Source organism: Thunnus albacares, chromosome 10, assembly GCF_914725855.1.
Source record: "Thunnus albacares chromosome 10, fThuAlb1.1, whole genome shotgun sequence".
In the NCBI taxonomy this organism is placed as follows: domain Eukaryota; kingdom Metazoa; phylum Chordata; class Actinopteri; order Scombriformes; family Scombridae; genus Thunnus; species Thunnus albacares.
Window position 1 is genome coordinate 20,029,170 of NC_058115.1, and position 71,559 is coordinate 20,100,728.

The window sequence follows — 71,559 nt, forward strand, 5'->3', positions numbered from 1 at the left end:
CCAAATAAAATTCAACGGCTAATTAAGCTGCAATCAGCTCTATTCATTAGTCCATGTAGGGGTCAGTAAACTGATATGATTAAAATAATTAATATCATGATATTAACAAGAACATTTTCTGATATCAATACATATCATGATATAGCAAATGCATGTAAATTCAGATATAAAATAATCTTGCTCTTCCAGGAAATTAACTGTGTTCCATTTAGGATTGCAATGAATAGTTGATTAATCAATTAGTTGCCAACTATTAAATTAATCAATAATTGTTTTGCTAATCAATTAATCGTTATCATTTTTTAAGAAAAAGAAAGCCAAAATTCTCTTATTCCAGCTTCTCAAACAAATATAGCATCATATGAATGAATATTTTCAGGTTTCTGTCCTAGGCTGAGTGATCAACATTTTTCACAATTTTCAGACATTTTATCGACCAAACAACTAATCGATTAATTGAGAAAATCGATTCTCGATTGATCGATCAATTGATAATGGGAATAATGATTAGTTGCAGCCCTAATTAATATTATTGATTAATCAGTCATTTTTTTTACTGATTGTTTTTATTTTAATGTCACAAAATAGTGAAAAATAATCCAAGTTGACCTTCCCAAATTGCTTATTTTATTTGAGCAACAGTCCAAAAACCAAAAAATATTCAGTTTAAAATGATGTTAAACAGAAAAGAAGTAAATCGTCATGTTTGAGAAACTATAACCAGTGAACCGTTGGTATTTTTGCTTGATAAATGACTTATTGGCAATAAAAATAGTTAACAATTCATATTTTGTCAATCAATTAATTGGTTACATTTAGATACAGATTTAGTTACATAGTTACGTTTTTATGCCTTACATGAGACCAAAGGGGAAAAAAAGTGTCTGCATGCTGGATTTCTTTATTACAGACTGAAAAAGGCACCACACACAAAAAAAAATGATTTTGCCTGATGAAGACCAGGTGAGGTTGAAACGTTGCCTTTTTCAGTCAGTGATAAAAAGACTTTGGGAGGTACAATCCAGTTTGTAAACATTCCTTTTTGTCCTTGACCTACAAATATAGTATAAGATGCACACACACTCAATTTGCTGTTACATGAGACCAAATCCTTCATAAGTGTAAAATGAAAACTTCAGTAACTGGTAACTTGTTAATTTGATTAAGGCTTGTTTGGCATCATGAATCTGGACAGAAGTTTTCAGAATGATAACATGACAAGACCATGTTAACATATTATTGATTCCACTGAAAGTCTACTGAATTATCACACAGCTCTACCTCCATGTGATGAATACTTTATACTCCAGATTGAAGGGACGTATACGTGTGATGTTCAGGAAACCATCTGCACAAGCTGACAAACAGCCAAACCGCTTCAAGAAGTGTTAATAATAGATAACAACATCAAAGAGACCGAATGTACAAATCCTTCCAAGACAGAGAAATTACAGTTTCATTAGCTTGGCTCAGTGGAAATGAAACGCTCAGGATCATAAATATTTTCAAAATGTGACTGGTTGTCTTTCCTGCCAAGATGCAGAGTGTGATGTAAATTTGTTACTCAAACCGTCTGAAAATGCTGAAAGCGAATAATTTGCATCAGACAAACAAAGAGACAGGAAAAATTCAGTTTTTTTTTCAATGAACTGTTTATTAAGATCAGACATACACAACATTAACAGTGTATTTGTTATGAATGTAGTACATGTATAAAGTCAATATAAATAGAAATGGGGGGGTTAGTATTGGATGTTGCAGGTCTTCATTTTCTTTTGCCCGTTGCAGCTTCAGCTGCAGCGGCTGCTGCTGCAGCTGCATCAGCTTTCAACTTCTCTTCTCTCTGCTCCATGAAGACTTTGTACTCATCAGCTGAGAGGCTGAAGAGGAAGGTGGAAGAGGAGAAAAACAAAACAAAACAGGATATTCAGGAAAATGTTACAGGAAAATCCAACTAACAACAACACATTGACAATGTTAGACATTTGCACTTGTAGGCAATTTTGTTGTTTAATATGGACAAACAGCCCATGTAGATATTTCCAGTGGAGATATGATGATATTTAATAGCAGTAATTTCAACTTGATAGCAGAAAATCCTTCGGCTATCTGAAATATTAACTTTAAGCATCAGTTTTTGGTGTCAGTCTCCCAGAATCGAAGAGCAATGGCCTCCTTCTGGACTCACCGTGGTGCAGCAGTGTTCAACAACCATCCAGGGAGAAATCCATTGTAAAAAAGGCAGAGATACCAATTTCTCTACTGACAGAACCCTCAATAAATCATCCTGCACTGAAGTCGCAAGACATGTTAACTTTTAAGTAAGGGGAGGAAAGGGATTCTGGGAAAAGTACAATATCATTAATTGAAGTAGAGGCTGAAGGAGCAGGTTGAGGGAGTGCGGTTCTGCTCGAATACTAAACCACAACAGTTCAGGGAAAAATAACTGAACATCATGAATGATAAACAGTAGAAGTGTGAGAGTAAACACAAGCGGATCAGTAAGTTCAAAGGGTGTAGATAGGGAGGTGTCACAGCTGTAATGAAATCTAATAGAAAAGCAAGATGTACAAGACGTGAAGCTTATAATGTAAAATCTTTGTTGACAGATAGCTGCTGATTCCTTTATTTTTAAGGTTTGGTGGGTTTTTTTTGGCATTTTTACTTTTAATGGATTGCTCAACTCAATTTTTGAGACTGTGGTTCCTGGTGTTGTTGTACTGAACTGCTTATTAATGTCAGTATTTATATTTATGTATGTTTATTTATGTATAAGAGGATGGGCGTGCAAAGCAATAAGTATAATATGATGCAACCTGTTACAACTGCAGCCACAGATGTTCAGTCAACCACAGGAAGAGCGTAAGATACTTAGAGTACCTTATTAATCAAAGCAGCTAATCACATTAGTCGCAAAAACTAAAATTCAGACCACACACTAAATCTAAATATATAGTCACTGGTCACTTTATTAGGTACACCTATACAATCTAATGCAATCCAAACAGTTCTGCCATAAATTCTACTTTTGCAAAGATTATTCATTTTCTGTTTTTGTTGACATTGTCAGAAAGGTGATAATTCTACTTCATGTTTATAATTGAGGTCGTAGTGAGTGGCGGTGTACTGGATTATATTAAACATATTTCTAATATTTGGCCTCCTGCATGTATGTAAATGGAGTGTAAATATACAGAATATAATGTATATATGCACTGTGCAATGACAGTTTTCTCTTGTATAGTCAGAGAAAAAAAATGTGTTTTCAAATTTCACATCAGTAGATTTTGTTGCAGGGTTTCTGTATCCATTTGAATCTCATTATACTGTACAGTGCAGCTGTTCATATCATCCAGTCACTCTCACACATACTCACTTTTTGTTCCCTTATCTGACCTCTAGTGGCCGTTTTTAGCGTCAACAGATGACACTGAACCAGCATCATTCACATGCAACACCACAGGACTGTATAAAGCTTTACGTTTGTGAAACCATGTGTCCTCGTTCCTTTTTGAAGAGCTACGTACATAATGACACCAACACTCTACTTGGACACTGTCAGCAGCTTATCACACTACAGCTTGTGTTCACTGAAGCTTAAGTTGTCTAAGGTTGATATGTTGAGAACGTTAAGAGCGGCGAGAACAGGAGCAGGACTTACTCGTTGACAATCTTGATACCCAGCGAACGGGCCGAGCCGACGATGCTTTTGACGATAGTCTCCAGGGAGGCATCCCTCATTTTGAAGCACTCATCCTGGGCTTTCACCTGGGCTATTTCATACACAGCTCTTACCGACACCATCCCCGCTGTCTCATGGCCTTCACACACATAAAAGAGACGACAGAATGTGAATAAAGCAAATGAAAAATTCAATAAACGCACAAGGAAAAGTTTGGCACAAAAGAAGACAAAGTGGGGCTGTGTGTGTGTGTGTGTGTGTGTTGGAGAAGGGGTGGTATTAGGAGTCAACGGCTGAATCGGGCCTGGAGATACTATAGCTTGGAGCATAAAAGTGCGAAATCCATAATTCTCTTTTCTTAACACACCACCTTTGCCACTTCCTTCCTCTGTTGCCGTTCTCTCACATGTCATGAATATAACATCAATCACAGCAAAGCTTAAAACTGAGCCGATGGAGAGACGTGTGTCCGTTACACGTCTCAGTGGGTGAAAATTGGAGTGAGAACAGATACATCAGAACATCTCACCTGTCTTTCCAGCCCCTTTCGCAATACCCGCCGCTTGCTTGAGGAAGTAAGACACTGTGGGCTGACCGATCTGCAGGTCATAGGTTCTGTCAGGCTGAGGAGACAAAGAAGAATTTAAATTATATATATGAAAATGTGACCTCAGTGTCCTCAATGGAAGCTAAGACCCTGTCAATGACTCTTGATGTTCACAGAAATTACACGCAGATCTTCACACATAATTAAATCATATTTTACTGAGCAAAGGCACAGACACTGAACATTACTTTTTAAATGTTTTGCTTTTATAAAATCAGCAGCCTACTTGTTGATAAGTGTGTCCTTAGCTGAAGTAGGAACATACCTTGGACCTACAATCCACCAGAAAGGGAACTTGTGTAATGGTGCTCTGAGTGAAGTCTGGTGACTAAACTGCTGAAAATTCTTTATTTTTGCAACAATGTAAGATTCTGGGTTTCTTTTAATTTAACTATCTTGATGCAGGAACTGAAGAATCCAAAGTGACATGCTTTTTTCTAAAAAGTTCACTTGAGAGGGAAAAAAAAGAGGTTTATTGCCACACAAAAGATCACTGAAGAAAACAGTGTCCTGATGGAGGCAATCACATAAAAAGTTGCCAGTATGATTGAGGAGAAGTTCAAATGTTTCACAGACACTTTAGAGAAAGTTACTGAGTGCCTTGAAAGTCAATCTAAACGTATAGATGAAGCAGAAACACGCATCTCTAATGCTGAGGATCTGAACACTGAATTACAAGGAAATCTCAGCATGTGGCGGAAAAGAACATTGAACACCTAAATGCAAAGTTAATGAACATGGAAAGGCGCAGAGGCAGGGATAATAGAATCCACAGATTAAGTGAGAAGATGGAGGATGATGATCCAGTGTGCATCTTTGAATCTTGGCTACCATCCTTCCTGGAAATGGAGACTGAACAAGGTTTAATTAAAGCTGACCCTATGCGCTGCGAGTTTGGAAGACAAAGGTTGATGATACGACTCAGGTGGTTGTTATCAAGCTTCATAACTATACCAACAAGGCTAAAGTTTTAGTTGCAGCAAAGGCAAAGAAGGAGCTTGTGTACAATAAAAGCAGGTTAATGCTGTCATCAGATCTTCCAGAGGACGTTCGTGCACAAAGGAGATGTTTCAACAAAGTCTGCAAACAGCTAATTGAGAGGAATATACGCTTCTCCATGCAGTACCCTGCTGTTCTTAGACTGACAGGAAAGAGACACAAGTTCAGATCCCCTAAAGAAGCTCAAGATCTCCTGGATAAAATGGACTTAACTTGAGCACTGAATGGTTCGCTATATACAGTAACTCTCCCTCTTACAGCTTTGCATGGGCAAAGAAAATATCAGAGAACTGGTACGGGCGCTTATGGATATTTAGACTTGTGAAAGTGTGACCAATAGCCTACTGTTATTTATTTATTTATTTTTATGATTGCACATTTTGTGAATAGGCGGCGGATCTAGTCGGTCTATCCCTTGATTGTCCCAGTTAAATTTGTAGCAGGGGACGGAGTTACATAAAATGGATTAGGAGTTTAGAAGGAACGTCTAGTGATTGGTTTAACCCTTTTTTGGTGAGAATAGCCTTTGTTTGCTCTCTTTTTTCAGTTTTTTTCTTCAGGCTTCCCTTTGTTAGTTAAACTTATCTTGGTTTTACATATCTTACATTTTCTTCTCTTTTTTCCTCAATGTGTCACTAAATGCTGGTGTGTGTTACGTGTTTATGTGTTTATCTCACAATGCCCATTTGCAAAGCTTAGAGTTGAGGATTATACATCTCAGATTTCCCCATGTGTGAGACAGAAATGGCATTTTTCAGATACTAAAGTAATTCTTGATGATATGTTATTGACATTGCAAAATTACTTGACTCAATGTTAAAGCTCTGAATCACCCTTTAAAGCATTAAAAAGGTTCTTATTTGGCTGAAAAAACAGGATGCTCAAATTGGTCTACTTCAACAGAAACACTTGAATAATTCAGAACATGTGAAGATAAAAATAATGGTTTGGTTTGGTCAAGTAGCTTACTCCTCTTTCTCTTCAAAAAGAAAATATGTAGCAATATTGGTACATAAAAGTCTGCCTCTCATAATAGAAAAGGTTATAGCAGATGAAAAGGGTTGTTTTCTTTGTTTTTTTTTATTTGGGGAGCACTTGTTGCTTTGTAGTCTTTATGCGCCTACGAGTCACTATTTTACTCTTACTTCTAGGACAATATTGGACAGAACTGAGAATTGTACAATTGGCTCTAGTAGACTAAGCGAACCTTTTTACGCTATTTCACCTATTTTTATTAAAATTTCCCTGCCATACAGAGACCCTTTAAAGAGGCATTGGCAGCTGAATCCATCTCTGTTGAGTAATGAAACTTTCTGTACTTATCTTAACGAGCAATTTACAAGAAAGCAAATGATAGAGATGATGCTGACCCATCTACAGTATGGGAAGCTGCCAAAATATATATCAGAGATTTCATTATTATGCTTTGTGGCTGCAAAAAAAGAAGGAATTGGCAACCTAGCTTGAACTTGAATCTGAATGAATAGCTTTAGAAGCACAACTTGTGAGGCCGACTGAGGCTCCCCTCGGGCAGGTGGAAGCCACATGGTCAGCACTAAATCAACTTCTTACTCAAAAAATTTTTTTTGCAGACTATTTGAGGCACCTGCACAACTAGTTAAGAAAAGAGGGAGCACAAATTCAATATCGCAACTAAGGAATGAAAAAAGGAAAGATTTGTGTGACATCATGCAAACTTAAGAAACTAAAGTACACAAGTGAATGTTGTAAAAGTATTAAGAAAGTAGATATCTTTTTCAACAAAATTAAATTACCAAATGCAACCCAGGAATATAGAAATCTTTTATGCAAACCTACATCTGAAACAGGTTAAAGAGGCTGTTAATTCTCTAAAGAAGGAACGCAGCAGGGTTGGATGGATGTGGTCTAGATTTCTATAAGGATTTTGGGGTAAATATAAAGTATCTGGTCTTTTGAGGAGAATGTATGTTGACTACAAAGGCTACCTAAAACCTTAACTATGCTAGATATCGCTTTGATACTTAAAAAATGGCAAATCACCTGATCTAAGTAGCTCTTATAGGCCTGTCAGCCTCATTAATGTTGACTGTAAAATCCTCTCTAAAATTCTCACAAAACAAATTAAAGATACTGTTCCTAAACTCGTTAAGCCAGATCAAACAGGCTTTCTTAAGCAAAAATTGTCTAGTTATAATATGAGGCACTTTATCAACATTATACATCACGCTAAAGTAGCCTCAACAAAAAATATCATCTCTCTCGATGCTGAAAAAGCATTCGATTGTAGGACTGAATTGAATTACTTATTTGCAGTGTCTAACAAGTTTGGGTTAGGAGACGAGTCTAGTAAGTGGATTCAGCTTTTGCACTCTGTATCAAGGACAAGCATTATTGTAAATGGAGAACGCTCACAAGATTTCCTTCTGGAGCGATGTCAAGGCTGTCTCGCCTCCCCACTATTGTTTGCCCCAGCTATTGAACCACTTGCAGAAGCTACAAGAACTCATGAGGATATTCAGGGTGTTAACCTGGGCAGAAACATTCACAAAATTGCATTATAAGCGTACAATATCTTATTTGTATCAAGCTCAGAAGGTTCCTGAAGGTTAGACAACACTTTAGTTCTTTTTCAGGTTATAAAATAAACCTGGTAAAATCTGAAATTATGCCTCTTGGCTCATACAGGGACACTGCTACTCTTAAAAAAATTTCCATTGAAGTTGTCTCTCAATGGTTTATCTTAGCTAGAAATATATGTCTCCCCTAATATATGTGAACTGTACAAATTAAACATGAATCCTCTCTTAAAAGTTATGAAGGCAGACTTGAAACGCTGAGTTAATCTTCCTATTTCTTGGATGGGGAGGATAAGCTTAATTAAAATGAATATATTACCACATATTCTTTATCCAATACCGATGATACCACTTTATATGGATAAGAAAACAGGGAAAGAGAGAATTTTGTCGAGATTCATATGGAGAGGGAGAAAGGTGAGATTGAGATTTACACGACTGCAATTATCTAAAATGTCTGGTGGACATTACCAAATATTCTGTTTTATAACGGGGCAAATCATGCCAGAATTGTTTCACAGACTTAATGAGTACTTGGAAATAATTAATAGTTGGTGCTGTACTCCTTTTACTTTGTTAAGTCTTCTCACAAAGTATATCACTGAAGGGCCTGTGGCTATTACTCAAAACTCTTTAATAAGTAGTGCTATACGTTCCTGGCAAGATATTATGAAATACTGTAGTAAAAATAACAAGGCATCTCTCCTTAAAACGATGATACAAAATGCTGAACTTTTACTAGATATAGAGGGCACCATGTTTAATCAGGGATTAGGATTATTCATGATTTATTACAAGCAAATAGTTTAATGTCATTTCATCGGTTTCAGACCATATATGGAACACCTTCATCTCACTTTTTGAGAGGGAATATTTTTTGACCTGTGGCAGGTCAGTGGCTGGGCGCTGGTTGGACACACTAAATGACCCACTGTGTGACCCACATGTGTGTTTTGTGGTCTGTAGGGAATCTGGTATGCAGGGTGTGGAGTCATTGCTGGAGTTGAGCAAGAGTAGGGAAAAAAAAAAAATCACTCTTAAAGGGCAAATGCACAAAGTGTTATTATTATTATCACAAAGAGCAATAAGACCAACACGTGTCTGCTGTACACAGATTTTCATCAGAGTCCTTCACAAAAAGTGTGCTTTGTATTTTCTGAGGAATTAATTCCCTTTCTTGTAGTATTTCGTCTACTTCTCTAAATCCGGAGCATCTGCTTTATGTTTCATCCCTCTCAGATCCAAGTAGTGCTTTTTTTTTTTTTTTCATACCTTGAGGCCATTGTGTTTCTGTAGTAGTGACTGCACTGTACAATGGCACTGCAGTCATTGTATTTTATTCAAGCTTAAATAGGTTTCTGACTCAACTGTAAACAAAAAAGTAGTTTATCATTCTGTCTTTTATGTTATTGTTTATATTAATATGAGACTCTAATCTAAACCTGCATTAACTGAGAGGGCAGTGCAACAATCTGTGAAAACAAAACAGACATATTATCACCTCCTGAAGTAGTTATGGTGAATGTGTTGGCAAATATTTGCCTATTAACACATCCAGCAGACACAGGGCAACATTAGTATTAATTTGGAGTCGTGTTTCTGGCCACCTGGCAAATTTAAATTTAATATGCACTCTGCTTTTAGCTCTGTCTTTGATCTCCAGAAACTCCAGAGGGAAATGTTTAGCTGGTTCTGGGCAGCATACAGTTGGTTTATCAGAGCTTTTTCGCTAAAAACAGCCTGCTGTGTTTGGAAACGGTGTTAATGAGAGCGGTGAAAGTGAATAAAAACAGTAAAGTTGTAGGCTGGGAAAACCAAACCAAAGAGCCGAAAGATGCTACGATGTTTGAAGAACGGAGGGGAAATACAGAGTCGGATGATAATTTTGAATTTGTCACTGTAAAGAAGACAGACCAAATAATGTGAACACATAAAAAATATTTTAACTGTATTTTGACTAAACCATTTGCATGGGGTGTTCACATTATTTTGTCTACCTCCTGTGCGTTCAGCTGTGTACTGCTGCACATCTGCTCTCCAGCCTCATTCCCTCGCCCTCTACATCCTTCCCTCAGGACCAAAATAAAAATAATCTCTTCAGCCTCACTGAATTATTCTGACCCTTTTATTTAATTCACATTCATTCCCTCGCCAAAGACCTTTATTGAGTAAAATCTGACATATCGATTCAATCAATCTGAGGAAGGTTTTCTTCGGATCATTTGTTACCTGTCACATATGAAAAGGAAAAGAAAAAGAAAATCACCGTAGGCTGAGCTCAGATGATACCACAGTGCAGATGATGTGTCATCAGTCATGTTATCTAACAAAAGTGACCTTTCGACATGAGGCAACAGAATTTTTCTCTATCTATGGAAAGGCTATTGGTTATAAAGGTCCAATGAGTCGCTGTTGTTTCTTCCATTTTAGAAGACAAACACAAACATTTACTGCAGCGGCCTTTTTCTGACGGGCAAAATGAAAAACAAAGAGAGTGAGACTGAGAACGCAGCGAGTGTAAGAACAATTATGGGAGAAAACATGAAAGGAATATTTTTGGTATTTTGGGAAATACACTTATTTGCTTTAATTTATAAATATTGATGATAAGAGTGATCCCAAACGGTAAACAGTGTGTGAGAGCAATGCTACAGTGTGTAGTGTGATCATGTAGTAAAAATGGTGATGAACAAACATTTCCAAACACAGTTCAAATTTCTTTCTTTTGGCCAAATGAGCACATCTGTCAAATCAAAGAACAAAGTTGACTGAACATCCCACTGAAAGAGGGAACGTATGCTTGAATTTGTTGTGTAAGTTTCAGTGGTGTATTTGTAGGATGGACGTGTAATGTGACTAAACCTTTATTGGCCATTCAGTTGCTCAACAATATCGATTATCCAATTAGTAACAAGGCTTTAGTAGTGACACTCTGCAGTTAAATGATTTATGAGTTGTGTTTTGGTTTTTTTTGTCTTTCCAAAACCAAAAAATTAAAAAATCAAAAGTATGCAATGAATTTAACTGTGTGTTTATCTGCTCCAACTTCAGCTGCGAACGTTAGCATATCCGGCTAACTAGCATGCTACCTACAGTAGTAACCAAGCGTTACTGTCAAGGCTTCCAAGTTTACTTCAAAGGATCCGTGTACCATTAACCAACTACATTAACTTGTGAGGTTACAGGTTACATTAAAGTCGAGATGAAATGAAAACTTTCTTTTTGACCCTTTTAGATCACATGTAAAACAAAACATGATGTGTGCTTACGTAGGCTTGAACCAACCACTTTCAACCAATAATATCACGACATCCACCCATCGATCAATCTTCAACTTTCAGCGGCACAGAGCTAAGATTCATTATGACACAACCACATTTCAATGTTCAAATCAAATTCCTCTCATTATGTCCTGCCTGTCTATCCTGTTTCACTCAGAAATACATCACAACACAGAAGTTAGATTCTCTCAAAATGCTGTTTCATCTGGACTTTAAAAAAAATCTAGTTACACACTGCAACACAAGCACAATACGGTTTCTTTATTTCCAAGTCTTCTACACGCATCAACACCTGGTGAGGACACAGACTTTTTGTTCATTTCATACATAAACTTGAATGGTTTCTCAGCAACCTCAGTGACTCCAGCCTGCAGCTCTGTTCACTAAGAAATATTTCTGTTTTAGTATGGATTACACAAACAAGATACAATCTTGTTGAAACAATGAGGTTAATTAGTGAGCGTCAGAGGTGTTGGTAGACATATTTTTTAACTTTGGAGAGAACCAGGCTGGCTGTTTATCCCCTCTAGCTTCCATTCTTTATGCTAAGATAAGCTAATCACCTCCCGGCTCCAGCTCCATAATTAATCACAGACATGGCAGTGGTATTGATCTTTTCATCTCACTCTCGGCAAGTGTATTTCTTTAAACGTCGAACTGTTCCTTCGCAGTAAGATGAAAGGCATTGTGAGAGGTGCTAAAAGCTAGTGACAGGACTGAGGTGAAAGTCAGTTCAGAAACAGATGCCGACTGCACGCACACATTAAACATCGCATGTAAAGTATGTCGAGTACAGTGTGAGCAGGAGAAGCTCTACGCTGCAAACCGCCAGCAGATGGCACTGATCGGCAGCAGCAGTGGGGACCCGTGATGTGATGGCAGAGCTGTTGCTGAATATTGCATGTCAAAATATATTCACGCTTTTTACAGGATTAGACTTCCACTCCTTACATCACAAACCTCATTACAACACACATTTATTCAGCTCACAGGACACAACTCTTGATGTGAAACAACACACAAAGAGGCGGCGGTGGTGGTGGAGGTGGAGGGGGCGTCGAGTCAAACAATATGTGGTGGGTAAAAAAAAAACAACAAATAACTACAAGCTCTTTTCTGAGTAATTCACATCTCCTGCATGCACTTAATGCTTCTTGACTCTAAGTTCCTCTGGGTATTGCTTCATTAATGAATACAAATGGAAAGGCTTACTTTATTGGTAGAGTATGAATAATGGAAGTGCTCTGGTAATGTTATGCAGCTAGTGGAATTAACTACAGTTGAAGGAGAGAGGTGTACTAAGTGTGAAGGGTCAGGGGAGGGTTAGCAAGACCCCCACAACGAGCCGCACACACACGCACCTTCACGTTGATCTTGACTGGGAGTGGGATGCCCTCCTTCAGCTCCTTTGTTTTCTCGTTGAAGTCCTTGCAGAACTGTCCGATAGGGATTCCTCTCTGGATGGGAAGAGAAAATAAACATGGGAAAAAAAGAAATTGATGCGTGGATTGCTTTAAAATGTATGAGGAGTCTGAGCTCGCAAACATTTCAGCTGAACGTCACTCGTGTCACACTTGTGCTGCCAGAATACAGATGCCTGAACTGATGTCAGTCAATCAATCACAAAGCTTCAGAGGGGTCTGACTTTATTTGCACACATGAACGGCTCGGGGGAATGGGCGCCTGACTGGATATATATGTGACTAGCCGAAGTGTGTTTATATGCCATAACATTTTGGTGGAGACATTTTTATACTTCATGCTAGTTTTTTCTTGTTATATTCACACTGAAATGCGTCTGTGTGTGTGTGTGTGTGTGTGTGTGCAGCTTTTCTGTTGTTCCAGACAAAAGTGTTTATGTATGTCTGTCACTCGAGCTATGACTGAATGCATGTTTGTGCCCAAAGCCAGAGAAACCCAGTGATGAATGAGCCTCCCATTTTCCAGCTCCTGCGAGGCCAACCAGAGCGAAAGCAAAATGGATGGGTGACATTAAGTCAACGCCCGGCCAACGCTGCTCCTTTGCACCATTCCTCTTTGGAGATGAATTCAGTAGCAAAGACTAATAAAGAATCTAATTATTACTGCTGAAATTTACACTGACCTTCACCCGCTATCCTTTCCCCAAGGCAACACGCTGATTGAAATGTTCATTTCTGAAATGAGGGAATGAAAAAAAAGGGCTTTTATACACAGTTTAATGGACTCATGAGCTTCTATTGCTCCACGACGGAGCAGACTGAGCAGAGCACAGCCCTCTGATCCTAATAATGCATCTGATGAAAAGTCAGTCATCCTGAGACGTTCTCCAATGACAGGACGGGGAAGACATTTATTTGAACTTAACGGAGCAGAAAGTTCTCCCAACATCATTTCCACTAAAGGCTTCAAAAGCACCTGATGAATGCTAATCAGTCTCTGGATCTACACAACGCCACTACTTCATTAGTGTCTGAAATGCTACTCATTACTCACTGGAGTTACTGTGCATCCGCTAACACAATAACAACAAACAGATTGAAATTTCCACATGTCACAAGAGTCGACGCAGGTTATTGTTTCAGAGCTGATGGGTGCTATTTGAATTACAATATCCTACTAATGAAATGAAACCCAGCTACGTCCCTGGGGCCCCTCGCTAGGCTCTACCTTCCCTCCCCTCTCATGCTTATTAATAGTAATCCCATGTCAACCTTGCTACCTTCTACCCGTGGCCTTCCCTCCCACCACTTCCCATAAAACAACATAGCAAGGGTAAACAAGCAGGGAGGGAGCACTGAGGGAAAGTCTAATTAAATATGGATTAATATAAAGGCTGTGATGTTGGGTATGAGTCAAAGAAAACCCTCGGGCTCTGCCTCACACATTCAGCTGCCATTCCTTTCCTTCTGTTCAGCCCGTCTCGGATAATGATCTTTCCCACCGACTCAGACGGCCCTTTCATGCCACACAATGCCATGAAAAGGCCTTCCTGACCAGCCAGAGATAATGCCTGATGCTTCTAAAATGTGCTTAAGCACGAACAGCGAGACATTATGCAGACAGAAGAGCGAATGTGCTAAAGATAGATGGAGGCAAAGACTTCACAGGGCCTCCCTGACCAGACAGTCCTTTGCTGCTAATAGGGCTTGAACAAACAATGAAAAAAAAGGCTAAAGAGTGGCAAATAAGAGAAAGATTGGCCTGAGGAGGAGAGACATGGCCCACTCGGGGACAGCACACAGTTTGCCCTGAGCTCTGCACACAATTAAATATGCACCAGAGACAGGTAATCATATTTTAATTAAGCTGTTCCACAAGAGTTCAGGCACCTCAACCTCTGAAGATGACAGCATGAGCAAGTTTTATTTTGGCCTCTGGCTATTTAATAGTTTAACTGCAGTAATTACAGCGATTGGACCATGTTGATAATTGCAATCAGAGTCTTTAAATGTTGCGGGGGGGCTGGTGTGCCATGCAAGCAAGGTTCAAGGTTGGCTCCTCCAGCGTCCCATGACATTCATCAGAAAGAAGAAAACTGGAACAGTAACATTCATGGCCTGGCCAAATCGCTAACCCCGCTCACTGGATCTGAGCATCTAATCATCCTCGAGTCCGAGCTGCTGGATAAATCCTCTCTCCTTCACCATGACTGATTAGAGCCGGGCGCTCTCCAGTATAAAATGGCTGCAGCCCATCACCCAAGGCGGGGCCTTCCACACTGGCTGTGGACGAGGACATTCAGCCACACATCTTCAAAGACTTCTGAGATCCTGGGCACCGGGATTAAACGCTAATCTACGAAGATATTGCTTGCCGTCAAAAACCAGCAGCGACAGTGGTGAGTAATTGCTATATGATCCATTCAAGATCGGCGCAGCAGAGTCTTATTACTCATAATTATGGGAGCAATTAGGCATTTGCAATTAAAATCTGAGAAGTGTCCATTTGATTTGACCCTTCCACCATATTCTCTGCAGTCTTTTTTGACACTCCCTCCGTGTTAATGTGATTGGCTTTTCAGCTTCACTAACTCTTTTTAACAAGATGTAGCACTAGTGTGGCATGATGGTGTGTGAGTGTGTGTGCGTAGAGGGGAGGAAACCTGATGGGAGGAGAGGAGCGACAAGAATGGGAAAGAGAGAGAGAGAGACAGCTGAGGTGTATTAAAGTTGTCAGAATGTGGGCAGTGATCGTGGTCAATATTTGAACAATGAGGAGGAGGTTTGTTTGACCGAGGTGAATGACGGGAGAGAAGTAAAGCGAAGGCCGCGGGAGGTCCTCATGAATATGGGCGAGTGTGTGTGTGTATGTTTATGTATGAATACTTCAGCCTCATTTCAATCTTGTTTCAATCTGACAAGACTATCAGTTGAAGAGTGTGTATGTGTGCATATTAAGCTGCCAGGGACTGCTGACGGTGAGGAAGTGTGCGCTGCGTGCGGTCGCAGGTGTCTCTGCATCTGAGAGAAAAATGGAGAGAAAAAAAAAAAAAAAGAAATGCAGGAGAGTGAAAGAGAAAAGAAGAGGAGGAGGAGGTGGAGAGAGAGGAAGAGATAGGAGAGAGAGCAGGTCAAGAGAAGTGTTGTGCTTAAGGAAGCGTGGCAAACATGGAGATAAAGGACAGAGACATAGGGGTAAGGCCTTGGGGCAGGAGGCAGGATTAATTGCCCCTGGCATGCAAGGCCACCGGATAAATTGCCCCTGGGCGGTCTACACGAAGGAGGGCTGCGATGCGGTGACGAAGGTGTTACAGTGAAGAGAGGCTGATGGGAGGCGAGGTTAATTAAACTCTTCAGTGTGAAACACTCTCATTCATTACCTTCATTACCTTGTTCATTTAATCTGCTCCCGTGTTGGCATTTTATCACATCCAGCCTCATTGTGGCGTCATACAGCTGATTAGGTTTCATGTTGAACCCCCTCAGCTGCAGCCCGCCAGCCCTGCAAAGGGGGTAACTGAGAGTGGCCGCCGCCAGACAGGCTGAACAGCGGGTCAGTTTAGGCACTGCCGCACACAGCAAACAGCACAGAATAAATTGAGTTCACGCTGGACGTGCATTTTACTTGATTTTCCACTCTGGAATGACTGGATTAGTCTTAAAAGTGGAAAATGAAAACGATTTTCACCCCCAGCCTCCAGTGAACTGTGCTGAGGCCAATATACAGCCCCGCATAAAAAGAACTGAGGACTGCTGCTCAAACGGGCATGAGTGCGGCAAACCACTCATCTTCAGAATGACCAAAACAAGCCAAAACTTCTCAACACAGTTTCTACTGTCTGGGTCTTTGCTTAAAATAGACAGAGCCTTCACAATTTGTTTGTACCTGGCCCAAGAAGAAGAATTTCCTGTTTGAGGGCATTGTGAAAGCGAGCAGGCGACGGTGGAACAAAATGGATTGCATCACGACAAAACATTCGATTTTCAACTCCATTAGGTCCCCCTCAGAGTCTTGACAGTGTTGTGCTTTTCGCCACTTCACATGATTAATCACGTGTGGAGGCTGCAGCAGAAACACAGGAGCCTGAACTGCAGGCAGCTGAGACTCCACGCTGGAGATGACTGAAAAATCACAGCATACACTGACAAGTGGAGGACAAACAGAAACAGAGAGTCAGAGGTGGAAGCAGCCTGGAAACAACATACTCTGCAACAACAACTCATAGCAATATTTTAACAAAGCTTTGCTGAGTAAGTTTGTAATAGAGTCAGAGGGATGACGGTACCTTTTGCCTACTAAAGGTGATGTTTAATTCAAGCCTCATACTCTGAGATGACACAGAGAGCAAGTACAGAGACGAGGAAGGTGAAGCGACTGAATCCTTCATGTTTGCAGTGCTTGTGGAGGTCAGCCTCAGGTCTGACGTGGAGCATGGTGCACTGTTGACGCCTTTAGCATTCTTGGACAGTCTATAACCCCATGTGTCCTTCCAAACTTCCCCAATCATATCTGAAGCAAAAAAGTGATGACTGCACAATATTGTGGACAGCCTGGCCGCCTGGCTGCCCCTCGCCCTCCTCTGCTATTCTCACTCTTCCCACTGTCCTTTTTCCTGCCTTCCCTCCCTCCCTCCCTCCATCCTGAAAGTCAGCCAGTGTGCAGAGTGACCTTCAACCACACCCACAGGGAACCAAAAAAAAAAAAAAAGAAAAGGAGATAGTAGCAGTATGGAGGAGAGAATGGGATAAACATGAGGAAACGAGTGAAGAAGAACCAAAAAAAAAAAAAAAAAGCTCCACACAGAAGTGAGGAAAATGGAAAATCTCTCTTCTCTTGGAAGCCAGTGGAGCGCATAGCTGAATCTGACAAGAAAGATGACTCTTCATCCCCTTTCTCACCAGTCTGATTAAACCTCTCACTCTAAAATGAACCCAGCACACTGAGAGCCACAGAATGAAGGGAGTCGAGCCTTTGCAAAAGCTGCAGACGGGAATCCCTACAGATACACTTGAAGGAGCAGGACCTTGAGGACAAGGTGATGCTACGAAATTCATAAAAAAAAAAAAATGCATCTGCTCCCAACAAAGGAACCAAAATTAAATTCTCGAATGGGAGGAGGGGGAAGCAGCCGGCCCCTCTTTTCAACTGTTTCCAAAAAGATTTATTTTTTGACCAGATCTGTCTCAGAAATTCTCAATCCTTCTGTTTAAGTATGCGGTAAGCCGGCTGTAATGAGTTAATCTACAACAGAGGGATGATTTCCTTGTGTGACTAAGACAGTAAGTAGACAGAAGGAGGACTAATTAAAGTTGTAACATCTGCCTTCTGAGCTCTAAATGTGTCTACAGACTACAAGCATCTTTCGCTCTACTTCCTTCGCTCTTAATCCAAGCAAAGGAAGTGTAATTGACAGACCATCTATTAATATTTATTTATATTTTAAATAAGATGCAGGCAAAATAACATTTTCTTCTCCTTGCTCCTTTTCGGTCACAGAATGTGTAAATTGAGTTGTGTTTTGATCATGAGTCTCCCTTTTTTTTTCCTTTTCTGGAGCTGTGCATTACCACGAGCGGAACACATACTAAATAATGAATGACTAATGAATAAATAGCCTAAGGTATCGAGCCTGCTCCCAAACAATGCAACTAATCTTCTGGCAAGCGGCATCATCATGATTACCATAACCAATGAGTATACTGTAACTGGGTGCTCTCAAATATTCATAGCATCTTCCACCTAAACTTCCACAGCTGATGGAGGAGGAGAAACTGAGGAGGGTGGGAGGTCTGTGCTGGAGCACGTAACCTGCTTACAAATTAACACCACAACCAAAGTCGGACTGAGCGCCAGTGAGTGAGAGAGTGAGTGAGTGAGTTTCCCCTCGGTCTCCTCTCGCTGTTGCACGGCTCTGCCTCCTCTCTCATGAGCCATCTTCTTCTCCACTTGAAGCATTCCGCGTCGTCGCAGCTTCTTCTTCTTCTTCTTCTTCTTCTTCTCCTGCTTCTGCTCCACTTCTGACTGACTTCCCAGCTGCTCAGCACACAGCCGGAGCCCGACCGAGCAGCAGCAGCAGCAGCAGCAGCTCTGCACCGCTCTCTGCCCCGCTGCTGTGTCAAAAGATAACCGACAACCGCAGACCCAGACACTGCGGGAGGTGACAGATTCAGATCCAGATCGAGCCCCCCCCCTCCTCCTCCTGCATTACCCGCGGAGCCATCCGGCAAAGCCAGTCGAGGGATGGAGGTATCTTACCATGCCAGATCTACACACAGGAGCAAATCTCGATAAGTATGAGCCGGTTTTTTCTTTTTGTTCCTACAAACTCGGGTCTGCTCGGCGTGGCAGCGGCGATGACTTCCCTCTCTTACAGCCTCGAGAAAAACCCTCTCATGGAGCCTGACTGTATACAAACACCCGGACTGTAACAATAAGACTTTATCACCGAGCCCGGCTCATCAGCGACAATAAAAAGAGACTTTATCGACAGCGCTTCCACTCGAAAAGAAGAACACATCACTTGCTGTAAATCGAGCCAGGAGCATCGAGCCAAAGTGCAAGACGAATGGTTTGGGTAACTAAAGCTTCACTTTACTACCAGCCATGCACGGTTAAATCTACACTACCTGCTGTTAATAGGCCAGTTATGAAACAGGTGTTGCAGAGAAGCGGCTTAATAGAGACTGTTAAAATTGCCGGAGGATGCAAGACGTCGCACAACAGCACTGCATGCTGGGCAGCTGATGATAACCACATTTCAAGAAAAAAAAAAAACAAAAAAAAAAAAACAACTCTTGCCTCCGGCAAACACTTGGGTTGCTACCTGATAAATCAACAGATGTTTTAGTCGTGTGGATTTAGGTCTGGAGAGAGGATTTATTCCGCAATGCATTATCAGGGATTGCACTGCTTGCTTCTCTATTAATTACTTAGTTTAATGGCATAGATGTTATCCTGGTGCCCTTGGTGCCTGAGTGCCACCTGTGATAACTTATGAGGGATCTTGTTTAGATGCGAGGTCTTTGATAGAATCTGGAGCTCTTGTGTGTGTGGAGATAAACTGTGCGTGTAGGCGAATTAATCTTTGCTCTACATGGATTTCTGTCCACCTGGAAATCACCCCCATCTATTCTAGAGAACAAAAAGCAAGTGGCAACCCCCCCCCCCCCCCCACCGCCCCCCCCTCGCTGTATCTCTGAGCTTGTTCGGATGATTACTTAGATGCTGGTGCACATGGCTCTCCCTCCATGTGCACTAGTGTCACACACGATAAAATGAAAGAAAAATTGATTTCCACTGCAAAAAGAGAACACACGTTTAAAGATGGAAACAAATATTTCACCTGCACACTATTACATGCCGTTACTCATGCTTACAACAAAATAGGTTGCCTCACCTTGTCAACGGTAGTGTCACTTCCCAGACAGGGGGGAAGATGAATTTGGTCATTATTGATGAGCTGAGTGGACACATGGGGCTGTCATCCCTGTCTCTCACTCAGAACAGAATATATTACACGCCGTTGACAGGGAGTCAAAACACAAACACAGGCTGACAGGGAGACTTCCAGGGTGAAATTTAAGGTGCAGGTGGAATAACTTGAGAAGCACGACCTCGAGAGAGAGAGAGAAAAAAAATCCAGCCGCAACAGTGGCTGTAAACTTCTCAGTCTACCCTGCAGATCGGGTTAGTAACCCTGAGAAAGAGAAAAAAACAAATTTAAATTCCAATATCCTCTCAATCTGCGGCTTGGTGGAATTTATTCAATTTTGGAGGAATGACGATCAAGTTGCAGCAAGCGGGGAGACAAAAGGCTTCACAGACAATCAGATATTACGAATGCTGGCATGATCCACGCCTGTCCTCCCACCATGCCTCCGAGCGGATTAATCAGTCGAGATCGTTCCCTTCCTCATCTCTTTGATTCATCTGTTTCAGAACAAACCCTAATGTCTGTGATATTTCAATACCCTGGTTGATGAATACATTTGGATTCATCCAGGCCAAGCTGGCTCATGTAATGCATGTCTTCATGTAAGTGGGTGGAAGTCACTTTGTATCTGCATTTGAGTCTTTTCCTCTTCATCACTTTCACCCACTCTCCCCCTGAGCTTATTTATGAACTATTACCATCATGCAGTAACACTTTATTAAGCATGTAGAAAGCCAAAGGGCCTATTAATCTTTCACTTGCAGTCTTATGCTCATTCTCTCTCTCTCACACACACTCAAGCCCCCTTTTTTTACTCAGTAGAGTTCCTCAGCCCTCTTGAATGATTCAGACAGCACTGAGGAGATGGCAGAGCTCCTGTTAGTCTTGCAGTGAGGGAAGTGATGTGTCTTCCATCGGCAACATATCAATACACATTTTTCACTGGCAGACTTTTCTCAGAGGCCGCAATCACGCTGACAATCTCTCGCTCGATCACGCTCAACTGTTGCCATTACGACACATCTGAGCCGGTAATGATTTTATATTATAATGTCATCGATCCAGTTGAGGGGTTGACACCCCCGGGTGGGTGCTGAGCAGATAACAGTGGTCTGTGCTGAGCTTTTGAGCTAAATACGATAAAGAGACGTTGGTTCGATTACACTGTAAACTCAATGATCATTTCTCACGCTGAGATCAATAGTGAGGTTTATAGTGTCCGCCGCTGAGATATGAGCTGCAACAAAATTAGCATTGCCTGCATGTGCTCACCCAAACATACACAGTATGTACACAAAGACACAAGTCAAACACATCTCTGAACAAATAGCAAGTTATCAATATTCATCTGAAATGAGAGGGGAATCTGCGATGATTAAAGACTGCAGCACAGTATGAGAATAAACACAGCAGACTATAGAGGCAAAGAAAAGGCTTTGACAGGGTACCTAGCTGCGCCTCAGTGAAATTAATTAATAATGGATAAGGTGAGTACAAAAAAGAATAGAAACAACAACAATAAAAAGAAAAAAAGTAACAGAAAGCTTGGGAATATCTCAGAATCAAAAAGGAGTAATGTTAGGACCTTTATGGAAAATGAAGACTATTTAATTGAAAGAGCTGCAGAGAAAAAAAGCCAATTTAACAGGCTTCTCAGCTTGAGCAGCCAGAGTAGATGTAACTCTGGCCAAAGATGAAGGGCATTCACTGCTTACTAGGCAGCAAATGTCTTTAACCATAGCAACAAGCATTAAACTATTTTACATCTGGTTTTGGATTAATGCTGAAAAAAGAAAAAAAAACAAAACAAAAAACACATCCTTTATCCTGGAAATGTATCTGTTTTGAGGGGACAGATGGCAGTGTGAGGAGCAACGTGAGCAGAGTATGAATGCAACAGATTTCTCACTGTGCATGTGTGCATGTCTCTTTCAGGCATGGTGCCCACGCCCCAGGTGTGCGTATCAACCCTGGTCACGGTGAGCACGATGGCAGTGGTGGACCTCTACCTGCTGGAGCAGAGCATGCTGGGGGCTCGTGGTATTCCCGGACCTAGTGTGTGGCAGTGTGCGGCGGTGTTGCTAGGAGATGTGGGCTTCCTTCTCGCGCTGCGCTTTGTGTCAGCCGGAGTGGTGTCAGAGGCGCGGTCGCCACGCCGCGGTTTTGCCAATGCGCTCTGGTTCCTGTTCCTGTCCCTGCTCCAGCTTAAGCTCTTCTTCGTCTGCCATAACTACAGGCAGGAGCGCCGGCCGCCTGACCCGCTGGCCAGGAAAACCTTGACGCTGCTGCTGTCCATCTGCCTGCCCTCCTTGTTTCTGATCCTGACAGGAGCTGACCACATGACGCCGCAGCGCAGGAAGCAGGAGGTTCGGGGCCGGCTCCTGTGGGTGGTGGTCGACCTGCTGGATGTGCTGGACCTGCAGGCGGGGCTGTGGGAAGCCCAAGGAGGGGGCGCAGTAGCGACAGGGGGCACCTCTGAGGAGAGGCTGCCCATCTGGGCCGAGGGCCTGGTTTTCTTTTACTGCTACGCCCTCCTGCTGCTGCTGCCATGTGTGGCCCTCACAGAGCTGGGGGCCACCGGATTGCCAGGACAGAGGGGGCCCCGTAAGGAGGCTTTGTACCCTTGGCTCAGCTTGGTCACTATCAACATCTTCACCCTGGCCTTAAGGGGCACAGGCATGCTGTGGTACAGGGACCCTCGAGTCTCCACTGTGTTCCTGGGGAAAAACCTGCTGGCTCTGGCTGTGAAGCTGAGCTCAGCCTGGGAGAGACACAAGCAGGAACGCGCTGCTGGGGGAGCTGGGGCTGCAGCTGGAGCAGAACCAGCAGACTCGACCGTGCCAAGCCAGAGCTCAGAGCAGGGAGAGGGCCAGGCTCAGGGCAAAGCCCCTCCCTCTCACTATCACACACTCTCTCGCTCCCAAAGCCACACTCTCTCCCACGTCAGCCTGGAGCCCACAGAGACACCCTTAGGACCCTCTTTCATCTCCCATGAACTCTAGAGAGTTTCACACACTCTGACCAAGCAAGCACGCACAAACGCATGCACACACACACACACACTCAAAACTTGGACAAGCCAAGCCAGTATCACATCCAAGCAGATATCAGTGATGGGTATAACGCAGTGCTGTGGAAATGCATTTGGCAAGCTTGGCTTTCTGCACATTTTGTTGTGCTAAGAATAACTCTGAATGCATCGCTGTGATTTGTGGGTGTGTATTTTTGAATTGGACACTGAACACATCTGTCAGAGTGTAAAGAATATTCCAGAAATGTCTTTTGAAGTCTAGTAGTGTTAATTCCTATGTTAAATCTCGGCACAATCGCTCTAACTGCCACATATTTGTTGAATTCTGTCCTGCACACGTCGTCTTGAGGTTGTAGTTTGAGTGTTTTTTTTTTTTTAAGTTCTGATTGCTTGCTACCTATCCGATACCGCTCCATGTACATGTATCTGTGTAGGAACATCGCTTTGGTTCATTTATTTGTTAAATTTGAGGTCAGTACATCTAGTTTGTTGAAAAATTAAATCAACATTCTCCCTGACATTAGATACAAAAATACCAAGGATGACCTTTAGCGTACATTTTCTCGCTCACTTTACAGGGAACTTTAAAAAGCAACATTTTTTTTTTTTTTTTTTAAAAGGTAGAGGAGAGATTTATTTTTTCCTTCAGTGCCACAGACCCATGATTCAAAAGCCATCTACCAATAAAAACCCACACACTTCACTGCGCTCCGGTATTTCAGTGCAGAGTCTAGTCTTTTCATTCCTGATATTCATTCCAACCAAACGCAACATTGGCTGATATCACTTATTTGTCTGGCAGAAAATGTTAATCAGAGGAATCAGTCACTGTGGTGTATGGTTGCAGTGAAATCCTGCAGACTCATGGACTTGATGATCGGCCAACCTTGGCCCACACACACCAAACTGTTTCAGATATGACAGATATTTGATTTGATTTTAACAAAGAACTGGATATTAAGTTTATTTAGTCCGTATTTAAGAAATGTATGTTGAACCTTCACATACATTTCAGGACTACTTTTGCTGTTGATGTTTCTATCTGATAGAGATTTACCACAACAAAATGTGCATAACTCAAGACGCCAACTGTTTGTTTTTGCATAAGTAAAATCTTTCAATGGTAGGGCTTAAAGGATAGTCTCACAATTTTTCACATCTGTCTAAAACAATAGTCAGGTGCCTATAGTGAACAGTGACATGTTTTTCTTTCTCTTCATACTGACCATTAAGAGATCCCTTCCTGATGCAATTTCAATGTAAGTGATGGGAGGAAAAAATCCTCCTTTTGTGCAAAAATGTATTAAAAAGTTTATCTGAAGCTAATGTGAAGCTTTAGTCATCCAAAATAGTAAAGTCAAGTAGATATCTTTCAACGTTACAGTCTTTTTAGTGCCAAAGTCCATCTTTTTGTTACTATACTGCCACCGCAGCTCAGCAGGGAAACACTGTCAGAGGAAACACAAAGAGGGAATTTGATGCTAAAAAGACTGTAACTGTGGGAGATATCCACTTTATTTGACTAACTCAGACTGCTGAAGTTTCTGTTAACTTAAGATAAACTTCAATTTTTTGCTCAAAATGAGGACTGTGGATTTTGGATTTTATTAAGGGATCTTCTAATAGTCGGTATGAACAGGAGGAATGATTATAGCAAGCAAAACCTGCATAAATGTTCATATGGGCACCTGACTATTATTTCATCCTTTAAAGATTGGCAATAAGCATTTTGCGTCATCTTAATCCTGTTGTAACACAAAATATAGGTCTATTTTACTACATTGTTTACAAAAACAGAACACCAATGTAAGTAATCCCTTTACAGTTTGACAACACATTTAAAAGTCATGTTTTGCTGTCTTCTATTGTCTGTAATTGTCTCAAATTCTCTGTCAGTTATTTTCCAAAAAGAAGAAAGAAACTGTCCTGTCAAGCCCTAAAAATCTCTTTTTTCCACTTGGATGAATGAAGCCTTTCATTCACAAAATTATCAAGCTGTGGGTGTGGTAGTATGTGGGCGTCATGGGATTATGGGTTATAGAGCAGCAGGTGTAGAGGATGTACAGTACAGTCAAGTGCCTTGTTTCCCCATGGAGCTACCAGCCTCTGAGGTGCACACATTATGTGTACCGTGTGAAACTTGGACATACGCCATGTGTATACTGTGAAGTTATTCCACAGCTGTTGTCAGCTACACCTCCAGGACAGAGTGCAAACTAATAAAGTGTTTCATACTTGCCTGGTGTTGACAGTTCATTGGCTATTATGTAGGAGCGTTATTGGCAGCCTGTCACCCACACAAAAGGAAAAAAGCAGGAGGCTTTAGGGACAAATAACTGCCTCATACTTGCAAACCCTCCCCCTATATTAAAAGTCAATCAACCCCAATTCAGAAAACTGCATGTTTTTATGTTTTTCTGATGCTGGGACTGGTGAAGTGAATGGAAGCCCCCCCCCCCCCCACATTCAAGCCAGAGGAGCCTGCTCTTTGCTTCACAGAGCGGCACTCTGACGAAAGGCCGTCATTTATCACAATTATGCCAGCGGCCCCATCAGCTCGGATCCTCTCACAGTAATCCTTGAGTGTGCTGTCTTGTTGTCTGCCTCTAATGCTGAAAGAGAGAGAAGTCTTGATGCGATGGGTTGTGCATGTCAAGAGTTGTAGTAAGTGTGTGTGATGTGTTTCAGAGTGAACTGGCTCTTTGCTCACAGCGGCTCTGACTGCATCCGTCGGCCTCTCCTCTGAGCTTTAATAGTGCTATTAATTGAAATTGAGGCTATTTGTCAAAATGAAAGAGCTTATTCTTACTGCTTTCTACTTGATTTACAGGCTATATTTACTCGGAGTATGTATACTGTAACGGTTTGTGCGTTCATTCTGAACAGGATGTTCGGTTTGCGACTTTCCTCAGTTCAGTATGCTCTGTGACCCAAAGAATTATTGTCAAAATAGTTGAATAGTCCACTTACTCCGACATGTGGAACAATAATTATAGCACTTCAGTTCCATCCAGAACATTTTGACAGTGCACCACTTAGCTGTAGCATGCTAATGAATGTATGCTAGCCAGCTTATCTAAGTTAGCCTGGTTACCCTGGTTACCCATGCTCATGTCGTAGTGTTGCTGCCGTCATTATTATTAAAATATGTGCTGTTATCTCCGTATTTAAACGACATCATGTCCCCCTCATCCCCCTCCCCTCTCTGTGATGGTCCGCTTTGAGTGAAGCCATTCGCAACGACTATTAACAAATTTGCTGCCACTGCATCACAACTAAACTGTTGCAGTAATAGTTTTAACCAAGGAGCCATTGTTGGATGTTTGCATTTTTCAAAATATAGGATCAAAATATTATTTTCTACTTTTTTTTTTTTCTGCTGTACCGAAATTGTACCGAACCATGGCCCCCAAAAACCGAGCTACATACCGAACCGTGAATTTTGTGTACCGTTACACCCCTAATATTTACATGGTGTTTTGGGACTAATGTACACACTCAGCCAGCCAAAAGGAAATTCATTTAAAGTTTCTGTGGGGAATTTCTCTCCAGTTCAGAGAGACTTTTAAGGAAAACCACAGAGGGATAACCAGTGTAGCACACAGCACCGACTCCCGCCTACCCGCTTTCTTTCATCTCCTACTCCTCCGCTTACTCTACATTTAATAAATAAATAAATAAATAATAATACATTTAATTTGTACCGCACTTTTCATTCATGGTGAAATTTCAAACCCACGCACTCCCTGTTGGGCAACTTCTCATATTTCTATTATACTAAAAGGATCGACTGCACAGAAAGCCGGCTCGGCAAATGACCACCTCCTACAATTTGTTACACCTGTTAAGCTCAAGATACAGTGCTCAGCATTTTCCCTCAGCACCCACCGACTCTTATAACCTACTCCTGAAGAGAAGTGCATGAGCCGCTCTCCTATTTTCTTTCTCCTTGTGCTGCTCTCTCCAGTGCTCTCTATTCTTCCTCTCCATTCGCATGTACTAATTTCACTCTAGCCTGTAATTATTCTCCTGTACCAAAGCTGTCAGTTTCCCTTTTTTGTCTCCCATTCCTTCTTTTATTTCTCTCGTTTGTTTAAATTTGCCCCGCAGCCGACAGGCAGCCTACCTCTCTGCACTTCCCCTGTCAAGGGTGGTTAGTCAGAGGCGAGGAAAAAAACAGAGAGGGAGAGGCTGGCTAAGATTAAAGGGTCAGGGCCACTGCCTAAAGCAGAGCGGCTGCCGACTGTCATTTATTTACCGCTTGCTACACACAGTGTGAGCTTGATGGAGCACGGGAGCCAGGAGAGACAAACGCACGCAACACGCTACCCCGACAACAATGACATCCCAAACAGTTCAAAAGGAGGCACCTTTAGACAAACATATGGCTTTGTTTTGCTTGGATGAGCACTTGGTTACAACCCATCTCACCTCATTACCCCTGACGCAGTGACAGCTACAGCTACAGTATGCCTACGAGCTCACACCTGCCTAGTCTGCGAGAGAGAGCCACATTTAACAGACAGATGTCTAAATCATTCATCATAGCACACACCATCAGCACTGCGGCTTTTGAACTTCAAAGTGTATTCTATGAGAAATAAATGATGCAAAGGACTCTGGAGACAAATGCATACTGATAGTGGTCTCAGATGTTTGGGGTGACATCAGCTAAACAAAGGAGATCAGTGTACCTGATGCAAAAATGAAATTAAAAAATTAAGAACAAGGGTTGAAATGATTAGAAGATTAATTGGTTAGTCGATCGACAGAAAATTGCCAAATATTTTCAGTGTTTCCCCTAGAATTTTTTTCAGGCCTGGTAGTACACACTGAAAAACCCTAAAGAGATGAGGCGCACGAGATGGCATATTCGCGCTGTTGGCTTTGGTCAGATGGCGTTGCAGGCGGTCTGCAATTTATATTTGGAGAGGATGACTTAATAAGCTGCATTTATTGCAGCTTAAATAAGCTGCCCCTCTCCCTTCTTCCCCATCGGTATTTTTGCTTGGCTCCAGAGTTTTGGAGAGACTGAATTTGAATTTGTTTGTCCGTCACCCGCACTAGAACTTTTTCCTCTTTTTCGGCGGCGCCATGCTCACGTTAGTTAACCTGCATTCCATATGCTCACGCTCACGCTCTGCAGTAATTTAAAAGGGACTCTGATAGCAGTGGCACTCGCATCGCATCAAGAGTTTCCCAGGCAACGACACAGAGGTTGACTCACGTGTCGGAACAGTGCCGCACAGAGGCTACCAAACAGAAATGATGTTGATTTCCGAATGAATGGATATTTGGTGTTATTTTTGGTATTAAAAAAAAAGAGATTTTTTTAGCCTGGCGGGGGCTCTCGTTGGCCTGGCAGCACACCAGGCCTCTACAATTATAGGTGAAACACTGATTTTGATAATCACTTAAGATATTTATCAAACCAAAATGCCAAACATTTGCTGTTTCCAGCTTCTCAAATGTGAGGATTTGCTGCTTTTTACATCGTTGTTAACTGAATATCTTTATGTTTTGGACTGTCAGTCTGACAAAAATTGCAATTTTACAATACAATACTATAGGGAGGACAGCTTTGTTTTGTTTCTGAATTCAACTGGACAAAACTTTTCTTTAATTTCACAAAGAGCCATAGAGGTGAGTGTCTCACAGAACTGGCCCTTTCATCTCTCACAGTCTCACAGTGGGGGTGACAGGGTGACGCTGGCCAGACCAGGCCCTGGGCTCTCAAAACCCTTTGAGAGACAGATGGTCTGACAAGATAACGAAGTAACAGCAGGATGTGAAGAAACTAAATTGACTGCTTGGGTTATTTTAGCTGGAGATGAGACTGAATACACACACCTCCTCTTTTCTTACACCCCCCCCCCTCTCTGTCTTATAAACACACACACATAAAACACACACGCACACAAACACACTCAGCACATGGCCTGGGACCCCTGCCGTCTGCAGTCAGAACAAATAGACTGTAAAACCATGGACTCTGAATGCAGCTTTAGATTTTTGTCTGAGGACAATGAACAAACGGCTCTAATATCTACAAATGTTGTTGTGTCGACTCATTTTTAGCAACGTTAACAAAACTCTGCTGATTCAGTGGGGAAAGTATGAATGTAAATGAAAAAAAAATTCTGAATAATATCTTAACAATAAAAGTCTCCCGTTATTTAGTCATTTAAAAGCTTTTAATTTGAAGCAGTAAAGCAGGAAATGTTGGGTTTGCATCAGCAGCAACTTAACACGACTGTGATAAGGCTGCCCCTCAGAAAGCTGGCCAATCAGAACACAGTGGGCTCATCTGGAGGGGAGACAGGAGCCAAGACTGCCTGTCAAGAGACAGAGGCTGAACTGAACTTTTAAACTACTGTGAATCATGCAAAGCTACTTCAGTGGAGTCCAAAAATAAAAATATAGAGCTGGAAATGAGCATAATAGGTCCCCTTTAAATCTGGCCAACAGAAATTAGTCACAAGACTATTCAACAAACCTAGTTAAAGAGGTTAATGTAGCCAGAAGATTTTATTTGACACTCAGCCAAAAAATCACTAGGAATCAACAGAGACCATACTACAGGCCCACATCTGACTGTCTTGGGTTAACCGTATCAGCAACGCATCAGCCTGGACTTCTGCCCGTCTGTCCTGGAGTGAAACTGCCGGACCACCTGGTAGGCTTGCTGTTGGGCCCTTGTTCTCTCAGGGACAAACTGCACCCGAGGAGTTGCCTGGGAGCATTGTCAGCACTGGAGGCGCCTTAACAGTGGAGCCCTGCAGGCAGACAGGCCTGCACCTTGGTGGGAGGCTGCGTAAGTGGACACAGCCCTGCACACCAACTTCAGAACCAGCTGAAACTGACTCGTCTTTACACGACGCTTCAACAAGCAGAAAAAAATCCACAGCTTTCTAATGAGAAGAGTTGATGTCAGATAGAAATAATTCCCTTAGATTTCCCCTAGCACCTCGCTGTTCTTTGATAACTTTAAATCACATGCTTCAGTCACTATCAATCACTATCACCAACTCAGTGATCAATTTATCTCAATATTTTAAGATCTTTTATTCATTTGTTTTCATTATTTTTTCATTATGTACTACTTATTATTGTTTACTTAATGTTGAGGATTAATTGATGATGACTGACTGACTGAGTAGTTGAGTGATGAAGTTACACTATTGGTCGGCCAAATGCTGCCACTTCCTGTATCTGTTTCATATTAAAAGCCCTCTAGCGTTTGATATTAGGGGTGTAACAGTACGTGTATTCATCCCAAACCGTCATGGTATGGACGATATAGTTTGGTGCATACAGTCATAAAAAGAAGATGCTTTGTGACACAAACAATTACTGTCAAAATACTAATACTATACTAATACTAATACTAATAAATGATCCAACAGTGGTAGTCCAACATGCGGAATAATAGTTATAGAGTGCAAGTTCCACCCCAAACGTTTTGGCACCACATCACTAGCAGGCTCATGGGTATGCTAGCTGGCTTAGCCAAGGAAGCCTGTTTACTCTGTAGTGTCGCTGCCTTCACATTGACAAACTAGAGACCCATAACACTGACCAAGTGCAACACTATTATTAAAATATGCTCCGTTATCTCTGTAGTGAAACAATACCACATCTCCCCGTCCCCATAACGTGGTCAGACAGCACGTCAGAAGAACCAGTTCATAGAGAGAAAAAATGTAGTAGTAGTATTTCAGTGAAGGTCGTGGTTTGGTCCCTCTGACTGATATATTATTATATATGACATCATTTGATTATTAATACTGAAGCATCAGTGTGTAAGCAGCATGTTTCTGTTGTAGCTGCTGGAGGTGGAGCTAGTATCAACTACTTTATATACAGTTAGACCATAAATCAGCATAAAACAGCTGTCAGCAGGTGCTCTGACTCCTTGCAGAGACAGGAAGGTTGTTTTCCTTTTCCACTGCAGCACAACTAAATAGTTTCAGTAAGTTTCCACTGCAGCACAACTAAACTGTTTAAGTAACAGTTTTGGCCAATGAGCCATTGATAGATGTTTACATTTTAAAAGACTAAAAGGTTTTCTGCCTTTTTTTCTGCTGTAAAATGAACTGAACCCTGACCCCAAAACTGAGGTACATACAGTGTACCGTTACACCCCTGTTTCATACACAGTACAGCCAAATACTAGGTTTTGACCTGGTCTAGTTAGTTTGTGTGTTATCTTGAGCTGTCACAAATTCAAGATCCTTCAAAATGATCAATTCAAACCACAGTGTGTTAGGGAAGGGAAACTGTGTTTTTTGGGGGGGAAGAACATCCAAAAATACCACATGTGCTCACTGATGCTGACACATCTGCACTCATGTCACAGTGACACTGTTTTATATGATGTGAGACACACAGAGGATTGTTGAAAAATGTATGCTTGCTATTGTTGGAGATTTTGTGTACAACTATTGGAAGCTTCCCAAAGAGGAACTCCATCGATTTTACACACCGGAGTATTTACAGGTCTTGGGGAGCAAGACTGCATATGTGAAAAAAATTGTAAAAAGCCTTTTGTGGCTCCAGAGGGAGCTGCATAAAATCTGATGAATTGCCTCAAGTGATTGACTGGGGAGGAAAACTGCAAGTTTGAAAACGGAAAAAAATCTGCAGGTGTGGAGTTAGAAAGAAGTGAGGTTACCAGACCTCTGTAGCCGGCTCCTCATCCCTGCTTAAGGCTGGAAGCTCAAGGCTACATTAGTATAACACACCCTATCTACAACCAAACTGTTGGCGGTCGAGTTGCATTGTGGGTAATGTAGCCAGGTTTGTGTTATGATACTTCAGGTTCTGTAGCATCGATTTTTAATTTTTCTTTTTTGTTAAAATTGTCCATAGTGATTGCAACTACGATATAGGACTGCAGTGCTAAATCAGTGGACTACACTGTTAAAAATATGCCCTCTGCCATTCAAGAAATGTGATTTTGCTACAAAAAAATATGTTTTTGCATAAAATATTATAGGTGTACAATGCCATTTCTGTTAAAAGTTAGTTAACAAGGTGGAACAAATCATATCTGATTGATATCTAGATGTTCCTGAGGGAGGGCGTGCCACCGATGTGCCACACATTAAAAACTCAATGACCTTTACAGTCGAGTGTGAGTGACAATCCGAGCGAGGTACTTAATTCTTAGCTTCAGCTCAGAGGGAACTCCGAGGTAGCTGAAGGGAAGGAAGATTTAGCTGCTCGTTAAATGTGATCTGTAAAAAACTTTAAATCAATTATAGATCTAACTGGTAAACAGTTCAGAGACAGTAAAATTGGGTTATTACAGTCTCTTCACTTGGCAGCAGTTAAAATCCTGGCTGCTGCATTTTTGAGCAGGAATAAAAGAAGCTGAACTGGGATGAGATTAAAGCACAGATTCTCCTTTTTACTGGATGTTTCTTGACTGCAGAAATCATTACTGTACTACTCACTGTATTTGCCCTTCAGAAGTCACTGTTACACTTCAATCTCAAAGGTTCTGACCACCATCTGTGTGTGTCTGCAAGATTCTTCATTAAACTTGTATTAAGTGATTTTTTGGCCACCAGCTCCTGAAAAAAATATCTGGCCATGTTCACCAGCTGGTCGATAACTTTGTCTGCTGTCTGGGAGCTGGGCAGGTTGTACACAGTCGGTTTGTTGAGATTTTTGTGCTGGAAACAGCCGCCTGCTGCATCTGGAGATGTGAGTGAATAAAGAAAAATAAAGTTGCGGGCTGTGAAACCAAAACAATGTGTTGAAAGACTCTATAAAGCTCTGTAGAGCCGAGAGGAACTGCAGGGTGATGTCTCTGTGGGTTTGTTACTATCAGCAAAAATATTGATTATCGCAGCTTTAAGGCTGGTCTCTTCGGTTCTCTCTGATGTGGAAAACTCTGAGACTCCATGACTCAGTTATAACTTATGGAGACATTCGGTTTCAGCAAAGGTAGAACTGAGTGTTTTAGATGAGACATGGACATTACGTTTATAAATGATGCAGCATGTGGAGTGAGAGATGGACCGACACTAAAACTGAGATGGAGAGAACAGAGAGGGTTGAAAAAACTTAAAACTAAATGGGAACAAAGCATTGGGCAGGGAGAAAATGTGCAGGCCGACTAAAACAAAGAGGTAGTTAAAATGTTATTAAGGAGAGCAAAACAGCAGAGGAATGTGTTTAAAACAACTTAAAGGAGCAGTAATTGTGAGCACTAAATCTAAGTCTGAGTCTGGCTGGTGATCAGGTTTCCAGTAATGAACAGATCCTATGTTATAGTTTATGTTGTGCAGCAAGTGACAGCAAAGTACATAATTTTCAACAGGACCTTGAAATTATGGCACTGTTGCTGTAGATGTCAGATGAGAGAAATATGAGACTTTCAGATCATTTAATATCTCTCTGACACCAACATTGGTTTCCTTCCTGATACCATTAAATACGTGCAGTGTAGCTCCCATTTCTTTCACTTGTGTTCACGTTTCCTTTTCTCTTGTCTGAGTGTCATCATTAAGTCACAGAGATGGATAACTGTGAGGATTGATGAGCACTGTCTGTTATGAGGCTAACCAGATCATTTGTATACAATACACTTGTGTGATCAGTTTTAAGATTAGATTAATACACAGACGGTCAGCATGCAACTTTTTCAAATACAAGAGGATGGTTTTATTTATAACTAAAGATGATTCAGCCTCAGTTATTCTATTCCCCCTGTACTGTTCATTGCTCAATGCTTGAACACTGCTGAGTTATTTTATTATTGTGCCAGCTAATACATAAATTTTTGTAGTTGGAATTGGCATCGGTGGTGAAAAAGTTGTGTGGTGCATCCCTGAGCAATAAAAAAAAACAAGACAACCTCAGCGGTCCCTGTGGAGCAATTGAAGCAGGAGAAAGTATATAGAATTTAAGACAAAACCTTCACAGGTGCAATCCCATTTCATCTGCTGCTTGTAAAGAGTGAGGCTAATGCAAACGGACAGCTGTTGTGGATTGAGGTGCTGGTGTCTCTGGCCTGGAAACAGCGAGAAAATAGTTGCAGACTGAGGCAGAGCGTGGCACCCACCTGCACAATGGAGCTGTGCGACTAGAATAAGAATGGATGGGAATATGAATAGAGCTATGGGAGGAGACAGAGGTGGTGATGAGGATGTACAGAGAGGTGACTGAAGGGGAGAGAGGCAACTGTGTTTTCGGCAAAGTGACAAAAGGGAAGGATCAGGTTGTCTTGCAGTTAATGAGAGCTGTGTGTTGGAGGACGGCTGATAAAATGAAGCTCTGCTCTGGCAATTACGTTAATAGTCCTGATTACTTGAGGAGAACAGATGGAACAAGAAGTGGAATCGTAAGTAATTTTACCTGCCCGAGGATGGGGCCCAGTGGGGGTCCAGGAGCTGCTTGTCCTGACCTCACTATAGCCCGGATTACACCGCTTACATCCAATTTTTTCACAGCCTTGGCTGCCTTGGAGATCTTTGACATCCTGGTCTGTGTGGAAAGCCTTAAATCTGCCTCGAAGTCAACAAAGAATCCATCCACTGAAAAAGCAGAAGAAAAACAAACAAATTAGCTTTTCAAGCATAAACAAGTGCAACAAATCATTTACACGCTGGGCTCATTAAATGATCATACAGTCAAGTCGATACCGATACCCACAGGTGAAAACCGCGCCTTTCCATTGCAGCGGGCGAGTAATTAAGAAAATCTTTGCCTTCGATCGGCTCAGTGAGAGCCACTTTCCTGGAGGTGTTTGCGGTGTGGATCAGCAGCAAAGTGAGATGCTCGCTACGTTGAGGAGCCTGAGACCTGGCAGGATTTAAAACTTCTCTCTAGAAATCGCGGGACGCATGCCAAAATGCCTCGCCTCCATCTCAGATGTGTCACCACTGAGCTCCCTGTGCTGCAGCAGAGCCTCCTCCTCCATCAGTAGGGGTCAAGTGTCAGGGGCGGAGGAGGGATAAGTGACAACACTTATACACGGAGGAAAGGGGTGGAAGTGTCATCGTCGTATATGAACGCAAAGGAGGGGTCATGTTTTTCATTCCACCTTAAAATGCATTTGCCAAATTAGGAGTCAATTAGTGGAGTGGGGAAAATGGCCTGAACTCCTGGCCTTTCTCTGGGGAGGCAGAGCACATAAAAGCAGGCCTATAATCCTCTGCTGGAATAAAAGTGATACTGACACGACTTTAAAAAAAAAAAAAAAAGATCAATGACTGGAGCCAAGGGACAAATAGAAGTTTTAAGGTTGAGCCTTGTGATTCGGGGGAACGCTGCATTCAATAAAAATAAGTACTTGAGGGAAGAGAAGAGGTCCAGCAATGATTCTTTGAAGGCAACAGAGGGTATCCAATTAGATCAACAGAAGAGACAGTACCAAAAAGATATATGGGACCTCATGCTGCTTCAGAGCAACAAACCAGGAGAAACCGCTCCCAAGAAAAGTTGCGATTCTATCTGGGCTGCTGATTATCCAGCAGCCGTTAAAGTACAACCACCATGAGGCAATATTTGTAAGGGCATTAAGGTGATCCGCATACTGCAGAAAGACTCTCAAATAGAATCCATTTAGTTTGAATTCCCTCAATAGCCGTCTTTACAATGTAACTCAAATACGCTGCTACTTTTCAGAGGTCAATTTCACACTTCTCTCCTAATGTGCTCAGCTACTTCATTGTAGAAAAATTGTGTTGCAGTTCAGATCAATTTTGGAGCCAGTTAGAGACTGCAAAGACCAGTATGGATTAAATCTGAACTGAGAAAACCCTCTTCAGTTATCAAACAACGACAGAAACACTCATGAATCCTTAACTGGTGAACTGCGGAAAAATAACTAAAACAGCAGTTTGAGTGGAGAAAAAAACCCCAAAACGCTACAAAAAGATATCGCTCAGTAAAATGACATATTGTACATCCAGGGAGACGAGGCTTAACTGGAGTTTTGTGACTTAGAGAGAAAAACAATTAGAGCCAGCATCAAATGTTGGGTTTAATTCCAATTTGGGGCGATGGGAATAACAGTTCTGTGAGTGGGGGGAAATGACAACGTCATGCTTTAATGCACCGCAACTCCAATCTCTGTTGGAGTATGAATAATAAAACCGCAGTTCCCTCGCAAAATGAAATCACTCATCACAAGGCAGAGCTGAAGAAGAATTGACCTACATAAGGCATCACAACTGCACTCACAGTAGGTTGCACACAGCTGAATTTACACTAGATTCAAGGAATAAAGCAGAATTAAACTGTGTACGGCTGCGGAAATATGGTTCAAGGCTGTACAATAAGCCTCAATCAGAGCTGGGTTAGTGTTTTTTTTTTTTTTTTGCTGTGAATAATCAAATCAAAGCCGCAGTAATTCAAAAGGAACAGACACAATTTTGAGCTGCTCTTTAAGCGGAATATTACATTCCTACGGCAATTACTGGCAACAGCGTCGTCGATAACAAGGAGTACACAGGAAAAAGCAATTTGTCCGGGCCTGCGTAGTTACTGCATAAAAGCACTTTGTTAAAATGTGCTTGATGAATGACATGCCACAAAGCCAGCATTTAAATTATAACCTAATAGAAGGAAGGTGAGATGAGCCATAAGGGAACACAAACCACCGCCGATGTTGGACAATTTTCTAAATTGCCGTTACACCCGACAATGCCTTTTCCTTTTTCCTACAATTTCAAGTTCTCGCCCTTGCAAACATTCACTAAGGATTTGGTGTGAAGTCTTTATTCATTCTTGTGTTTTTTTTGGTTAACGAATCATCTCTCACCGCCAAAATCCAAGCAACTGTTCCTCGGTCTCTCTGTCTAGGAAATCTGGGAGAAAAAAAATTGGTTCTCCAGTCGCCTGTCAGACAAACATCAGGGCTGGAAACAAAACATCGCTGACAGAGGTAAACATGTCAATAAAACTCAGCACACGGGTGAAAAAGCAGAAGGATCACGCCTGTCACGATTATGTGCAGGTTTCCATGAACTGTTGTGAAAGATAATCTGAAATTAGACTCCCGATGTAGAAACTCATTACGTTTTTTTTTTTTTATCATCTATTCATTATAATGTGTCTGAAATGTCTGAAGGTTTTCACAGAACAGTAAGAGCGGTTTCTGTGGCGGCTTTCAGCATAATTAAAACTGACTGCGCTCCAAGGATAAAGCTGACTTTGATTAAAGAAATTAATCAGTTTTCTATTAAAAAAATGTGGGCTTAATTGCACCGGTGAAGCCCACCGCTGTTTGTTGTTTAGGCTATTAGGCTCTCTTTTAGTCTTCATTAAGGAGACAAACCGAACAGTGGGGAACGTCAATGATGCCTCTAAATCTGTTATTTTTTACTTACAAGTCAAGGTTGGCAGTATCATTCTTAAATAATGGAAGAAGAGGTCTTTGAGGCATCTCTTTGGTTTAAAAGTCCCAGACTTTCGTCAGTGTTATAAATGATCCTGACATTGAACCGGCCGGGAGGACGTCATGTCTTCTCTTTATATCTTTCACATCTTTTTACTGCTGTCTGATGAAATAAAAATCTGAATACTAATTGATTTCTCAGTGGGATCAGGATTTGTGCCTGCGACAACACAAATTCCAGTCTGGTTCAATAACCTTTGTTGCACATTATCTGCCTTCTCCTCTTTATATCTCTGCTAAATTAAAAATCGAGTAAGTGAAGTCAATGAAGAGAGATTTTCTGATAGCGCGGATTCTGTGTTGCCACATGAAGTAAAGAATCAGATATTATCATCCTATCAGAGAGACACTCTGACAAAGACTCGTTTGAGTGGACATGCAGTGGTAACATATAAAAGCTTTTTCCACGGTTTATTTCTACCAGAGCATCTTTATGTGGTTGGTTTATGTTTCTCTTCAGCTAGTCTACGGCCCGTCCTAAACCATCTTTGTAGGGTTGGGGGTCTTATGCTTGCCAAGGTTTAATACCAACATGGTTAACTGTTATTTTAGGTTAGTGTCAGGAAATGGAAAATGTTTCCTCTGTATGTTAAAAAAAACAAGTAATTGAGTTTAAATTGCTGAGATTAGAGCTGCAACAATTAGTCGATCTGCAGAAAAATAACATGTTATTTTGATAATCAATTAAATGTTTCAGTCATTTTTAAAATGTCAAACCAGCTCCAGTTTGTAATTTGTGAAGATTTGCTGCTTTTCTTAGTCATATGTGATGGTTAATTCAATATTTGGGGATTTCAGAGTGTTGGTCAAACAAAAAAGGCAATTTGATGACAACTAGAGCTCCCAAAGCCCAAGATGATGTCCTCAAATGTCTTCTTTTGTCCTGACCAACGGTCCACAACCCAAAGATATTCAGTTTAATGTCATAGAAGATGAAAATAAAAAGTAGAGAATATTCACATTTGAGAAGCTGGAATCAGAGTATTCGGACTTTTCTTTTCTTACAGAATGACTCCAAACGATTAATCAATTATCAAAATAGCTGGCGATTAATATTATAGCTGTCAACTAATTAATTAATCAACTAATCATTGCAGCTCTAATGAAAACACCTCGGGCTTTAGGAAACTGTGACAGACATTTTTCACAGTTTTCTGGCAAATGATCAATCAAGATTATGATCAGCAGATCAATAATGAAAATCATGGTTAGTGTCAGCTCTAACTGGGATGTAAACTTATTACTCTAGTTTTAACTCTTTTGTATGTAGAATTTTGTACAAGTCATGGCAAACTGTGATGGTTTGTTGGTGGTACTGATGCCACAACTGGACTCCTGCATCCTTCATATTTGTGTTTGTGATTTAATGTCTTCTTTCCTTTAATTAAGGATTTACTGATCCAATGTTTTCTCTCCAGATATGATTCTGGTGCCTCAGAACAGGATTTCTACAGATAACAACTTCTGATCTCATACCAGTGATCTCTCTCTCTCTCATATTAAAAGGATAGGTTCACAATTTTTCAAGTCTTTCTTAAAACAACAGTCAGGTGTCTACACAAACATTGAATCGTTCCTCCCGTTCATACTGGATTTAAAAAGATCCCCTTCAAATGTGCTTTCACTGTAAGTGATGGGAGACAAAATCCATAGTCCTCACTTTGTTCAAAAATGTACTTAAAAGTTTGTCTAAAGCTAATATGAGGCTTTAGCTGTCTGAGTTGGTTAAATCAAGTGGATATCTTCCAAAGTTATTTCTTTTTATAAAAAAACTTTTCATTTCCCAAGACAGTGTTTCCCTGTGATTGAAGGATTGTAAGAAAAAAGAGAATTTGGCACTAACGTTAAGAGAAATTTGCTTGATTTAACAAATTGGGACAGCTAAAGCTTCAAATTATCTTCAAATAACCTTTTACTACATTTCTTTTCTGATTAGAGCAAGAAAAAGCAGTTATAATGTTCATTTGGGCAGCTGAATATTGTTTTTTTATTACTTTTTACCCGATGCAACGTCCTCTCCAACTGTTCCCCATGTGACGTGATAACATGTTATCTACAGTTTCTGGTCATTTCCAGCCCTAATTAAGATTATGTCAGTTGATATATTTAATTTACTAAAGCACACTTCTGTCCAATGTGGTAGATTTCACATGTGCGATCCATTACCTGATACACATTTCCTCTCTCAATGGCTAAAGCATTCTTATTCCAGTCTCATCACTCAGTATTAAAATAAAACCCATTTCTTATCCCATCTCTTTAAACAGATAAAACCTGTCAGGACTCATTTCCAAACAGAAACCGTGATTTGGATTCTTTGAAATTACAAAAGAAATCATTCTTTCTTGTCTTCCAAACACACTAAAACCAGCTCTGACAATCGGTTTTTATTCAACCCTTAGTTTGGCAGTCCATCTAGTGGTAGAGTTCACCTTTACATTTTATATAAAAGGACATTAAGCTGAGAGATTAATTCACAATAAATTAGCAGTGCAGTAAAGACTTCTCAGATGGCCTCTGTCACCACTAGACGTCCTTGCCACCAAATGGATTTAAGACAAGCGGGAAGAAAGGCTCTGGAGACGAGCTGATGTCCCTGGATGCTAATAGAAAAAAAAAGAACGCACAACTAATAAAATTATAAAAGCAGTTTTATGTTTCTGCCCGTCTTTGAAGAAAGGTTTGAATACCATTAGAGCCACAATAAATGACTGGTGTCCTTGAATGCATAATATAGCAAAACCTGTGTAAACAGCACAATAGATAGCACAGGAAGAGCCTTCACTGACAGCAGGGAACTGTGGGAGGCTGTATCTGCTTAGATGGCACCATGTTATGAATTAGGAGTCACAGATTAATTGTAATCAATGAACCTAATGCAGTGGCCAAATAGAACAAATGTACTGGGCTGTGATCATTCACCGAGCCACAGGAGACACTTTCGCTAAGATTAAGAGAAAACGTCAGATATGAAGTAATAGAGAGCCAGTCATATGCCAGTGCTGTTCCACTACATTAGTATTCATCCCATCAAACTTCAGCCCTGGAGCTATTGATTGCTGAACGCCAAGTGCTGAAGGCCAGTCAAATAAAACGAAGAACTCAAGAAGAGTCTGAATGATCCCCGAAGACTGGAAAAGGGAACTAACATGACCTGGTTTGGCCCAGATCTGAACCTGCAGGTGTCGTTGCTCCGAGCCCTTAGCTAATTTGTGCATTTCAGAAATAAACGACTCCACCGTCACGTCCAAACTATCAGAAATAAACTAATTCTACATCAAGTAATTTGATGTAACACGAGATCTCATTAGCTTTTAACTACAAAATAAGCAGCAAATGGCAAGAACTGCTTCGTATCAAATTTTCAGTGTGCAATTACCTTGGAAAAAATAGATTCTGATAAAAGGTATTACCACTTTAAATTCAAATCACATTTAGCTGATATTCTTACTCTGCAGACAGACATTTAATCTGTGCCAAAATATTCATCCAAATTGGAGAGGAAAGGTTTCAAGTGTTCAGCATGTTTTAAATTCAAAAGAATCATTATACAATGTCGTTTCAATCTTCACAGAACATTGAGCAATGTCATCTTTCATTATATGCTGAGTTACATTGCTGTAACAATTGGTTGATCAACAGAAAATTAATCAGCAACTATTTTACTACTATTTTGTATTTTGGTGTTTTGTGTCACCGTAAACTGATTATTTTTGGGTTTTAGACAAGACATTTGAAGAAGTTACCTTGTACTGTGGGAAATTAAACAGGCATTTTTCACAATTATCTGACATTTTATTAACCTAACACAACAGATGGTTTGTTACACAGAGCCATCTGAGAAGTCGTCCTTGGAATCAGTTTGGAAAACTTTCAAACAAAAAACAAAGAACTTGGCAGCTGATTGGATGAGACATCTGTCTATCACCATCTATCAATCAGTCAGATCAATGAACCATATCACGTAGTGGGAGAGCGCTGAGGAGGAATCACAACAAGATGCAGTCTGAGGAACTTTGAAAGGTAGCTATGTAGTTAAATAAATACTCTCCAGTTCTGATATAACTGATGCTATAGCAGCATCTACGCTGACCTCTTTAGGAGCCGCCATTGTTGTTTTGGAACGAACAGTCGCTTCTCGCTGTCGTATCACCTAAACCACGCCTTTACCTGCCAGTAGTTTCTGATTAGGATGCTGATTGGTCCGCACCACTGCGGTGTCTCGTATGATCTTGTGAATCCAGCTGCTTCGCAAGGTAAACAGCTTATAGACTAAATAATGAATTGATTAATCGATCGATAATTAAATTATAATTGTTAGTTGCAGCTCCATAGATGATACTGGATATTAAGAAACATTTTTGATATGTACAGAGTGGGACATTTTGCCGCTGAAAAATCAACCCGTCAGTTTTCTCTGGTGGACAAATCATATAATGGTGACGCTGTGCCTAAACACTGTCAAACATCTTTGGCGATTCTGTGCAGTTTCTTCAGTTCCAGTACAGATATACTGGCCCAGCTGATTTACCAACTGGGCTCTAGTGCTTATTAAAACATACAACTATATGGTCATTAGTAAGTGGGCACTACTGTCCACATACTTTTGTTTTATATTGATCTGAGGCAGTTTTCAGGGCTTGGACCCAATTAATCTCAATGCTACAAACTTAGAGTTGCAACCATTATTTTCATTATTAATTAATCAGTTAATGCATTTTTTGTTTTATTGTTTAGTGTATAAAAAGCTAGAAAATAGTGAAACATGTCACAACGTCCCAAAACCAAGACGACGTCTTCAAATTGTTTGTTTTCTTTGACCATCAGTCCAAAACCCAAAGATATTAAGTTTCCTATAATCAATCATAATATCTGACAAGCTGAAACCACCAAATGTTTATTTTTGCTTGAAAAATTACTTAAACGCTTAATTGATTATCAAAATAGTTGCAGATTAATTTTCTGTTGATTGACTAATGGATAAATAAACTAATGGTTTCAGCTCATTTAATAAGTTGCCAAAACATTCATCAAAACTGCAGGATAAAAGTTTTCTGCTCTCAGCTTGTTTTCCAGCCCAGAACATCATTATACAAAGTGTAATTTCAATTTTCATATACAGAACATTAAACTAACTGCTATCTGTCATTATTGGTGCCTGATGTAACATATGTGTCCACACAGTTTCATGTACTTTTGATCTGTTGCTGTTTTTAATGGTCTGGTTATGCTGGTGCTCACTTGTCTTCTAGCTGTTAAGCAGCCACCATGCAAAAATAAAACAGTTAATGAAGGCAGCGGCTGTCCTCTGCACTGTTTTAACGCTGCTGTGTGAAAAGTTGACGACTGCAGCAGCACGTACGTGCCCATCACCGCAGCTCGGGTTCAAACCAGGACCTTGTAGCTGAATAATGATGACTACCACTCCAAACTCACTGCATGCATTATCTCCGACTGCCTGTGATCAAATCCCAGGGAGGCCGTTTTCTTTACTGGCTCCCCTGAATTACATTTCCTCCTCCTCATCATGTTTGAATGGCACGACAGAATAAGTTACAAACTGCCTGCACTCGGAATAAATCTAAAAAAGCAACAAGCACCAGCAATGAAGGATCAGCAGCTTGGTTGGGTGCAGGAGAAATATTTTTTCCAAAAAAGTAAAAACAGCATTCAGCTCAGATCATCTTGTGATATATTTTGCAGGCAGGCAGCTTGTTTTATATGCTGTGGATACACAGCTGTCAGTTTTTTTTTCTAGTATAAGAGCACAATTCACATCAAACTCGAACCACTGACTGGAGTGTCAAAAAACAGGCTAAAGTTGAGGCTCAACTATAACTTTTATTGTCTGATTCACAGCAGGATGTGTTATTTCTATGGTGTAGATGTACAAAAGAAGCAGAAACACAATTTCAAAAGATGATGTGGAGGTGATCTGACTCATACCACCATCAGGCTTCTCTACAGTGAGGATAATATTCATCCACAGCGTGCACATAATCAATGTGAGGAGACCGAGAGGAAGAACAGCAATGCAGACGGAGATTTAGATGATTAAATCCTCAGGGGAAGCATCACAGTCGACACGTGGATACGCGAGGCTCTGACATTATAAAATTCTCTCTTCAGAATTACAGCTCAGATACTGGAAGCCAAGTGTGACTGCAGCCGGAGAGTGACACAGTCAGTGCTCTGAACTGTGGAGCCGTTTGCTCCTGTGGGGCTGCAGCTGGATCACTGGATCACTGAGTCTGGCTGAAGCTAAAGTTAGAATCTGATTATCCAGCAAAAGATATGCAGAGTCAGTGAAATGGCTCGGCTTTAAAAAAAAGAAAAAAAAAATACATTATGTGCTGGTTTGTTTTTGTAATTTATGCTCTATCAAAATTTAAACTACACTGGCATATGCAGAGTGAGCATTTGCCACAGACCTCCAGGGGCCCCAAAAGCTCCAGATTCACTGTGTGCCAGTTGCTTTTTGGTAATTTGATGACTTTCACATTTGTTTATGCATTTGCACCATTTATATGTCCCTTATTGTGTAATGTAAAAGGGCCCTGTGTCAAAATTCAGCTCAAAAACTTATTTTAGTTTAAATGGTGCTTTAAAGGTGCATAAACCTGAATACAGATGTGGTTCATCAAACTACAGAAACGCTGGAGTCAGGTAGTAATCCACTACAGGAGTTATTGGATAGATCAATATATCAATACAAATATAATGAAGCTGCCATAGTGGGTTGTGTTCACGGTTCTTGATGGGAACTTAGAGGCAACATGGGCCCAACAACATATGTCAACATATAAACCAGTAGTTCCCGACCTGGGAACGAAGACCCCGGATCTGACAAGGGTTCATAAAATTACTACAGGATTAATCATAGGAATAAAGAATAAAACTAAACTCAGCTGCATATTTTTTTTTCCTCTAATCTCTGCTCTCTTCTTGTGAAATACAATTAAAAAATTCTTGCAATGAGTCTTTGAGTGAATACATCTCCCTTTCATTGAACTGCTGCCAACTCACAGACATACTGAACACTGTGTGATGAATAGTCTTATGGTATAAATTACTTTGTGTTAAAAAGGTGCTCTGTGGAGTTTTCTTGTAGACAAAAAGGTTTTGTTTATACCGAGTGTGACTCACAAAAACATCCTTGAGGTCTAACAAAAGTGTTTTTTCACTGCAATGCTTTTCATTCCTCATAGAACAGTTGCAAAGCTGATTTTTTAAATATTCCAAATTGTTTCAATCCATGTTTACTAGCTTGCGGTGTTCGTCTCTGCCTTTGCTGATACATTGCTGCGTTTCTCGGTGCATCACAGTCACCTGTAGATCAGTGGAATAATGTGAAAGCATTGACAGGACTGTGTATCGCCTCGACCGCGTGCGACAAAACAGTGACCTACGCATAAATAATCTGCTCCATAGCGCTACTTGAGGGTTCATTTAAGTTGTCACAAGCAAAAAACGTCATGAACCACTGAAACAGTGGGGTTTTGGTCTCGTCCGAATAACTTTTCACACACTACTCAGTTAATCATTTTTCAAGTAAACAGAATATTTTTTGGGTTTTAGACTGTTGGACAAAACAAGACACTTGAGGACGCCATCTTGGGCTTTGGGACACAGTGATCTGCATTTTTCACCGTTATGTGGTATTTTGTAAATCAAACAACTCATTGATTAATCAAGAAAATAATTAACAAATTAATCAATAATCAGTGGTGGAAAGTAGCAAAGTACATTCACTGAAGTATTGTACTTCAGTACAATTTTGAGGTACTTGTACTTTATATGAGTATTTCCATTTTGCGCTACTTTATATTCATACTCTACTACATTTCAGAGGGAAATATTGTATTTTCTACTCCACTACATTTATTTGACAGTTACAGTTACTTCAGATCAATATATTATACATAAAACTGATTCATTGACACATCAATGAATCAGTTTTAATATTGAAATAATGTACTAAACACACATGTATGACAAATATAACACTCTAAATTGGGCCATTTTGCATAATGAGTAATTTTACCTTTGATACTTTAAGTATATTTTGCTGACAATACTTGATTTTGAAGATTTTGAATGCAGGACCTTTACTTGTAATGGAGTATTTTTACATTGCTGTGTTGGTATTTTTACTAAGTAAAGGATCTGAATACTTCCTACATCACTGACAGTGTAGTTACCGGTTAATAAAAATGAACCTGATTAATTTGTTAAACCACAGATGAAGAGCCTTTCCTCAGATATCACGTTAAAACTACAAGATGAAGAACAAGCCTGAACAATGTGTATCTACATTTTTAAAGATCCCCTCCAGACACATTTAAGATGTATATGAAACACTCCACTTTGAATAATAATTTGTGTCTAAAAAAAAAGTTCAATTATCTTGTTTAAATCCTTAAAATGTCATCTCCTCCTTCTCCCTCATTAAAATTCATTCATTTATTTATTTATGAATATGCAAATATAATTTTTTTTATCTCAGAAGTTTAACAGCTGGACACAAGATGTGTCCTACTTCCCTGTAAAGTTTAATTATCGTTGTTTGTGCACTGCAGGCTTCAAGTTTCCACATCACACTTGTGTGAAAGTTGAATACTGAACCAGAATCGGCTCCAAAACTAGTTGTGACATAACAAATCATGCTTGTAGGCCTGCTCATGAAAATGGGATTTTCAGTGATGTAAACGTTGTAATGTTTGTATAATCATGTCACATGTTTGAGAATATCACTATTTATTATGAGCTCAGTTTAACTAATGTACTTTTGGTGATGACGACATATTGTGACCATTTTTTAGTAGAAAAGCCAAACCAGGGACAGGGGTCACAAATTAGCCTTGGCTAGAAATCCTATATGCAACACATCTGTATCATGTTATTGTAACTGTTACTGTGTTTTTTGTTTGTTTGTTTTCATTGTACCTGACAAATAAACTAAAAAAATGAGCAGAGCAACTCTCTATTTTGAGCAGATTAATGTGAAAACAGCCTTTAAGTGTCAAACTGCACAAACATCTTTCTGCTCAGTGAAACTCAAACATCCAACTGTAGGAACAAGAAGAAAAACAATATTTTTTAATTGAAGGTGAACTTTAAAACCTTGCCTAATAAACGTTAAACGTGACGAACAGCAGCTCAACACACAGCAGTCACATTGAACATCAGAGGAAGCTACAGTCACATGAGCGCCATAAACACGCCGAGCAGCCAAACACACGGCGGGAAACTGTCACACTCATTCAAACAACATCGTGTTCAACTCCAAAGAAGAGACACGAACCAGAGTTTGATCATACCTGTCAAGTGTCCTGCACCTTCACGCCGCTAGCAGCATCCTTCAGGGGGCAGACATGTTGGATTATTGTTTGCTGCTGATAATCTACAAGCTGCCACCTGCTGGTCTGGAGGAGGAAGTCCTGCAGGTCCTGAAAACAAAAACTGAGAGCTCATGTCTTGCTCGGGACACTTTAGTGGCTCCCAGCATTTTTGGCTTGTGAGCCCATAAAATAAAGCAAAGTCACACGTTGTATTTTAATGAAAGAGGACTTGTTTTGTTTAATTTTTAATAACTGTTAGAGGCTCAAGGAGATAAAATACAATAAATTGCAACAAATAAATCAAACATTTGAGGAAGTCCTGGGGGGAAAAGCTAATTTGTGTGTCAAAAATATGTTTTTTTCTGTTCTTCTGTCCTATCATATCGTGACCCCTTGGATTAATCCATCGACCCCTTGTGGGGGTCCGGACCCCTGATTGGGAACCATTGACTTAGAGGATATGTTCACAATTTTTCAAGTCTGTCTGCTGAAAGAGATTTTCCTTCAGGTAAACTTAAATATATTTTTGCACTGAGGGAGGACTGTGGATTTTGTCCTTCATCACTTATATTGTAAGTGCATTATAAAGGGATCTTCTATTGGTCTGTATGAACAGGAGGAATGAATATAGCAAGAAAAATATGTGTCAATGTGTCATTTGGGCACCTGACTGTTGTTTTAAGAAGGACTTGAACTTGTCCTTTAATTACACAACGACTTTCACCTTTAATTAACATTTTAATCTTCCATTTAACCCCTTCAACTATTGGTTTTGTTCTTAATTCTACTACCTTTATTCCTACAGTGTAGCCTTTTACATACAGTAGTTGACAAAATAATCTCACCACAAGGTCCATTCAGTAGATGCTCTGGAGCTTTCATTCAAATAACACCATCTTCATCAGTAGGTGGAGTTGCCATGGAAATGTGCACTCACTGAGCACTTTATTAGGAACACCTGTGCAATCTGACGTGATCCAATACAACAGCTCTGACATAAATTCTACTTTTAGGGAGCTTATACATTTTCAGTTTTTGTCGACATTGTCAGAAAGGTGATAATTCTACTTTATGTTAATTATTGACTTCCTAGTGGGTGATGGTGGTGTACTGGAGCGCATTAAGTGCTCCTAATGTTTTTCCACCCTCATGTATGTTAATGGTGTTGACAAATATTAGGAACACTTTTCAATATAATACAATCCAGTACAACACCACCCACTATGACCTCATTAATAAACATAAAGTAGAATTTATGGCAGAGCTGTTATTTTGGATTACATTAAATTGCACAGATGTTCCGAATAAAGTGCTTGGTGAGTTTTTGAGTAAATGGAAATTTCCATTCTGTCTGTTTTCTACCTTTTCCCCCAAAATGTTCAGTTCCTCTGAGCACTTTAAGGACAGTAAGACATATTCACACATATTTTATATCATCTTATTTAATGAAATATTAAGACTGTGTACTTTATGGCTTCACCACTCCCTCAACACTGACATATTTTAAATGCCTGATGCATCTTTTTCAATACATTTCTCCCAAATTTTGTATATTTGGACACTTTGGGACATCCACTATAATTTAAAATAATATCCTGTAGTTGAGAAAACAATCTCACCACATGGTCCATTCAGGAGCTGTTCTGGAGCTTTTGATCACATCACATGATCCTCAGCAAGAGATGCTCAATTTCCCTCTTCTCTAAGGAACGCTTTAAGAATCTCGCAATCATGTTGGCCTAAAAGCTGAGGTTCAAAGGTCACTCTTCACCTCGGAAACAACAGATGAAAAAAGGTCAGTTTTGTTGGTGCTCTATTGCTTTCAATCACATCCCATGAGCTTCATCAGCAGGTGGAGTTGAATATAATATCTGCTGAATTCCTTACAGGCCAACAGGAACCAGAGAGGTGTTCCCAGAGGAGGGAAATTTGAGCTTCTGCTGATGAAGACCATGTGATGTGAGCACCAGAACAGCTACTAAATAGACCTTGTGGTGAGATTGTTTTGAGAAATGTCGGTGGGTTTGAGCTACATTTGGACAACTAAAATTACTTATCGAATGCTGAACGCATCCAAAGACTCAATTCCCACCTGTACGTGCTGCAAATATTTTCATCATGAGTTTGTAAATTTGAATTCATGTTAACAAGTCATCACTGCAGGCTGGATCATAATCCACTGTTTCCCTTCTAGAAATTAAAGTGTTTTATTTAGTGTGATGTTGGCTCCAGGTACTGAAGTGAATAAAAAATGAATTAATGTTGTTGCACTGCCTGATAATCTCCCTCCTGTGACCTGGACCAGAATAATCCTCTAATTAATTCTGTTACACTTCCATAATGAAATAGCACGAGCATTTCCATTAAGGGTTATAGAGGAACTGCCACAGTTGTTGGTTATGGTTGATTGTTTTTTTTCCAGCTGAGCTGCACAGCAGGACAAATTGCTCAGTCTTTAATCTGAACCAGTTTTCGACAGACCAAAAGAAAGTTTGAAGCTGTATGAGTCATATTTGATGCAGATATGCAATCTGATGTGAAAAATGTGATGTGACAGAATATTACCAAGACATTTTAGCCTCTCTTTTTTAATAATAATCATTTTAATACATCTCACTCTTCACTTACAGGATTTCTCTGAGTGGATTAACTTGTTCAACTCATCTGAAATCTTTTCCTCAAATATTGCTTCAGAGCAAATAAGCTGCTGACATCAGCAACCAAGTCACATCTCGACGTTTATGCAAAGTGTTTCACAGCATCTAAATGCAACCTAAATACACAAAGCCAAAAATACAACTGAAACATATTTTATTAAAATATTTTAATTGGAATACATTCAAAATATTTACATTATTTCAAGTTTCCTTTGACAGAGGTTGGCAGTGTGTCCATGTTTCGATTTATGTGTAAAATCAACCAGAATGCAAACTCACCCTATACAAGTGCTCAAAGTGACACAAAATATTTTAGGAAATTCTTATTCATTCAGATGAAAATGTGAAGGGTGAAACTGTAATAGAAAATATTGTTTACTCTCTCCTTTCTGTTTAACAATAAAAAGGTATCAAAAGTCGGCTCCCAGAAAATTTGTTTCTGATTTCACACACACACACAAATATGTCACAATTTATCACACTGACGAGTGAACACGTACAAATGCAGTTTAACTAAACAAAATAAAAACCAGAGGAAAGATTCACAGCATGTTTGAGAAGTTTGAGGTAAAAACAACATAAAAAGAGGTGTTTGACAGTAATGGTCGACAGACAATATTTAAAGGCATTTAAAGACGTTTGATAAATAATTTCATGTTCTAAAATATCAAAAGAGTACCACGAAAAACACTATTAGGAATTCACAGATCAAGGGGTGGAGTTGGTCACTTTCTGTAGGGCAGTGGCGCTCACATGTAGGGAATGCTCATTGGGAAACAATTCCCGAAACAGGAATGACAGTAGCATCTGTTAAGAAATTAAAAGTCAGCAACATAGTCAGAACAAGACTTGGGCATAATATTGAATAAAACATGCAAATTGGATACAATAAACAAAGGTTGAGATACTCACATATACCAGCGTTTTGTTTTCTTCACTGTTCTGGAAAATATTAAAAACAGTCTCCACATCTGTCTTCTTGAGGACCAGAAAATTTGAATCTATGGAGAAAACATAAAAATATGTTTTAGATGCACCATCAATAATAATATTTCCTATTAAAGCTCAGGGAGGTGTCGCCTACATCTGGCACTGATGAGGTGGTGCGCTCGTTCCCTGGTCTCGTTTTTCTCCTCGTCTGTGCGAGGAGGTGCAGGAGGTTGAGGAGGTGCTGCTGCTGCTGGTAACTCCGGCCACTGTTTCTCACGCAGAGCATCGATGTACGCGGCCATCTGCGCTTCTGTTGGGTTGATCTTGTTTAAGAAAGTGTTCACTTTCCTGGCGAGAAATACAGCTCACAATCAGAGGTCATTCATAGACCAGGATCCAACAAATGTATGTGTGTACACATAGGTATATATGTGTGTGTGTATGTATGTATGTATGTATGCATGCATGTATTGTGGCACCAAACTTACTTTTTCAAGACCGACATGAAAGGTTTCAAAATGGTATCAAAAATGTTTATAAGAATGGAGTTTCCTGTAAAGACAAGAAGAGTATTAGTTTTGTCTTCAAGTACTTCTAAAAAGGACCATTTTGTTTTTGCATGTTTTAGCTTTTTTTGTCACAAATTATACATTTATAACTAAAGGTGCATTATTAACTATTTGCCACTAGAGGGGAGAAATACATCAAAACAATCTGAGCGATACAGCAACCATATGTTTTTAAAAAAATGTTAGGCATTAGAACTTATGATGGTGTTTTCGGGGCTTTCAGGTTGAAAGCAGCTGAGATTCAAACAGTGAATGTGCAATCAAAACCAAAACTAAAACTAGAAGAGGCTACAAAGCTCTGCAGAGCTACAGAGTAGCACTTTTTCTGCATTTTCCTTCCTTCACCAAGCCACTGGTATCAGTTTTTTTAGTATGATATAAAAATTAACTATCATAGGTTTGGAGTTTGCTTGAAAAGTTCAAAGTTTATGTTCCTGATGAAGCGTCTTGGATAAATGGTGAAACATTTGTAAACCAAACATGACATCCAGTCACTTTGACCCAACAGTCTGAATATCCTACAACCTGTATGATTAAAAATTTATGTAATGGAACCGTCCATTGTTTGATTATTGTCAAAAGCCCACGAATGCATGACCAAAAGACCTTATCAAAACAGCAATGCTTTCACCTAAAAACACCCGCTGATGATTAACAAAGACAACCAAATGCTCACTGCAGAGAATTACTTTCCATGTTGAGGTCTCTAGAGGTGGAGTTTTGTGGATGGTACTGAAAAGAGGTGAAACAACTGGCTGTTCAAAAATTATGAAAAATGCAATGATTAATCTAAAAAGCTACAGTATGCTTTAAAAAAATGTTGGCAGCCAAGTATAACAACACTGGTAAGCTCTAAATGCAGTGAACACAAGCTGACTTTAAACACTGAACCAACCAGATATTTCTTTCAGCAGGTCAAATATGGCTTTAGTCGCCTCCAGATGTTCCCGGTTCACATGTTCCCGGTTCACTTGGCTTTTCTGACAGTGGGCGTCCTCCCCTTTTGGAACAGTTCCGTGGTCCTTCCCTTTAGATTTATTAGATCCAGCTGACATTCTGAAACCTATTTTCTCCTTTTTATTTGACCTTGCACTGAAATGACGCCACGACGGGCCTTCTGCACCGTCCACATGCAAGTCTTCATGTTGGCTGCAGTGTGGCGTGCAGTCGGAAAGAGGAAGGTCTTCATCGCTGGCATGTTTTGTCAAGACCAGAGACTCTTGTGACCTGGATCGGGTCAGTCCTCTGATGATCATTTTAATGTGAGAGGTGAAGGGATTATCAGAGTCTTCTGTTTTGTCTTGAGAACAGCTTTCACTTGAAGAGTCTGAGCTTACAGCCTTTTCGGTTTCTGCGTCTGCTTCACGCAGTTCTAAATGAGACTTCCAACGGGAGACAACAATATTTGGGACTGTCACACCAGGAACATCACTGGCACTGGGGTATTCTCGTGGGTGAGGTAGAGATTCTGGTCGTGGGGATGGCGCTATCATTTCTTTCAGGGCTACTGTCTCAGGGCTCAAGTTCTGTAAAGAAAAAGGAAACAATGAAGTTGTGACAGCTGAGCCTGAGGTACTGACCTCTATGGTGCAGCATGCCGGACACCAACAAACAAACAAATATATTAGTTTTTAAAGGGGCATTCCACTAATTTTACACAATGTTCAGTTTACGCATTATGAGTAGTATTATACAGCCTGCGAAACAGCTGTATAACGTCTTCTGTGGCTCTGAAAAACCCTGCTGATGTCATAGTGATGTAATCAGGGTTATCTCAGTTACAGCTGGAGACTTAAGATCAGAAAGTAGAGCAGAAAGACTGTGTTACATACAGAAGGTAAAGAGACCAAAGACTTTGGTGTTTACTAGGCAGGGAGGGACTGTAAGATGTAATCAAGATGTATTATGGGAAGTATAGGATCCAGGTTTTTTGGAGCTTGACTAATTAGGGGCTAATGTTCTTAGATCTACACTACACTTTCTTTGAAAGTGGTTTTCTAGATGGCTAGAATACACATCTAATGCTGGATTTTTTTTCTTATGTTTCTTTATTCAATAGCTGTTGTGGTGACCAAATATCTTTGCTTTTAATTAAATAATAATTTAAGTTTATTAAAACTTTGGTCTCATTGTTGTAGTTTTGGCTATCATTTCTGCCAGTTGTGAGCGAACCAATCACAAGACTCCGCTGAATAGAGGAGACAATGCTGTTTTTTGAACGTAAAATATTTTAAATAAAATGTTCACACTTTTTTGTATATGTTTAATTACATAACTAACTGTATTGCTTTCATAAAGCCATTTGGATTATTCAAAGCTCTGTCAGATGCTGAGCCACGCTCAAGCTGATTATTCAAAATCTTCAATCTGACAGAGCTTTGAAAAATCAATATGGCTTTATGAAAGCAATACAGTTAGTTACATGAATAAACATTTACAAAACAGTGTGAACATTTTATTTAAAATATTTAAACACAATACAAAAATAGCAGCGTCTCCTCTATTCAAGCACTGGCTCCCTTTTAAAAGTCTGTGCTTGGTGCGACAATATCACAGCATCATGTTCCATTTAACTTCATTATCTTATCTTTAATATCACAATCCAAATCATTTCCATAACGTTAACTACTCTTATGGAGCGCAGAACAAAGTTTTGGTGAGCAGGCATGTGGAGAACAGAGATGCAAGGTGTCAGATCCATGGAAAACAGGGGCTGAGCAGGCGGACATACCGCTCCACTAGAAACATCTCTAAATATACAGTAGGAGCATTTATTCACTGACAAATAGCCTCAACTGTACACACATTGCACTGACGTTCACAGCTAACATTATACTGCTAACATCATACTCTCTGCTCTGGTCTGGTCTGCCAGCCATTGTCACACACCTGCTCTCTCTCTCTCTCTCAACAATGGAGGTCTATGACACAAAGGAATAAGCTAAATAAGGCTTTGGCTTGTTACTTGGATCAGTTTGTTGTTGGTTTGTCGCTGGTTTTGAGCCTTATCCTTTAAGATATCAACTTGAAGAACAGCAGTTACGAGAAGCTTTACCTCGTCTTCCTCTTGTCCTGGAGTCAGGAAGTAAGCCAAGCCGCTCAGAAGGCCCCACACGCCTCCATAATGTTCATCTTCATTCAGCAGTTTCTCAAGTGGGCAGAGGAACTGAAAAACCGGTTGAGCGCGGCCCATCAGATTATCAGATATTAATTCCTGAAAAGAAAACAACAAAATCTTGAGTCATGACGTTTTTCAACTGTATCTGTCAACACATCAGTGTTTTTTCTTGCGTCGTTCACCTGCAGAAAGTGCTCCACTGATACTCTTACTTCTTCTACGACCTCATCATCAATCTCTGACTCCTCCAGCACCAAGATTGTGGGCAGGTTGGTCGAGTCCTGAAAGATTTTATGACAAGAGAGTTTCACGTTTTAACAGTACTTGGTATACAAAATTGTTTTGGACATTCAGTGAAAGTAGAAAAAAAAAAACAAAACAAAACAAAACAAAACAGTGTTCCATTTGAATGCATTTACATTTTTTGGTACACATAAGTTACATTCCAGGCTTGTGAAACAAAGGTTGTGGTTTGTTTTCACAACAAAGCTTCCCTCTGGTTCATCCTCAGTACATAACAGGTCAAAGAAAAGTATTTTTAGCTACATTCTTTACTCTAGACCATTTTCACCTGAACATGTGGCTACATGAAATACATATAATTAAACATGTCCATGTATGCAATTATGTTGACATTTCTGCAAGAAGCTGATACATCAGAAAAAAATGTAGAAAATGTGATGAACATCTACAGTATGAAAGGTATTTCCAGATAATAGGTCACTTCCTTTAGGTCATGAAAAGTACAGCCTCATTGTTTTGCTGTGTAGTATTTCATATTTTAGCCCTGTTGTCCACACTCCAACTCCTGAGAATCTCAGATTTTGACATTTTTACTTTCTGTCGTGTTGCTAAGGAGAATACAGAAGAAAACATCTGGACCAGATTGGATTTAACTTACCATAAGCAGACTTTATTGCAGAGATTTGATTAGTTAAAAGCAGGAAGATTTAACACATTTAACACAAGCAAAAGAAGCTTTCTGGCTGTCCCTTACCTGCCATCTGTTGCGGAAAAATATGACATCCATGTAGGTCTTTCTGATGTCCCACTGCAGGTTTTCAGGGCTGTCTTTTTCCTCCAGGTGAACAGTGAACACCAGCTCCTCATTTTCCCAGTCGACCTGCAATACAGACAACTCCTGCTTCAAAGTCCAAGCTCAAATATTAACATACCGTCCAAGAACAAGTTTATACAGATGCACATAACAAGCCTCGAGGACATTCCACTCTGTCAGATATTTATAACTCACTTGAGGGATGCTAACAACCCAGCAGCCAACGCACCACATCTCATACGACAGCTTGAATTCTATCATGTCCTCTTGGACCCTTGTCAAGTAGCTCTCCAGATCCCTCTCCTCCTAATGAGTGTTTGGCCAAAAAGAAACAATGAATCTGTCATGTTTCACAAACTGTCATCTTCAGTTTAATATATTGCATCCTCTGCAGCATCCTCACCACGTCAGAGTCCTGCTGGCTGTGAACGGAGCTCTCTCTGCTACTGACATCGTCCTCGGACACGTCAGCCTGGAGGGACATGATCCTCATCACCAGCTCCTGCTCCATACTTTTCATCTTCTTCTTCTTGGCTTTCTTGGTCTTCATCTTGTCCACAAATTTTGACCATCCTACTTTTATCTTGTTGCCTGAAAAGTACAGTCACATATTAAAAAGTGAGATAATTTCACAGCTTATGCCCTGTCATCAGTGTTCTTATTTTACTGTTTTTTGTACACATTTTTTTCCTTAGTGCCTAAATAGTTTATATGGAGAGAATAACCATAAATTCCACCTTGATCTCGACTTAACTGGCAGTTGGACTGGAAATCTGCATAACCTTTGAGCATCACTATAATGGGGAATGACTGAGTAAAACTTCCCGGATATAAACGCACACTTGGTTAAGCATGCAGGCACAGAAAGCAAGGATTAGTAAACAAACTTTCAATGCTATGATGCATGTGATGGCCTGATTCGTTCGATCATTCTTACAGATTATAACAAATGAAGGTGGGTTTTTTTTTTTCAGAATTTACGATGCGATCATTACAGAAGATATGCATATTTATTATATCAGATGGTTCATTATCATGCCATAATCAATTCTCATTCAGTTGTCATTAACACTGAATTGTTTGCAATACAAATAGAAGCTAGTTGCTTGAAGACAGCAAAGAAATCGTTTGGTATTCAGTTTGCCATTTATGTAATTAGTTGTCTAGACCAACAAACAAAAGAAACAGAGGACTAATTATGCACTGAAATGCAGGCTGGTAAAACAGTAATGTCACATAGTTGACAACACATTGCTAATCATCAAACTGTTGTGCAAGACGTTATGCAAACACAGGCATCTATTCTCTGAACACACAATAACTACTCCATCTGCTTCTCTAAAGTCTCCGTTGTCTTCATCTAAAGCGATTTTTCAATCTTAATTGAAAAGCAGGGTAAAATCACAACTACTATTCTTACAGCTTGAAGTGTCACAGAACTTTGAATTACATAAACCTTGTATTTAAACAACTTAATTCAAAAAAAGGAAGAAAAACAAACAAACAAACAAAAACCTCACTTTTCCTTTTGCCCTCGATCCTGCTGCTGGTTGAAATTCCTGCTCCCTCCAAGCTCCTACAAATCCAAAAAAAACAAAAAAAGAAAAACAGCCACCAAACAAAACCAGGTCAGTTCCAATTTCAAACACAGAAGGTGGCTGATACAGTCATCGCTTTGAGGCTCACTATGACTAGGTGAAGCCAGCGGGGTGCAGAAGATGACAGCCACTCACACTTCACTGCCCTCTCCCTCCTGTGAAGCCAGAGAGGCACGTTCCATGTTTGATCCACACAGCCCCTCTACAGAGCCTTTGGGGGTCACGCTGTCAAGCTGGCTCACCACCAGCTGGTTCAGGTTGTCGGGGTCGGACAGCCATGTCACCAACAGCCCCAGCCCTGAAGAAAACAGCCAATATGCTAATTCTCTGTTTGTTGTGACTATAAACACACTGAAATCCTGAGGCTAAATATTCACATTCAACACTATCAGTGGATTCCATTTAAATCCTCTTAATACAGCTGCACAGTTAGTAGTACTGGCTCCACCGTTTAAAAATGTAAAAAGGAATAGTTAACATTTTGGGAAACACATTTATTTGCTTTGTTATCTGGTTAATTTAGCTGCACATAAAGCCTGGACGCAGGGGGAAACAGCACCTCTAAAGCTCCCAGGCCAGAAATAGTCTGGCACACAACCAGATAAACACATGAATAATATAAAAACTTGTGAAATTGTTCTTGTTGTATTTATGTGGTTTTAAAGTTTAGTTGATGTTTATGACGTTTATTCTTTTTATCTAATTTGTGGTGATGTAATTTTGGATTTCAGGATGTTATTGTTTAGTTTTAAGTCTGTTTTCTAGGGACCGTGTTGGAAATAAGTGATTTCCCTTTAACATCCCTTGGATTTTTAATGTCTGTAATCATAAATAAATCATCTCACAATTTGACATTGGATTCTTTGATTTGTGTTTGGATTAAACAAACAAGATGTAATGCCTTAATTAGTGAGTTTCAGAGAAGCTGCTAATGGATTTGTTATCTTTAGACAGAGGCAGGCTAAGTGTTTCCCCTGTTTCCAGTCTTTTAGGGAAACACTTTAATTTGCTTTGTTACTGAGAGCTAACAGTATCCGGTTAATTTAGCTGAGCATAAAGCCTGGAAGCAGAGGGAAATAGCTGGTCTGGCCCTGTCCAGCACCTCTAAAGATCCCAGCCAAGAAACAGTCTGGCACACAACCAGATGACCACATAAATAATATAACAACTTGTGAAATTGTTCTTATGTGGTTTTGATGTTTAACTGATGTTTATGACATTTATGACTTTTTATCTCATTTGTGATGATGTAATTTTGGATTTCATTGTTTAGTTTTAGGCCTGTTTTCTTGGGACCATATTGGAAATAAGTGATTTTCCTTTAACATGTTATATATGAAGAAAACACTTGTCAGAAATGAGCTGTTTTGAGCCAACAAGATGAGAAACAGCCTTGACTTGCAGATAACTCTTTAACTAAAGCCATAAAAATCATTTATTCTAACTGAGCAATATGCATAATTGCAAAACCTACTGCACGGCAAGACCCCCAAGATATGAAACATGTTATCTGTTACTAAAAAAAAACCCTTAAAAGGGAATTGGCAAATCACTGTGGAAGGATCATTCCTTTAATGTAACCCAAAATTCATGTCCTAAGCTCTACAATGCTACTGAAAATAAAAGGATTACACACAGTTCGCACTTATAAAAGAAGTCATGGGAGACTTAGTCCTTATGTAAAACAGATTTCCTGCAGAGAGAAAATTAAATGCTTCCTCACCCTTTAAGGCAACGATCTCGTTTAAGGCACAGCGGTTGACTTCTTGGCCCCGGAGAGATTCGGGAAAAAGGTTACGTACCAGGGCATCAGAAAACTCCCTGAGGACTGCCATCTCCTCTGCTCTGGAGCTGAACAAGACCTCTCTGAGACAGAAGACACAGCAAAGGAAGCAAAGGAAGAAGAAGCAAATCCAGCGATTAATAAGTACTAAACTGGATCAAAGATTTTTTTATCACCACAGATCTGTTAATCACTTGATCTAAATCTTCAGTCTGAATTAGATGCACTTCACCTTGAAACATCATTTACCAAAAAGAAACACGTTAGGATGTGACTGCAGGTATGATCCAATAAAAGTATGGTAAATTATTCATATGTCAGATGTTTATAGAGTTCAGACACATTCCTGAGAGCAAAGAGTAACTGAAGCAGCAGCAGTATAAACTGTGAGTCATTTCAAACAGGAGGCAGGTGTAAACTCTCACCCGTCAGAGTGCCTTGCATGATGCAAGTGCTGGGTCAGAATGCGAATGGAGCCCACGACCGCCTGGCAAACATCAAAGTCTTTGGCTCGTTCGATGAGTCGGTCGATTACGAAGTCGATCTGCTTGCTGAGCACCTGGTGCAGAGGCTGGAGCTCACATGGCTCAGGGACGCGGTACCAAGGCAGAATCAGCTGAGCGTAGGCACACTCGAACACTGTGGAGAGCAGCCGCAGCACAAAGGCAATTCACATGAACACCGAGCTCCCACGTACACCTCCTCAACATCCAACTCAAGGACTTTCAAGTTAGTTCGGTGAAAACTAGCTTATGATCTCATCAGGTCCAGAAATCCTGTGGAAACTATTCATTACTAAGCTCAATACAAATATCCATTTTCCTTGAGATATACTTGTTTTTGATGAGATTAATAAAGGTCTTAACAGTTCATACATTTGAACATGAGTGCTATATCTAGAACTGAATAAAATCCAAGGCCCTACTTTCTCAATTCCACAAGTTTTAAATAGTTTTCAAGGTCTGCAGGAACCTTGAGCAATTGAAATGGAAACCAGATGATAGCATCAAGAACAGTGTTTAAAAAAACACTTATTTATCATTCAGAGCTGATATCTTATTGTACAAAACCAATTTCATTGACACTGCACAAAAAAAAAAAAACAGAAGCAAATATGGCTGATAATGAGGCATGAAAAGCAGATATCTTATTTCCTGTTTGAAACATCACGGCTACATATGACCCAACTATTGACAGGGAGTGTTTTCCTCCTTTCTGCCCTTAAAGCCCCTCCTCACTAACTGTAATATGATCTCCAGCTGCAGCTGTGTCTATGCAAAACTCTCCTCTTTTTCAACTGTGTCAAGTCAAAACATGGCTAAACTTTGCTGACAAAACACTGTGAAGGGGTCAAGAGCAGAATTTTGACTCTTTTTTTTATCATTCACTTCATGCAAAGCATTTCTAACCTGCAAATACAAATTTGTTAACACTGCTTTAAAACACATTTTATTCTTTGTTAAACACGCCTCACCTTGCTGTAGAGATCTCTTTACATGTGGATACTGTGACTCCAGTGGTTCAGCCTGCCTGTTACCTTCATCAGTCGAGTCATGATACTCCACTGCAATAGTTCCCTGAAAAATAGAGAACTATGAGTGTGTTTACATGCGCACAAGTATCCTGGTTTTTGGAGTATCCTGCATATGTGTTGCGCATGTAAATTATATATCCTCATCCTGGTTTCAGAAACTTGGATATGCTAACTGGAGTACTCCAATAGAAACCAGGATACTGTCGCAGGTAAACACCTGATCCAAGTTTCTGAACATTCTTCGTTGGTAGAGAAATGAGCAGCTAAGGCGTTGAGGAATCAAGACACAACTGGACACAGATCATCAGAAACCTGAATACTGTTAGAATCATGTAAACACCTTATCCAGAATATGATCGAAACCAGGATAAGAGTCAAAACCGGGATACTTGTATGCCTGTAAATGCACTCTAATAGTCAACTACCAGGCATTGATATGACTTAGGACAAAACAAAAACTGTAGCATCAATTAGTGGTGAACTCTGGGTCAGTGGTTCTTGTGGTGGGACCCACAGGGGTCCTTAAGGAGGTTCCAAGGGTCCTCAGCAAAAAGAAGAATCATTTATTTTCACTATAATTCATTAGTCTACATCCATAAGTAACACAATAAAAGAATGTCGCACTGTTTTGGTCATGGGTTTCATACACTTTCTGTAATAAAACATCTAAAAACAAAAGTCTTATCAGATGGACCCTGGGACAAAGTCTTATCAAATGGGGGTCAGTGGTCTAACTTGTGTCAGTTTAGGGATTTGAGAACCACTACTCTAGGTTTCACTGGGCTGTGGGATGTGTTTTTCAGGCCTAAAATGCAGCGCTAACCCTTAACCACCCCCACCACCAAAAAAAAGATAGCACCTCGGGCTATGACATCCGTAGCTGATAATATTTTTAACACGTGACTTCTCTAACAGCTCAAGTATTTGTGGAACTTGAGCATAAGCACGGCAAACAAGTTAGATGACTGACTGACACTTTGATAAGGATTTTAAAGACATCACTACTCCATTCCTATTTTTTAAAAACGTCTCAGTTGATAACTTATATAAGGTAGTATGTAGTATGTAAGGTGTGTTTAAAGTGGCATCATATAACCCGCAGTGTGTCAGTGTATTATGACCTCATTGAAAGATGACTCAGTTTGAATCATGCAACTAACAGCAACTCTTTCCGGTGAGAAATGACACTGTGCGATGCAACAATGCAACATGTATTTATTACCTGGAGAGGGCTTTCTTCCGTCTCTTCATCAGTTTGAGTGCTGGTCTCTCGCCCACTGTTCCCGAATAACAGCGGAGTCGACAAACAAAAGAAGAAGCATAAAAAGTACTGTGTCACTGTCCGACCACAATCTGAAAAATACCACAGCAAGCCGAGGCTTATGGCGATGGAGAGGCGCCATAGATACATCTTCTTTCCTTAAAACACGCTCTTTTTGCTCGTATCTCTCGCTTTGGACCGAGGTGTGTTGCACATAGCCGGGGCTGGTTTGTTCTGCCTCATCTTCTGCACTGTCAAGAAATTGCTGCTTCCTGAACACATGAACTCAAACGGCGGAAAAAAGGCGAACTTTAATGAACTAGAGCTGTGATTGGCTGCAGGCGCTGCCCGCGTGCCTGTTGTTGATTATGACAGGATGCCATCTACAGGTTACAGCTTTACCTGACAACAAGGATCCATCTACCTACCATCCATCCATCCATCCATCCACCCACTCACCAGTCTATCTATCTATCTATCTATCTATCTATCTATCTATCTATCTATCTATCTATCTATCATTGCAAATTAAACATCTTTTATGCAATCTAGATTTAATTCGGGTATTTGTGTATTTTTATGTCATAACATATGAGATAATGTTTCTAAAATATTTAAAAGTGTGTAGGCTACTTGCTTAGCTCATGCAGGCCTGAGGCTATTTACTTAGATTGACGTGTAACATTTTATTTACAAATTTAATCTCTCAACCACATCCATAATTACACATATCCACAAGAGATGTAATTAAAATGAGTAGATAAATAATTCATTTCGACACAGAAACCTTCTATCTATCCTCTAAATGATGAAAGCTCTTATGATGATGTTTATGGTGATGAAAAATAATTCAGCAGTATGTGAAAGTAGAAGTGGTTTACTAGTCGCTGGAGCTCTTTTGTACTAATATAATCTGCATTAGCTCTAAATGTTATCAGTACCGTCATTTGATATATACATTTATTATATTTACTATATTAACTATACTTACATTAATTTAAGGTTGGCAGTTGCCAATTAAGACCACACGATGGCGCCAACACTGTTTTTCAACTAAATAAATATGAGAACAGAGGGCCAAACAGACCTTGATGTCTTACAATGGACATGAAGACAGTCTAGAGTTTGGTCCAGATGTGTTAGTGTCAGTCAGAACACAAGGAGATAATATTCACATCTAATAAATAAACTCTAGACATTGCTAAATAATTACAGGGTAAATTCATGCCTGAGGAGAAAACATTCATACTAAGCAAAGAGCAGACAGTGACACAAAAACTTCCATATTTAACAGAATGGATACTATTAAAAAAAAAAGACAGATACTAAAAATAATATCACCATTTAACTGGAGCAACATAGATATCTAACTGTGTGGTTTTTCTCTATGAGTGAAAACACTGAGGTCATGACTCAGCTGAGCCATGACGTAATTTAGTCTAACAGCTGAAATTACACAACAGCCAGCCTGACAGAAGGCTTTTAGTGAGCCAGTGTGAAGGAGTGCTTCAGTGATCTATGGACCTCGATGTGGATATGCATACCGCCTTCATTCCCTTTTTTAAGAGCAGGCCACGGATCCTTAACCTCAAACACAACGATGGAACAGCAGGTGTTTTCACTTGCAAAAGTGGAAAATTTATTGCTGCTTAGAGGTTTTTACATTTTTTTTTCTTTTAATATTTTTACCATGTTGATTTGAAAATAACAGTTTCAATCAGTGTCTTTTTGTTTGGCTCTGCAGTTATCTGTAGGTTTCCATGGGGAAATGCAAACTCACTTATAAATTCAATGAGTTAATATCTCTTAATACTGAGAAACATTAATGAATTCAGGCACACAGCTACAATCACTGCAGCCTGCTGGTGACGTCTGTGACAATGCGAATGTGTAGACTGCACTTGTCTTGGTACCCATGTGACCTCAGGGAGGCATGGCGTATCTAAAGCCACGCAGACAGACAGCGTAAATGGCTGTGATCCCTGTTGCTTCTGATTCGCTAATCCCTGTTAAAGTTGTAATGGGGCAGCTATGGAGAGGCTCGCTGAATGGAGGATTAACTGTGCTACCTGCTGAGATGGGCGTTTGTGGATGAACCGGTCAAAACAGTATTAAAACTGATTTCTCTGGGTCAGGGGTCACGTCCAACACTCTGAATGCTAAAAGGATGATTAGACGACGCCCAGCTGAGTAAATCATGTAATCTGATAGTGTTGCTAAAATGAGACCTCCACTTGAGAACAGTCTAGGGATGAGCGTCCAAGACACAGTGATTGTGTCTGAAAGCTACATCCTACTTACCATGCTGTGTGCTTTTAAAGTTCACACAATAATCTCTCTGTTTGCAGACATGCACTTTATCTGTATTTCATTCGTTTTTCAGGCATTTTACTGATATTAAACTAAGTGGTTCAAACTAACTACAGTGAGCAACACATTCATTTGTACTGTCACTGATTAATTGGTTTGTTTTTGTTGGAAGTGAATGAAGACATTACCCATACTGGAAAAATTATGACAGAAAGATTTTTAGTGACAGAATTAAACTTTTGATAAACTGCGAGAGAAAATAATGGTTCAAAGTTGGACTAATGTGAAGACCTCAGTGTAACTTATTCTCATAGACTCAATTATGTAGTCACAGTTTCAATAAGAGTAATTACAGCTGTGGTGATTGGTGAACAACTCATGGAGGATTTTTGTGATGTTCAAGGTCTGCAGCTGACAGAGAACCTGACTATATTGTAATTAGCTTGCAGGGTTACAGACTTTTACATCATCACTAATAAGAACTTCAGACTACATGTCAAACAGGCGCCTCTTAATTGAAACACAGTCTCTTCATTTATTGAACTCTGATATGGGAAGATTATGCAGCTCTTTAACTGGCCAATAAAATGGTGGAAGGATGATTAAAGCTGCCAAGTGGACCTGTAACCTCATAGTCAGCAAGCAGTTTATCATAAAAATTGACAGTGTAGTGCTGTGATATCAAATGTGTCAGAGTCCAAATAGTCATCACGTCAGATGTCAATTACATGAGATGCTTAGTGTGGAGAGTTTCTGACGCTGTAAACATACTTTCCACTAGAGCTGCAACAATAAGTTAATAATTGTAGTAATTTTTTAAAGCAAAAATGCCAAAAGTTTGCACTTTTCAACTTCTCAGATGTGATGATTTCATGTTTTTCTTTGCCACACATGATTGTTAAGTGAATATCTTTGGGTTTTGGACTGTTGGTCGGACAAAAACAAGACCTCTGGGAACATTGCTTGTGACTCTAGGAAATTGTAACTGTCAGGTTTCACTATTAATTAATCAATTAATTGAGGAAACAATCAGCAGACTAATAGATAATGAAAATAATCGATGGTTGCAGCCCTACTTGCCACAACTGTCCCATATCTGAAAAGGCAGCACAAGATTTTAGTAAAGATTACAATTAGCTATTACAGAATGGCTGATACACAACGTGCTTAGAGGCCAAGGACACTATGTCCTGTCCTGCTACCATCATGTGATTCTTTGCAGCTGGAAAAATAATTTATCAGGAGGAAGTCAAGTTGTGGCAGTCCCTCAACAACACACGAACACCCAACTAAGATCTGGTCTATGTCAACCTGTCTTTTGCTTCTTTTCTGTGATAAATTGTGAGAATATGAAATTATGTTTTTACATTTTAATTGACAGATATAGAGATCACTTAACTGTGATAGTGAATATCTGAAACAGGTGTCATACTGGCTGGTGAATGGTCGAACAGCTCAAGGTTAAAGTCATCAGTCACACCATTTGGAGTCAGAAGAGGCTTGGCAGGAGATAAAAGTATATTTAGAAGGTTGGAATAATCTACCTCGCTAGAGGTAATCCTGGCCCTTTCTCTGCAGCAAGTAATATGTGCAAATGTTCTGCTAAACTATTAATATATGTCAAATAAACTGGTGGACTCACATGCAAACAGGCCTGTGTATCACTTTTCTGCAAGTGTCTTGGATGAAATATTGTCAGCAGGTCAACTTTCTCAGCTGATTTTGGATCATCCCCAACTACAACTTGGGAGACCTGTGCAGCTCTAAGCTTACATTTCACACATGAGGGTGCCAAACAGCTTCCCAAAGCATCATGACCGAGGACATGAGGCTGCCAAGACGCTCAGTCACACTCCGTCTGCAACAGTACCCTTCACACATGGCATTATATTTCAAAACCAGGCAGGAGATTCATTCAGTAGGTTGCCTTTATTTCTCTTTTACTGGCAAGGTTCCTGTGTTCAGGGAATGACATTCTGGTGAGGGGCAAAACAAAAAGAAAAAGTATGGGCCAAGAGAAGAGTGCAGAACAGATTCCGCCGGTACAACTAGTAGAAAATACTAGTTGGTCCCTATAAATATATAATCGCAGCATTTCAGTCCATCCAAATGTACAAGATATGTTACAGTTAAACTTCACAACATGAACAGTGGACATAAAAACTACTTAGAGGACTTTCTTAAGCTCGTCATACAAGACAAGCACAAAAGCGCCACCCATGCCTCTCAGCACATTAGACCACGCTCCCTTGAAGAAAGCCTTGCCGCCCTCATCACGGGCGATCTTCCTCCAGCAGTCAATGGTGCCGCTGTACATGATGTCCGCTAGAGGAAAAACACAACAACAGAGAAATCACACCGCCATTCTAGCAACGCTTTAGCACAACCAGACAGTGATATTTTGTATTCATTACCTCCTTTGCGTCCAGACTGCATCATCATACGACGACGGACAGTGTCGAAGGGGTAGGACACAAGACCAGCGACTGCAGTCACAGACTGAGCAATCATCCAGCTGACAATAATGTGTGTGTTCTTGGGGTCTGGAAGCATGCCTAGAAAAGAAGCATCAATCAGAAGTTGAGTGAAAGTCTCAAGGCAAGGAAGTCCACTGAGAAAAGAGAGGTAAGCAGCTCACCAGATAATGAAAACTCACCCTTTGCTGTGTCATAGACGCCAAAGTAAGCAGCTCTGTAGATGATAATGCCCTGCACTGACACACTGAAGCCCTGGTACAGACCCTTGATGCCATCAGACTTTGAGATCTTCACCAAGCAGTCTCCCAGGCCTTTGAACTCGCGCTCTGCTCCGGCTTTGCCCACATCAGCGGCCAGACGTGTTCTGGCGAAGTCGAGGGGGTAGACGAAACAGAGCGATGTGGCTCCAGCGGCACCACCAGAGGCCAAGTTCCCTGCGAAGTATCTCCAGAACTGCTTATGCTTGTCCACGCCATCGAGGAAAACCTTCTTGTATTTGTCCTTGAAAGCAAAGTTGAGGGCCTGAGTGGGGAAGTATCGGATGACGTTGGCTAGATTGCCTCTCCAGAACGAGAGGAAGCCCTGCTCTTTGGGGATACGGACGACACAATCGACAATGCCCTTGTACTGCTTGTCAGCTGAAATCTGCTTGCTGGCATGTTGCACCTGTAATTAAAGCAGAATTATCGCAGTGCATTAGAAACCGTAAAATGAAGGCTGGGCAGTAAAAGCACTTTGACACAACTGCAGTGTAAACGAACCTTTACCTTTCACCTGTTAACCTTTTGACTTGTGTAATTGTTAAGGACGCAAATTCCCATTCCCATGATTCTCATGCCTGTGTCTGACAGGCACATTTGCATCCATGTGCCACAGTTCAACTCTGTCGGCATCCATTCAACTATTCACACCCCTTCCCCCCTCCTCCTCCTCCTCCTCCCCCTGCTGCTGCTGCCGCTGCTGCTGTTGCTGCTGAGCCCAGGCCCAATGCAGCAGTGGAAAGCCATGGTGCAAACCTTGCTTTGACCTTGTTTGTTAAGTTTTCATGCCAAACTAAGAGCTGTCATGGAAGATAAGCACTTTTGATATTCAGAAACACAATGGATGGCTATGTCTGTCCCTTTAAGTCACTGTATTTTTGCTTGGGAAGGCTGCAGCTTGTATTACGTAACAGGTCTGATACAGCTGAAATAAGCTCATTCCTCATCTGTCCCTGCAGCAGACTAACACAGCTGCTCTGATTTACAACAGGCCCATATAAGTATACTGATTCTACTTAATGCAGCATCTATGCATCATTTCCTCTACCAAAGCATCTCCTAAACTAACTGAACTCTTGTTTATTTATCCCTCCATCCCTTAGGAGTGACTACACCAGCAAGGAAACGCTACAAATCAACAAACACGTTTCCTGTTAGTGTTGCAGAGACATTACTTGCAGTTCTCATTAGATGCCAAGTGCGTGCAAAGCAAGAAATAACATTTTAAAGTGCCTCTCACCTGCAGAAGAAGCTTGACTCTCTCGATGGGGGCAACAGCTGTTTTGGAGATGGCAGCGGCAATACCACCAGCCAAGAAGTCCTTGGCGAATGAAATAGCTTGTTCACTCATCTTCTGGTGTTATCAGTCGCCGTCCGGTCACTCGGTCGGTGGGGTTTGCCGGTTTAGGTGAAATGGCCGAGTCCAATCTAGAAGTGAGGGGATTTAAGGAGACTGTGCGCGAGAAAAAACGCGAACTTCGACTCTCGCGTTTGATTGGTGGGCTGCGGTTAGGAGTGGGCGGGGTTGACTGATGTCCTCTGATTCAGATTTGGTGATCTCCCTCATCACTCAAGTAAGTCACAGCAAGTTATCTGTCCCACAAGCTCATAGTTTTACTAACTTCTTTAATGTCCTGTTGAGATATTCTGACTGAATCACATCTCAACACAACTGAGGAGGCACTGGTATGTTGTTAAAAATGAGTTTTATGATCAAGAGTTGGCTCACGGTCGTGTCAAATGTCAGTTTGAAGCAGCTGAGGACTTTAGGGCCTCTGCTATGGTGGGTAAAGGTCATCCCATCTGTTAATGTCCTTTGGTTGTCACTCATTTTCCCACAGTATGGAGGAGGACATGATTGAATCAGCTGACTGATTCGACACAAAGCAAGTGTCAGCAGATCGTTACTTTCCATCTCTGGTTCTGTCTGACTTTAGTCGGTGCTACTGGATCAAAGGGATTTACTCAAGTACTGTACTTAAGTACAATTTAGAGGCACTTTACTTGAGTATTTCAATTTTATGCTACTTTATACCTCCACTTCACTACATTTCAGAGGGAAATATCTTACTTTCTATTTCACTACATTTATTTTACAGCTCTTCAGCTGGAGATTTGACACCATGGATAATATAACAAGCTTTTAAAATACAACACATTGTTAAAGATGAAACCAGTGGTTTCCAACCTCTTTGGCTTTTGAATTCTTATAAAAAGTAGTGTGTAGTCTGGGTCACATTTCAGATGTTTATGAGTTGTTAACACAGTGATTTTTCCCTCTAAACTTCTCACATAGTTTCATTTCAATAAATGTTCAAATGATCCAATATTTAAATAAAAATCAAAGATTAGAGAAAAAGTCCAAAAACTGAAAACAGATTTGTATATGAGAACTTTGTTTTTTCTTCTTTCCTCTCACATTAATCATCTCACGACCCCTCAGATTTATCTGGTGACCCTTTGGAGGGACACAACCCCTAGATTGGGAACCATTGGACTAAACTAGCTAACTGCATATAAAGTAGGTGAAACTAGCTCCTCCTCCAGCAGCTACAACAGTAACATGCTGCTCTAACACTGATGCTTCAGTATTGATTATCTAATGATAATATATCAATCAGAGGGACCAAATCACTACTTTTACTGCAATATTTTAACTACATTTAGCTCCTCATACTTGGATTTTTCTGCAGGACTTTTACTTGTATTAAGTATTTTTACATTGCTGTATTGGCACTTTTACTTAGGTAAAGGGTCTGAATACTTCTTCCACCACTGGACAGAACAAACTCTTAGAAATATCCTGAAAATTATCACAACACATAAAATATGAATTACTGATCCATATAACTAATAACAAATAGCAGATAATAAGTTGTATAGTTGCTACAAGACCAATAACACTGAATTAAACGTCAAAAACTAGAAAAAAGGCACTTTCTACTCTGAACCTAGACCTAAGAAAGTGGGCTAGAGGAGGTGGTTTATATTAATTTAAAATTAGATCATCATCTAATATATATGCATAACCCATATAACATACAAAAATACACTTTAACAAATAAAAAGTGTCAGTAAAAAGAAAATTTTAATGTTTTAAGCACATTTCTTCAATCACAATCAACATTTTGCCTTTTTTATACATTAAAAATATAATCTATCACACAAAATTGCATATTATACAACAATATCAAACATTCATGATGCTTACATTTTAATTTATGACATGAAAGAGCATTTTCAACGAATACACTATGGCAATATGTAATGTCTTTGCCGTAATAACTGAAATAAGCCCCAAAATAAGTAAGTAACTCTTAAGGCACATGATATTAAGTTAAAGACAGTCATGAAAATACATTGTGGTTGAGTGAACAAACCATTTACAAACAATACTGTCAGATAAAATAACAATGTTCTGAAGGAGGTAGACCGTTGCTGCCAGGAGAAACAGTAAATATGTGTTAACTGCTGTAATGAAGATATAACACTGGGAAAACAATGTTATATATTACTAGTCTCTTAAGTCCAACAAATACTCCTGACTCAGTTTGCTGGTCAAGTGTGGTCAGCAGCCGATACTTTTCACAAGACATCTTCTCATATGAAGTTTCACCAGCGGTTTCCAAAGGACGACTCCCCTGACCCAAAATTCCTGTTTTTCAAGTAGCGCTTCACCTCTTGCAGCTCGTATGGCCCCAGGCTCTGGTCGACCCCTGGAGCAAGTTTGTAGCTCAGAGGTGAGATGATGTACCCGTTGCGGTAAAGGCAAACCTGCTTACACATCTCAAAGCAGGTGAAGAGAAGGCCAAAGTAGGGAACAATCTGTGAAGGGATAACAAGAGGTTAAAAAAAAAAGACTTGACTGTAGTCCACATTCTCAATCATGAGGTTAAAAGCCTTCACCATAGATCCATGCCACATAGTTTACAGTGTGTACAATGTTGTGAAATGTATAAGCTTTATTTTACTTCAGATTGAGGTAAAAGGCTACTCCTGACAAGGCTTTACATCTATAAAACAACGTACAGCCATCATGACATTTGCAGCTGAAATCGGAGAGCGGAGCATGCTGTTCCACAGACAGACTTTGCTCACCTTGCTCGTGATATTCCTGCTATGAATTACACACTGAAGATTGTTTTCCATGCCCCCTCCTCCCCCCCACCTCCCACTGCCCCTTTTGCGTAGGCCATGGGTTACAATACTTTCACAGGCGTACTCATGTTCCTAAGGGCACGTGCAGAGCAGTTATTTCAGTTCCTATTACTTGTCTGTAGCGCAAGATAAAGTAGACCTATTTTAGCCATATAAATGATAAGTAAGTGTAAATGTAAGTGTGACTGAGTTCATAAATAAACAGAAATTAAACTGTATGGAAAATTATTCACAGACACCGTACCTTTATTGTGTTGGCAGTAAGACCGTTCCACAGTGAGAGGACGCCCTTGTTTCTGACCACCTGTATGAAACAGTCAGTCACTCCATTGAAATGAACGTCAACTCCACCAAAATGAGGGAGACGGGCACTCTGCGCCTGAGGAAAGAATGAAAGTGAGAATGACTGAAAGTGATACCACTTGTCTATAAAGTGAAGTGTAGAAAAGTCAAGTGAAGCGTGACAGGACAGCAGTATATCAGTGTTTGTGTGTGTGTGTGTGGTTGATTGCTGATTTAATCAACTTCTCTTTTCAACTTTGAGCAACTTTTTAACATTTGTACAGCAAGTGACCTGAACAAACCTGCAAAATATTACATTTCTTCAAGAATGACAATAATATTAAATCAAATGAAGGGACAACACCAACTCAGAATTATGTCCTTTTGAGAATAAAGTGGAAAAAGAAATTAAAATCAGTCAAACAGGAGATGAAAACTATTAGAAGAGGAAGCTTTTAAAAGTGATAAATGATTATGTTAATTACATTGTGTACTAAAAAGCTTCCTGTGTGAAATAGTCAAACTGTGTCCTTTGCACAACTCTACAGCCTGACAGCCGTGTGACAGAGGAAATATATCTTTAGAAGTTTCAAGGTTCCCAAAGCAAGCATGCATCCACAAGGCTTTTAGACTGTTCAAACAGCTTCATTTGGAGATAAAACATTAAGCTAACTTGTGAGTTAAACAATACTTCACCTAAAGCATTACCTTAAGCTTCTGCAAACACACTCACTAGCTTCCCCATCATCTATTCTCTGCCTGATGTTTAATGTTTAGCTCTTTTCATGACAGAGACTAT

At 40.2% G+C, this 71,559-nt stretch overlaps 5 protein-coding genes across 5 annotated transcripts in view; 1 reads left to right on the top strand and 4 right to left on the bottom strand.

Annotated features, from left to right (window-relative positions):
* Positions 1–1,628: 1,628 nt before the first annotated feature.
* mrpl11 (mitochondrial ribosomal protein L11) lies at positions 1,629–46,874 on the bottom strand. Its single transcript, XM_044364170.1, has 6 exons — positions 46,746–46,874; positions 34,380–34,558; positions 12,489–12,584; positions 4,212–4,305; positions 3,662–3,821; positions 1,629–1,880 (listed from the first exon to the last, which is right to left on the bottom strand). Exons 2-6 carry the CDS (start codon positions 34,500–34,502, stop codon positions 1,766–1,768), a joined length of 588 nt encoding a protein of 195 aa, XP_044220105.1. The 5' UTR covers positions 34,503–34,558; positions 46,746–46,874; the 3' UTR covers positions 1,629–1,765.
* Positions 17,734–23,623, top strand: tmem265 (transmembrane protein 265). The gene is made up of 2 exons (XM_044364169.1): positions 17,734–19,123; positions 21,917–23,623. Exon 2 carries the CDS (start codon positions 21,919–21,921, stop codon positions 22,981–22,983), a length of 1,065 nt encoding a protein of 354 aa, XP_044220104.1. The 5' UTR covers positions 17,734–19,123; positions 21,917–21,918; the 3' UTR covers positions 22,984–23,623.
* A 2,699-nt stretch (positions 46,875–49,573) lies between the features above and the next one.
* Positions 49,574–61,589, bottom strand: si:rp71-46j2.7. Its single transcript, XM_044364256.1, has 16 exons — positions 61,235–61,589; positions 59,953–60,055; positions 58,904–59,117; positions 58,419–58,561; positions 56,831–56,993; positions 56,618–56,673; positions 55,501–55,688; positions 55,293–55,403; positions 55,038–55,163; positions 54,223–54,321; positions 53,978–54,136; positions 51,818–52,448; positions 50,842–50,905; positions 50,508–50,701; positions 50,336–50,424; positions 49,574–50,230 (listed from the first exon to the last, which is right to left on the bottom strand). The coding sequence occupies exons 1-16, from the start codon at positions 61,421–61,423 to the stop codon at positions 50,132–50,134; spliced, it is 2,628 nt and encodes an 875-aa protein (XP_044220191.1). The 5' UTR covers positions 61,424–61,589; the 3' UTR covers positions 49,574–50,131.
* A 3,904-nt stretch (positions 61,590–65,493) lies between these two features.
* slc25a5 (solute carrier family 25 member 5) lies at positions 65,494–67,761 on the bottom strand. Its single transcript, XM_044363819.1, has 4 exons — positions 67,561–67,761; positions 66,240–66,726; positions 65,998–66,138; positions 65,494–65,908 (listed from the first exon to the last, which is right to left on the bottom strand). Exons 1-4 carry the CDS (start codon positions 67,669–67,671, stop codon positions 65,751–65,753), a joined length of 897 nt encoding a protein of 298 aa, XP_044219754.1. The 5' UTR covers positions 67,672–67,761; the 3' UTR covers positions 65,494–65,750.
* Positions 67,762–69,389: 1,628 nt separating this feature from the next.
* The window catches only part of slc25a43 (solute carrier family 25 member 43), a 6,727-nt gene continuing 4,557 nt past the window's right edge, over positions 69,390–71,559 (bottom strand). The window contains exons 4-5 of the mRNA XM_044364360.1: positions 70,723–70,857; positions 69,390–70,145 (exon numbers count right to left, since the gene is read on the bottom strand). Coding sequence (XP_044220295.1) covers positions 69,933–70,145; positions 70,723–70,857 — 348 coding nt within the window. The 3' untranslated portion in view covers positions 69,390–69,932. The remainder of the gene's footprint in view (positions 70,146–70,722; positions 70,858–71,559) is intronic.

What these genes read in the sequence shown, in the direction of transcription:
- si:rp71-46j2.7 (XM_044364256.1), bottom strand. Translation starts at nt 61,423, where the DNA reads ATGTATCTATGGCGCCTCTCCATCGCCATAAGCCTCGGCTTGCTGTGG. An exon ending in GAGGGAGAGGGCAGTGAAGT is followed by an intron (nt 56,674 to 56,830) that starts GTGAGTGGCTGT and finishes TTGGATTTGTAG; the next exon opens with GAGCTTGGAGGGAGCAGGAA. An exon ending in GATCGAGGGCAAAAGGAAAA is followed by an intron (nt 55,689 to 56,617) that starts GTGAGGTTTTTG and finishes TGTACTTTTCAG; the next exon opens with GCAACAAGATAAAAGTAGGA.
- slc25a5 (XM_044363819.1), bottom strand. Translation starts at nt 67,671, where the DNA reads ATGAGTGAACAAGCTATTTCATTCGCCAAGGACTTCTTGGCTGGTGGT. An exon ending in GAGTCAAGCTTCTTCTGCAG is followed by an intron (nt 66,727 to 67,560) that starts GTGAGAGGCACT and finishes CTTTAATTACAG; the next exon opens with GTGCAACATGCCAGCAAGCA. An exon ending in GCAGTCTGGACGCAAAGGAG is followed by an intron (nt 65,909 to 65,997) that starts GTAATGAATACA and finishes TTTTTCCTCTAG; the next exon opens with CGGACATCATGTACAGCGGC.
- tmem265 (XM_044364169.1), top strand. Translation starts at nt 21,919, where the DNA reads ATGGTGCCCACGCCCCAGGTGTGCGTATCAACCCTGGTCACGGTGAGC.
- mrpl11 (XM_044364170.1), bottom strand. Translation starts at nt 34,502, where the DNA reads ATGTCAAAGATCTCCAAGGCAGCCAAGGCTGTGAAAAAATTGGATGTA. An exon ending in TGGGCCCCATCCTCGGGCAG is followed by an intron (nt 12,585 to 34,379) that starts GTAAAATTACTT and finishes CTTCCCATCCAG; the next exon opens with AGAGGAATCCCTATCGGACA. An exon ending in GGTATCAAGATTGTCAACGA is followed by an intron (nt 1,881 to 3,661) that starts GTAAGTCCTGCT and finishes CTTCCTCTTCAG; the next exon opens with CCTCTCAGCTGATGAGTACA.